Source organism: Papaver somniferum, chromosome 5 (genome assembly GCF_003573695.1).
Source record: "Papaver somniferum cultivar HN1 chromosome 5, ASM357369v1, whole genome shotgun sequence".
Taxonomy (NCBI): domain Eukaryota; kingdom Viridiplantae; phylum Streptophyta; class Magnoliopsida; order Ranunculales; family Papaveraceae; genus Papaver; species Papaver somniferum.
The window spans coordinates 181,672,717-181,744,805 of NC_039362.1; the positions used below are offsets into that span (position 1 = coordinate 181,672,717).

General features: G+C 38.8%; 1 protein-coding gene and 1 long non-coding RNA gene across 5 annotated transcripts; both read left to right on the plus strand.

Moving 5' to 3' along the window:
* The first annotated feature begins 26,931 nt into the window (after positions 1-26,931).
* Positions 26,932-32,525, plus strand: LOC113283851 (ring canal kelch protein-like). Of its 2 annotated transcripts, XM_026533233.1 has the most exons (12): positions 26,932-27,041; positions 27,467-27,581; positions 28,311-28,483; positions 28,609-28,790; positions 28,880-30,157; positions 30,267-30,335; positions 30,436-30,772; positions 30,870-31,069; positions 31,248-31,324; positions 31,665-31,769; positions 31,853-32,039; positions 32,141-32,525. In XM_026533233.1, the coding sequence occupies exons 2-12, from the start codon at positions 27,574-27,576 to the stop codon at positions 32,228-32,230; spliced, it is 2,706 nt and encodes a 901-aa protein (XP_026389018.1). In that variant the 5' UTR covers positions 26,932-27,041; positions 27,467-27,573; the 3' UTR covers positions 32,231-32,525. The 2 variants fall into 2 exon arrangements, with proteins under 2 accessions (XP_026389018.1, XP_026389019.1); XM_026533234.1 differs by lacking the exon at positions 27,467-27,581 and having other exon boundaries at positions 26,938-27,041.
* A 1,687-nt stretch (positions 32,526-34,212) lies between these two features.
* On the plus strand, positions 34,213-37,578 carry LOC113283852. Of its 3 annotated transcripts, none has more exons than XR_003327727.1 (6): positions 34,213-34,309; positions 35,375-35,502; positions 35,596-36,226; positions 36,403-36,470; positions 36,577-36,814; positions 37,205-37,578. It is a non-coding gene; the product is annotated as an uncharacterized LOC113283852 (long non-coding RNA). The 3 variants fall into 3 exon arrangements; XR_003327726.1 differs by lacking the exon at positions 34,213-34,309 and adding an exon at positions 34,426-35,059; XR_003327728.1 differs by lacking the exons at positions 34,213-34,309; positions 37,205-37,578 and adding exons at positions 34,426-35,059; positions 36,932-37,188.
* The last annotated feature ends 34,511 nt before the right edge of the window (positions 37,579-72,089 follow it).

The window sequence follows — 72,089 nt, forward strand, 5'->3', positions numbered from 1 at the left end:
GATAGTCAAGATGCGTTACATATTGCTAATAATCCTGTCTTTCATGAACGAACAAAGCATATCGAGATTGACTGTCACTTTGTGTGTGACGAAATACTTCGAGGTACTATTCGTCCATCTTATATTCATACTACCTCTCAGCTAGCTGATATTCTGACTAAAGCCTTGGGACGTCAGCAGTTTCAAACTCTTCTTCTCAAGATGGGCATTTCGACTCTTCATGCTCCAACTTGAGGGGGGTATTGGGTATATTCTTGTATATTTGCATATATTCACTTACTTGTCTTGGGAAGATATTCACCTCTTTTAGAATATCTTTAAAATATTGTTGTAACCCTAACTCCTTTATATAGGAGTCTTTGTGATCAATGAAAGCCATACGGAATTGAATCATCTCTCTCGTTTTGTTCTTTGAGTTATCTCGTCTTGTCTTAGGTTATAGAAACCTTCAAAATGGCATGTAAAACAAAGGTAGAGTCGTACTCGAGCCAAAGTCTTTGAACTCCTTTAGATTGGGCCAATCTAAGAGCATAAATGGCACCCCAAAGCTCAACTACTGTAGAATTGGTGAATCCTAGATTCTGGGCTAAACATCCTCTGGCCATGCTTTGGAAGTCGCAAAACACCACGCCACAACCAGATGGACCAGTATTACCAAGAGAACATCCATCAATATTAGCTTTAATCCAGCTAGAAAGTGGTGGCTGCCACTTAACCGGGATGGCTTTCGGCATCTTTGGAGTTAACCTTTGAATGTTCAAAAAATCCAGAATAGGCTTGTCTACAGACGTATAGAAATAGAACCCGCCACTATATTTTCCAGAGTCGGCAATTAAGCATTTCAAACGGATTACTGCTAGATTAGAAGGAATTAGACAATGCGTAAACCTGAGTTTGTTACGACAGAACCAAATGAGCCAAATGCAGCTGATCACAACTACCCAAAGAAGGTTCTTGGTTTGAGAGCAAGCCTTAAACGTTCTGACATATCCGAAGAGCGAGATAATAGAATTACAGTCCAGCTAACGATTGAACACCTACATAATCCAACTCCAAAGATAGTTAGCAAACATGCAATTGAAGAATAGGTGATTTTGAGTTTCACTGCAGTTAGGAGAAGGACATAAGTTATATCAGTTAGCTCCATCTGTCCCTTGAACCTTCACATTGTCATCAGTAGCAATTCTGTTATGTAGCAGCTTCCAAGCAGTGCAACCACGCCTAGGAGGAATTTTTATAGCCATAAATCCTTGAAGTCAGAAGTTACAGAAGATCTAGGTCTATGATAATCATAAGCATCTTTCATTGTAATGCTGCATGTTTTACTCTCAGTCCATACTTGTTTATCAACTTTGTGAAAAGAAAAATTGGTTTCCCTTATCATCTGTTGCGCATGACCCTCAAGCTCTGGCATATAAGGAGGAAAACACCACTTTCCTTCTTCAATAAAATCTACAACAGTGTTATGTAAATTAGAATTATCCAGGTCTAAATAATATGCAATGGAGGAACCCATGTTGATGCACCAAACATCATTCTATAAGTCTATGTTACTACCATCAACAACTAACCAGACCAATTTTTCCCGGATGATACTCCACGCTGCTCCTAAAAACCATGCCAAACTGAAGATTTCTTGTAAATAGAGCCCTTAAAACGAGCACGAATGAAATTATTAAATTCTGGATTCTCATACATTATCTTCCATGCCATCTTCATAAGAGCTGCATCATGATCAATCAAAATTAGATATACACTATACGATTCTCTTAATGGGAACAAGATTACAAATAAGAAATTATGTGACCACTTACTAGCTTGCTTAGCTAAAGGATGACTTTTTTTTTTTCTTTTTTTCTTGCAAATAAGGCATTTCATTAAAACAAACTAAGAGGATCCTTACAAAAGAAGTAGAGCCATTTAGTATCGATCCTTGAAGAGACCTCTTGATATTGGATTTATCTACTGATAGATGATGCTGAATACAAGAAGGGAGGATAGTTTCCTATGAAACAGTTGAATTTAAATTTCTTATAAATTTTGCTAAAGTGTCTGCCATCATATTTCCTAATCTTGGGACAAAATGAAAACCCACAAAACTGTTGCATAAGTGAGCTATTCTGCCTGCTTCGTCTAGATAGGCTTTGGAACGCCAAGAGATATTAGAGTTTTTCCCTTAAAGATAGTTGAAAAGGATTTCACAGTCCCCATCAATGCTGAATTTTCCAAACCTTTTTCCTGCGCCCAAATAGCTGCTTGCAGCACTCCGGAAGCCTTTGCTTCTTCAGGGTCTGGGGTTGCTATTTGCGCTGCTTTTCCTCCTCCTGAATTGCCTGCATCATCTCTCAGAATTATAGCATAACTTGAAGGTAAAATGTCAGAAATCCATGCAACATCAACATTGATTTTTAAAATGTCTTTCAGAGGTGCCTGCCATAAAAATAATTTAATTCTTTGAGATTTAGTTTCCACATAGCTATTTAGAATGAATCAGGTAAAACTAAACTAACAATTTCAATACCAGTTTCATTTAATTTATAATACGAAAATTTAACAATGTAATCCCTGAGGTCCGACTAAGTTGATCTTTCTTTAAATTGTGATTCTTATCTTTGAAAAGATAAATTCTTACCCTTTAACAATTGCCTCTTCTTGTCTATCAGAATGCCATCCCATGTGTCCAAAAAAAATTTTATAAAAAACTCGGCCAGGAGTCCACACCCTAAGGATGGAGCCAATTGAATTGCTTGGGTGAATGTTAGACAAAAAGAGGAGGAGTATTTACCTGGTGCTAAACAATGTTTAATAGGAAAATAATATATTCATATTAAAATATCAAAAAAGTTTGCTTCCGACTTTTGAAAATGTCTTGTCTTGTGATTGCTAAACATGCTGAAACTCAATAGAGTTAATGCTGGATTAACTGTAAACATCTCATGATTAAAAGAAAGAGTGTACGGAATTGCAAACGATAGTACATAGTGAATGATACCACATAAGAAATAAATTCTTTTGACTATATTAAGTGGAAAATTCAAAAGTTAGCTTGGAAATCAAAATTAAAAATAATTTATAAGAGTTTTTTTTATTACAAAATAAAAATATTAGCGTTTGACTTTTGATAATAATTTCTACTTCTGCTTGCCAAACATATCCTAAAATAAAACACAAAATTGGTTAAAAAGATCAAAATCAACAATTCCTGGGTGAAAAAGATTTATAGATACTGTTTAAATGGATCAAAATTAAAAAGATATTGTTCAAATGGACAAAAATATAAAAATAGCCAGGATGTAACCAGTTTCATCCTTCCCATTTTCAAATACTTTTTCTTATTTTTAATTTACATGAGGATGCATCAAGTTTCATCCTTGCTATTTTTTAAATTTAAGTCAAGATGAATCCAATTTCATCCTTTCTAATTTTTTTTTGTCCATTTCACCCATACTAATTTTTTACTCGTCCATTTGAACCATGTTTTAAAATTTTTTGGACAAATGACCCATTTTCCGAAAATAAAAAGCCTCTAAGGTAAATAAAAAATAGATTCCCATTTCACATTTTACCATTAGAGTTGAAAAAATTAGGTGAATTTCTAGATGAGTCTTGTCTTGTATCAAAACCGGAAACTGTACCACTGCACCCCAAAAAGTAATCTTTACCATTTTCATCCAAACATTAAAGAAAGATTCGGGTCCTAAAAATACACATTGGTTCCATCTAAATACCCTTTAAACATAAATCTATTGCGTTTATTAACCAAAATCAATCTGATCAAAAAACCTATCAATCTATCTGATCAAAAAACCTAATTCCATCACAGTCGTAGGATTAGTGGACTATCTTTGTCAAACCAAATTACAAGTGTTTTGATGGTTAACGTACTGAAGTTGTATACAAACTTACTACATATTATCATCAAATTTGCATTTAGTGAGCAAACATAGAAACGTATTCTCGCGCTTTTCATTTTCTTAGTTTTTGGTATGATCACATTCACATTCTTGTCTCTTCCTCTTCAATTGCAAAACCCGCTTCTCACAACAACAAAGAACCCTAATCTCTTTTGGGGCATGAATATTCACTGTTTATAGTTATTTTGCATGAATACGAAAATATTTTTTTGCATGAATACGAAAATACAAAACTTCACCTTTGGAAAACACAGCAACGAGAATGACAAGGAACTTGCATGAAATATGAATATATAAAAGCATAACCACAATCAAGAGACAAATATTTTAAACACATACTAATATATTTGAACTAATAACCCAACACCCTTCGTAGTTGAACGGATTAATTGCTAGTATCCTGCATGCATGAATGATATTGGATGTCTGGCACTATACAATCACCCTCCTTTCCCAAATTTTATAATATAAAATTAAGAGAAATCAAAAATTAATCTGTAGCAATCACTAACCAAAAACTGTATCTGATGAAAACATTAAATTAATCATTTATTACCTCTTCACCAACCATCAGGATAACCTGTGCGCGGATTTTGTTTGGGTTGGCACCAAGTTTTTCAAGTACACGAACAGCTACACATTCACCTTCACGAAGTAAACCAAGCAGCAAATGCTCAGGGGCAATATGATTATGTCCAAGTTGGCGTGCCGCTTCTAGTGAAAGCTCCAAAACATGCTTTGCAGCAGGAGTAAATGGTAACTTGGCAGCCATAAACCCACCACGTCTCCCAATGATTTTTTCCACTTCCACTCGAGCGTCATTTAGATTGATTCCCATGGAATTAAGAACCTTTGCAGCTATACAAGTTTCTTCACCAATAAGCCCCAACAATATCTGTTCAGTACCAACATATTTATGACCCAACCATCTCGCTTCATCTTGTGCTCGCATTATGACTGTAACAGGCCATTGCGCGCTCGTCTGCATCACTCGCTCTACAAGTGCTACCCATCCAACAGCAGGATCTAATTTGCACTCCTCCGCCAGTTTTGTAAAATTGGTACCATATTCCTCGAGTGTAGACATCTTACTGTTGGTGCAACCTCCTTGGACGCCATCACCTACAGCTTCAGTGCTTTCACAAACCATTTGGATGACCTGTGTCTGGATGTTGTTAGGGTCAGCCCCAAGATTTTTGAGTACACCAGCAATTACACGTTCACCCTCATGAAGTAAACCAAGAAGCAAATGCTCAGAGCCAATGTAATTATGTCCAAGTTTGCGTGCCTCTTCTCTTGAGTGTTCCAAAACACGCTTTGCTTGAGGAGGTAAATCGAAATCAACAAACCCAAGACCTCTCCCAATGATCTTTTCCACTTCCACACGAGCATCATTTAGACTAATTCCCATATTTTTGAAAACTGTTGCAGCAATACCGGTTTTTTCACCTATAAGCGCTAACAATATATGTTCTGGACAAATACAAATATGACCCAGCCGTCTTGCTTCCTCATGTGCTCGCAAGATAATATTAATGTGCCATTGCGCACTCGTCTGCATCACTCGGTCAATTTGTGCCACCCATCCAACAACAAGATCTAATTTGCCCTCCTCAGCCAGTTTTGTTTTATTATCCCCATTCTGCTCGAGTGCAGGCATCTTACTGTTGGTCTTGCCTCCTCCGAGGCCATCACCTACTGCTTCAGTACTTTCAACAACCATCTGGATTATCTGTGATCGGATATTGTTTGGATAGGCCCCAAGGTTTTCAAGTACACGAACAGCTATACATTCACCCTCACAAAGTAAACCAAGCAGCAAATGCTCAGAGCCAATATAATTATGTCCAAGTTGGTATGCCTCTTTCAGTGAATGTTTCAAAATACTCGTTGCGCGAGGAGTATACCGGAGCTCGACAACAAACCCACCACCTCTCTTAGTCCTAGTGATCTTTTCCACTTCAGTACGAGCATCCTTTAGATTGATCCCCAAAATTTTAAAAGCCTTTGCAGCAATACCAGTTCCTTCACCCATAAGCGCTAGCAATATATGCTCCGTACCAACAATATTATGACCCAACTGTCTCGCCTCATGCTGTGCTTGCAGGATAACTTTAATATGCCATTGCACGCTCGTCTGCTTCACTTCCTCTATCCACCACGCACCAGGATCTAATTTCCCCTTATCATGCAGTTTTGTTACCTTAGTCACATACTCCTCGAGTGTAGGCATCTTATTGCTGGTGCTGCTTCCTCCAACGCAATCACCTACAGCTTCGGTACTATTACTATTAATCATCTGAATAACCAGCTGTGCGCGGATGCTTTGTGGATCGGCTCCAAGGTTTTCAAGTACACGAACAGCTACACTATCATCCTCACGCAATAAACCAAGCAGCAAATGCTCAGTGCCAACATATTTATGTCCAATTTTGCATGCAAGTTCCAAAACACGCTTTGCACGAGGAGTGAATGGTATTTCTACAGCAACAAAGCCACTACCTCTGCCGATGATCTTTTCCACTTCCAGTCGAGCATCCTTCATAGTGATTCCCGCAGACTTGAGAACCTCTGCAGCAATACCAGTTCCTTCACGGATAAGCCCTAACAATATCTGCTCAGTACCAACAAAATTACCATCCAACCGTCTTGCTTCGTCTTGTGCAGCTATGATGACGTTAATACTTTTCTCTGTGAATCTATCGTACGTAGACGACATAGCTCTAGCAACACACCGACTAGCCCTTCCACTAGGTGGTGCAGCTATAGATATTGCCACCTTGGAGTGAAAATCAGCGCCAGAAAATACCAAAGATGGTGCTGATGAGATTCTCAACCCTTGCATTTGGACACTATTTTTTACGGCTCTGCTGGCTAATCCAGAGCCTCTTCGTTTAGTGTCATGAGTTTTGCCATATACACGAGAAGCAATATTCGTGGATTGAACAAGATTCAGAGCCCCCGCCATTGATGTTCTCCCTCACGCCTCTCTCTTTGCTCCTTGTTTTCACGTCAACTGTATGTTGAAAACCTAAAAAATAACGAATGGACCTTAAACTCCATCAGAATTTTGGACTCGGTACAGGACTAAAGTTTTACCCAAATTGTTGACCTTGATTCGGTGTGGTCAATAAGTAAAGGTTGACAAGAAGTCCACTCCCGACGCACAGAAGCCAAACGAGAAATAAGATTCACGGGGACGGAGCCAGGACTCCAGCATTAAATTTTACCCATATTTAATGCTGAGGAATATACCCCAAAGGTTAACTGAAACTTGTTGTTATTGACAAGTAAGGAGGGTATAATATTAATGATTAGGGTTGTTCATGACAAGTAGAGTATGGCCTCTGTAAATTGAATTTGATTCAGTTGCAAGTTACCAGAGAATTTGTTTGTGGATTACAGGAGTGTATTTTTGGCCATTAGTCATTCACCCTGCATTACTCTACGCGTCATCCTTCAAACGTTTATGCGTGTTTTTCGGCTACAGCCTAGGGAGTTAATAAAAGTGCCTTCAATTTAGCAAGTAATGTATCATTCAATCAAGCGAATTCTTCTGTTGGAAAAGGTTAATTGGACCTGGAACTTGTTACTGACAAGTAAGGGTGTATGAGGTTCATCTCCTCGGATGTAATGGATTAACGTCTGCCACTGTCTTTGACACTTACACCTAGTCTGTGCTACTTACGCTAAGTAAAAGCTGTTCCCATTCATTCAGACATGCAACTTGATTACACTCACCACTCTGACTTCAAACGTATGCTTGTTTTCTGCCATGAGTGAGTAGAATTCTTTTTTAATGTCACTATCATCCGATCCCTGGTCTTGCTTTTGATTGTGGTTCTGACTGAATCTTTGGCGATGTACACTTGATTTTCACCGAGATGAAACTGATTCTAAACAGCATCTGAATTGAGCCACTGCTATGTTGAATTCTTAATGAAAACTGTGCCGAACAGAATCATGTATGTAATTGCTGTGTGACAATACAAAGTAATAGTGAATGGCTTGATAAAGTAACTTGCAGTGGCCTGTCATGGATTTTGTTGGTCTTTTACTTCATTATAATATGCGTTTGGTGTATTATGATATTGTTCTGTGTATTATAGAAATGAGATTGTTCGATTATGTCCTCAAAGTCGTGGATAGGTATATACAGGTGTAACGTTTTACCCCTGGGGTGTCACAGTGGAATACACCAATCTTTTCCTGCCAAGTCCTATGTTTTTTTCTGGAATTTGATATCATGTGCAATGAGACTCCTGAAAATTAAAAGAGTTGCATTGTGTCTGAAGCTGTGATCAGGTCCATTTCTACAGTACTTTTTTCCATAACAATAGGCCATTTAGAGTCTAGTCGCATTTCTCAAAAAAGAATTCCCCTAAAAGCGTAAGTGCAGCTTACACATTCATGTGTTGCATGTATTCAATGGACTATTGTCATAGAAATTGCTAGAAGTTCAGACAATTACTGTCTACCTAACATGCTGACAACTACAAAGCGGTCATTATTACGGATACTACCTTAGCCAATGGTGTCAAAGGCATCTGGTTACTACACTGGAAGATTGACAGAAGAACACTCAATCCGTATAGATATCGAAGTCCACTCACAACCCAAAAAAGTCAAACGAGTCATCAATCCGAGAAGTGTTCGAACACGATAGGCGAAAGTGCTTCTATTTCTGTAAACGCAAAAGTCAATTTCAAAAGCCAGAGAAAAAAATAGTTTTATAAACAGTTATGTCTTCAAAATTAACATTTAGCTTTTGGTATTTAAAAGTCAAAAAGTAATTTTTAAAATCTTGTTTGGATACACATCCAAAATTTGCTTTTTAACTTGTAAAAACAAAAAAAATCAAAATAACACAATTTCAGATTTCAAAATGACTTTTAACACAATCTCTGAAAATGAAGTTACAGAGAAACAAAACACTAATTACACAAGTATGGAAGCTGGTATTTCCCCCTCCATGAATCACACTCAACATCAAATCTCAATCAGAGATCAATTCACAATGGCTGCAACTCTGAAAGTTAGAACTCCCTCTTCCACAAAGTTTAATAGCACTCAGAAGTACAATAAACTACCCCTTTTGCAACTCAAACCCCCACTTAATGTATGCAACATCTACAATGTCTCAAATTCAAAATCCAATCTTTCTGCACTAGAGCCAGTTCAAATTAAAGATTGCACTCACACTGCACACATCTCTTGGAAGGCAATTCAAAATAGCAATATTTCCAATTGCTACTCGGGCTTCTGCTCGATCTCTTGGCTACAGAATAACTATAATCCCACACTGCTGCTTTATCTTCAATTTCTATCAAGAAATTTCGTCTCAAATTTGAATGGGTGAGTTACTTTGTTTCTGATATGTCTCCCTATCTCTCTTGCCCGTTATTTAACTTAAGAGGTTCTCTTTTCTACCTAAATTTCAATATAAGGTCTATTATAAGTTTTCTTAGTTTCTATTTTTTTTCTATTAAAACTCTTCACATCCTAAGAATCCCCTATATCAATAACCTCCCCACTAGTACCAATGCTAAAATTAGATATTTTAGCACAGTCAGAACTACCTTATGGCCTGATTGCAATAACACTCCCAAAACTGTGGAAACAAAATTCAACTTCTTTCTGAACATAATCAATCTAGATATTTCCACAATCATCATGATTAGGCTTATGAAACCACAATCCAACAACCATTCAACACCTTTAACCAACACCAAAAAAGTAATATTTGTTCTGACAAAAAAGAAAATCCAAAATAGAAACATTGTTTTAATATATCCCTCACATCCCTCAGAACAATGTTTTGAAACCTACCAATTTAGACAGCATCAGCATCTCCAGTTGCAACTGTAGCTTTCTCTGCAGGCCCTGAAGCAGTGGATTCAGGTACTGGCATTGCCATAGGCTCTGGAGCTTGGTAGGCTTCTAAAAGGTCCTACAAATTATAACTGCAAGTGCACGGCGTCGATGTAGCTAATGTGAAAGTGCGAGTCGATCCACAGGGACAAGGTGTGTGTAGTTGAAGCTTAAGGTTTCACTAAAACTGAGTTGTAACAAAGAGTCTTGGTTGTGTTAAAACACACATGAGAGGATGGCAGTGACTGAACTGAAAAACAGTAGAATATAAAGCAAGTAAACAGGAACATGCTAGGGCTTTTGAATTCACTTCTTGATCCTAAACTAAGGCAGATCCTAATCAATCATGTTCTTGTTTCATCTCAGGGAAGATTGTGGATGATTTACTTAACTAATCTTACTAACTTACCCCTAGCATCAACTGTCTTCTCACAGTACATCTGATCACAGGCTTGTTTGCTCAACCAGTCATCTAGCAATCCGCATTAGTGGAAGGTTAATCCCCTAAGTTCTCTAGTTCACCCCTAGCATTGAGTGTCTTCTTACAGCACACTCAATCACAGGTGCATTTGATCACTAATTTTACTAACTTCCCTACTTCAATTAAGCACAGTCCTTCAAATGGACTGAATCCTTAGCTACTCTCACTCTTACACCCCTAGAATCAGCTGTCTTCTTACAGCACAGCTGATCACAGGTGCATTCACTCAACTAGCCAATTATCAATCCTACTTAGTTTCAGCACTACAAGAACAGTGACAGGATTACTAACTATCTTAACATACAATCAAGAGTTTCATCTAAACCCTAGCACATGGTACTTAAAACATGCTGGAAATGATTAAAAGCTGAAATTGAAATAATATTGACTTCAAAACATGAACTGAAAACAACTTGGAAGCACTGGCTATTCCAGGCCCCTTGGGTGAAGCTCTGGCTAGCCCAGGCATGCCCCTTAAAACATACCCACAGTCTCAATTTATACCCACAGACCCAATTTGGGTTTTCCCCCAAATTACAAAATTAGGGTTCTTCCCCAAAAATATCCCCAATTTAAACAGAAATTAGGTAAATTATTTCTAACTAATTTGACAGTACAAAACAGACCCATATCTTCTCTAATGCTCTCCCTAACAGAACATTAGGGTTCTTTAATAAATTCCCCCAAATCTGAAAATTTAGGGTTCGGTAATTCTTACCCATATTGATGTGATTTGACGAGTTTGTCTTCGACCCATTCTTCCCCTTGGTCCTTTGCTCCATTCTCATGTGTCAATTGCTACTCTAGACTCGCCTAATCGATTGATTTTTCTTCTATGGTTTCAGAGAAAGGTGAGAAGATATATCAATCAAATAGGGGGCTATAAAGAGGGGGTGATGATGTTCGAGCAGGTGGAGTTGGTGGTTTGGTTGTGGCAGAGTAGGTGGTGGCGGACATGGTGGAGAAGGTGGTGGTACGGCAGACATGGTGTTTGCAGAGGCGGGAGAAGAGAATAAAGAGAAGGGGAGAAGAGAATGAGCGATTTAGGGTTAGGTTTTTTGGGTTATATGTGTTGGGTGTGCTCCGGTGTTGGGCGGGATCAGCAATCTTGATGTCCAGCAAGACGAGAGCGTTGGATGACCACATCTGAAACGAATCGAACGACGAGAAGGGAAACAGCTTGTAGCGACCGTTGGATTGCGAGATACAACGAAGCTAACGGTTCCAGATGGGGTTAGGTACTATGATGTTTGACAGGAACTTCAGAGTTTGATGCACGATGATGAGCCGATGGTAGGATGATGTGATGGATCCTATCTGACGGTTCTCATGGAAATGGGTATGGATATTGGAAATGGATTTGGGTAAGGGTTTTGGGCCTTGGGTATGCCAAGCCCATATCTTCTTTAAGAACAATTCTTCCTCTTCAAGCCCACTTCTAGTTTATCCGGCTCTTGCAAACATCATTCTTTGCTGCCTTCCTGCGGGAGTCTTGACCGTTTCTTTGCTCTTTTCCGCTCCGCAATTCATCCAAACTTTATTTATTACCTAAAAATGCAAAATTAATTAACAAAAATATTTATTCTTGAAAACAATGAAAATACAGAATATGGGATAAAATGTAGAATTAATGCACAGAAGATGAGTTAAATGCCAAGAAAAATATATAGAAATATGCACTTTTTAGCACTCATCAAATACCCCCAAACCTGAATTTTACTTGTCCTCAAGTAAAACAAAACTAAGGAAATCCTACTTATACCACTGTCGCTGGTCTCTCGAATGCATTTAGCGTATGCACTAAGCCTTTTAAACCACTAAGTGTCCCTAGTGGACGATTGAAGTCTCGTGAAGGTTTGCTTAGAACGTACCTACAAAGTTCTAGGCCAAAATATAAGCTCAGATTCCATCAAATGTGACATGTGCAAGACAGTAGAAGCTCACAACAAAATGGAGATGTCAATCTAGCTATCAAAGGCACAATCCTAGCACTGATAACAAATAAAGACATGTGATAAGAGTGTAAAGTGTATCTACACATGTTTCTAGAATGACCTGAAGTTATGACTACTAATCACCAAGAGATAGTTTTTAGGCTAAGAACCGAATTCTAAGCCAAGCTAGCTGTCCGGCTTTACGAGAATTGTGAATGTTCACCCAATGAGTTGGTGATATTTCAGTTTACCCGCGTTATACATCGATGGCTGCACCCTCCTTGCTTATTACAAGACTATTTACAACAAAAAGATGACCCTTTACATGACTCTTATTTACATTGATTACTCTCTTTTATTTTTGGAACAAGAGAGAACTATTGTCTTTAACATGACAAAACATGGAATAAATAAATACTTGATTGATTTGATTTTATTTTATTTTTTTGTTATTTTTTTTTTGATTTTTCTGATTTTTTCTGATTTTTTTTTTTTTTTTTTAAAAAGAAATAACTTTGATCTTTACAACATAGTGACACTTTTGATACATGAACAAAAAAGAAAAACATTATTACATGACTCTTAGCAAGAGGTGGCCCTTATCGAATGCATCCGGTCAAATTCTATGGTTGCTTTTCTTAACGTATCCTCCAACTTCTATCCCAGCCAACCAAAGAACAAGCTAGTCAAGTCTCATTCAGTATTCTAAAGTGATTGGGAATCTAACTTCCTATCAAACACCTTGAAGATCGAGGCTATACATGTATTGGTAGATCGTGCGCGTGCAAGTTTCTTATCACTATGTGAATTGTGCTAGAATCAGGGTGCCTAAATATCTAGACTAAGAATCCTTATGTTTACATACATGCACAAGAATCAACATTTCAAGGTAAATGAGCTCTATTTTTATGATTTTTTAATTTTTTAATTTTTTTGGAATTTTTAATTTTTTCAAAAAGAGGGAGTTCTGTTTTCAATTATAACATGTTATCGAAGTATCTACTTTTCACCCCCAAACCTAAACTAAACATTGTCCTCAATGTTTAAAAATATGAACAAAATTATAATACAACATATGAAGAGGATCATGTTGAGTAGAGAAAAAGGAAAGAGAATACCCGATTTCGGCGAAAGCAATATTAGAACTCCGTTATTCAAGGCAAGAATCCAACATATATCAGCCGAGATCATATTGGATTAGCAAAATATATACAAAAGGAACAAAAGGGTTTTAAGAAATTTTATCTACTGGATTATGTACAAGAAAATTTGGTTTTTAATGGGATTGGACTTTTTGGGGAAAATTTGGTTTTGTCGGGAGACATTTGGTTTTGGCGGGAGACATTTGGAAACTTTTGGTTTTTTAAAGGGAGCAAAGCCTTTTGGTTTTTAATGGGTTAAAGAAAAAACTTTTGGTTTAAATGGGATGAAGAAACCTTGGTTTCTATTCGGGAAAAAGCCCAGATAATGGGTAGATCTTTTAGTGCTTTTGGAGAGGCCCAGCTGTGAGTTTTGAAGAAGAAGCCCAGCTGACGTTTTTGAAAAATAGGCCCACTGCTCGCGTGTAAAGCCCAGCTGTTGGTTTTTGAAATTTTGGCCCACTCGAACTTTGGTTCAGGCCCTCAGTTCAGAAACAAGCCCAGGTAACAATTTGAAATTTGGGCTCTTAAATAGCCAAAGGTCGAGGCCCAACTGGGCTTTGAAAACGTTTTCTGTTTTTGGGTCAAGCCCACAGTGTAAATGTTTAGTTTTCAAATGGATGTTAAGCCCACAGTCCCAGAAATTTAGTTGGGCTTTGGCTAGCTACTAATTAAAATATGAGGCCCAACTGGGCTTTCAAAAGTTCAGTTTTCTTTAATTCAAACAACAGGCCCAAATCAATCTAAAACCACAAGCCCACAAGAAATTAAACAAACAAGCCCACAAGAAATTAATTACAAACCCAACAGAAAAATGGAAAAAATTATTACAAGCCCACAAATTAAAAATGGAAGCCCACAGGTTGGGTTCTCTTAATGGGTTTAGGCTTACTTGCTTAAGCACAGCCCAGCTGTTCAGTTTGGTTGCAAAAGCCCAGTTGGGCTTTGGTTCATCCTAAGCTTTGGCTTCAACACTCAAGGCCCAGTTGGGCTTGGTTCAAATCAGTTCACTTCACAAGCCCAGTTGGGCTTTATCTTACACCAGCTGCAGCAGCTTCAGCAGGGACTCAGCAGCAGCAGCAGGGAGCAGCAACAGCAGCAGTCTTGGCAGCAGCAGAGGCTGGCAGCAGCAACAGGAAGCAGCAGCAGCAGCACAGGTAGGCTTCAGGCAGCAGTTCTTGGCAAGCAAGTCTCAGGAGGGGCAGTTCAGCAGCAACTCAGGGGCAGCCTCAGCAGCAAGAGGCTCTCAGGCACAGCAGCAGCTTCTCCAGCACTTGCCTTGGCAGCAGCAGCAGCAGACAGCAAGGAAGAAAAGCAGCAACAGGAAGCAGCAGCAGCAGCAACACCTGTTGGCTCAAAAAGAGAAGTAAGTTTCTTGCTAGAAGCTAAGAAGTTCAGCTGCACTACACAGCAGCTACTAAAACAGCAAGTTACACTAAAATGCAAGAACGCAATGCATGATGAGTATGCTAGAATGAAACAATATGCAAAAGAGTATGCAATGATGCAAATGAACTAACATGCAAAAACAGCCAAGAAAAATTCAACACAACACAACCAAGTCCCCGGCAGCGGCGCCAAAAACTTGGTAGGCTTCTAAAAGGTCCTACAAATTATAACCGCAAGTGCACGGCGTCGATGTAGCTAATGTGCAAGTGCGAGTCGATCCACAGGGACAAGGTGTGTGTAGTTGAAGCTTAAGGTTTCACTAAAACTGAGTTGTAACAAAGAGTCTTGGTTGTGTTAAAACACACATGAGAGGATGGCAGTGACTGAACTGAAAAACAGTAGAATATAAAGCAAGTAAACAGGAACATGCTAGGGCTTTTGAATTCACTTCTTGATCCTAAACTAAGGCAGATCCTAATCAATCATGTTCTTGTTTCATCTCAGGGAAGATTGTGGATGATTTGCTTAACTAACCTTACTAACTTACCCCTAGCATCAACTGTCTTCTCACAGTACAGCTGATCACAGGCTTGTTTTCTCAACCAGTCATCTAGCAATCCGCATTAGTGGAAGGTTAATCCCCTAAGTTCTCTAGTTCACCCCTAGCATTGAGTGTCTTCTTACAGCACACTCAATCACAGGTGCATTTGATCACTAAGTTTACCAACTGCCCTACTTCAATTAAGCACAGTCCTTCAAATGGACTGAATCCTTAGCTACTCTCACTCTTACACCCCTAGAATCAGCTGTCTTCTTACAGCACAGCTGATCACAGGTGCATTCACTCAACTAGCCAATTATCAATCCTACTTAGTTTCAGCACTACAAGAACAGTGACAGGATTACTAACTATCTTAACATACAATCAAGAGTTTCATCTAAACCCTAGCACATGGTACTTAAAACATGCTGGAAATGATTAAAAGCTGAAATTGAAATAATATTGACTTCAAAACATGAACTGAAAACAACTTGGAAGCACTGGCTATTCCAGGCCCCTTGGGTGAAGCTCTGGCTAGCCCAGGCATGCCCCTTAAAACATACCCACAGTCTCAATTTATACCCACAGACCCAATTTGGGTTTTCCCCCAAATTACAAAATTAGGGTTCTTCCCCAAAAATATCCCCAATTTAAACAGAAATTGGGTAAATTATTTCTACCTAATTTGACAGTACAAAACAGACCCATATCTTCTCTAATGCTCTCCCTAACAGAACATTAGGGTTCTTTAATAAATTCCCCCAAATCTGAAAATTTAGGGTTTGGTAATTCTTACCCATATTGATGTGATTTGACGAGTTTGTCTTCGACCCATTCTTCCCCTTGGTCCTTTGCTCCATTCCCATGTGTCAATTGCTACTCTAGACTCGCCTAATCGATTGATTTTTCTTCTAGGGTTTCAGAGAAAGGTGAGAAGATATATCAATCAAATAGGGGGCTAGAAAGAGGGGGTGATGATGTTCGAGCAGGTGGAGTTGGTGGTTTGGTTGTGGCAGAGTAGGTGGTGGCGGACATGGTGGAGAAGGTGGTGGTACGGCAGACATGGTGTCTGCAGAGGCGGGAGAAGAGAATAAAGAGAAGGGGAGAAGAGAATGAGCGATTTAGGGTTAGGTTTTTTGGGTTATATGTGTTGGGTGTGCTCCGTTGTTGGGCGGGATCAGCAATCTTGATGTCCAGCAAGACGAGAGCGTTGGATGACCACATCTGAAACGAATCGAACGACGAGAAGGGAACCAGCTTGTAGCGACCGTTGGATTGCGAGATACAACGAAGCTAACGGTTCCAGATGGGGTTAGGTACTATGATGTTTGACAGGAACTTCAGAGTTTGATGCACGATGATGAGCCGATGGTAGGATGATGTGATGGATCCTATCTGACGGTTCTCATGGAAATGGGTATGGATATTGGAAATGGATTTGGGTAAGGGTTTTGGGCCTTGGGTATGCCAAGCCCATATCTTCTTTAAGAACAATTCTTCCTCTTCAAGCCCACTTCTAGTTTATCCGGCTCTTGCAAACATCATTCTTTGCTGCCTTCCTGCGGGAGTCTTGACCGTTTCTTTGCTCTTTTCCGCTCCGCAATTCATCCAAACTTTATTTATTACCTAAAAATGCAAAATTAATTAATAAAAATATTTATTCTTGAAAACAATGAAAATACAGAATATGGGATAAAATGTAGAATTAATGCACAGAAGATGAGTTAAATGCCAAGAAAAATATATAGAAATATGCACTTTTTAGCACTCATCAGAGCTGCCTCATTCTGAGGAAGATTTACTTCTCCCAGCCCTGCATTAGCAAGGACAACAACATCCACAGCCATCTGCCTAATCTCAGGTGCCAACATAAACAAGTTGGGGAAGATCACAACATCAGCAGGAAGGGGGATGGTCGCATTCTCTTGGATCATAGATCTGACATCCTCAGGAATAGGCGTCGAAAAGAATCCTTGTCGTGCACCACCACAAACGACGTATCGATCCCTTACCGATACCACCCCCTCATTGATCACGAAACGACCTCGTCGAGGATGTATAACAAACACCACCCAACCATCTTTGGCTCCAAAAATTCGATCATCATATGGACGAGAAGGAATTCTCCGCTGTTCTTGATTTCCACCACCACCAGCTCTCTCATGCACACTGTGCTAAGTTACATGTCTCCTCTCAGCCTCACCCTAACAAATTGGCAGCAAACAAAAAAACCCAACATCAATTTACAATTAGTGTGGCTCATCAATTATTTCGGCAATCCTCTACTCAAAAAACAAATTATCCAATTTATGCTATGGCATGTCAAAAATTGTTACATGACAATCAAGTGGACTCAATATTGGACTCTTCCCATCATGTTGATCATCATCAAGAGTTATCTGATTAGGCATCCCTCTGCTTGAGACATAGTTGAAAATTTCTCGACATCAACAAATTGTATCTCTGCTTGGCTCTGGTTGGAAAAAACTGAATGGAAAGTTGAAATTTTTTCTCTTTCTCCTGTTTATATCTTGGATGGGAAGAGCAACAGTATCCACATCGCAACCGTTAAATATTTCATATGCCTCTTTGAACACCAAGTTTGCAGTAGTGGGGAGGAAACAATGACACATCTCTTCCTAAACTGCCCTATTGCTACTTCAGTTTGACATGATCTCATTGGAACAAATCATGGAATGTTTGAAAACAGTACAAACTTTATGGAATGGTTTAACTCCTGGTTTGATGCTGGAGCTATCACTGGAAAAACAATCCTCTATGCTACCACATGCTGGCACATATGGAAAGCTAGGTGTGACCTGGTTTTCAATCACATAAAACCAAATGCTAAGGACACTTCCCAGTATATCCAGCAATATCTATGTGATTATAACAGAGTGCACAACTTACCTACTCATGATCTCAATGGTTTCTTTTCCATTAACAATGGGTCTGACACTGAGCCAGACATCCAAATTCCCTATGATCTAAACCACACTCCACAAGAGTTTGGCTTCATCATAAGGATATGCACTTTACAGAACCCTAAGAATCTTAAATACTTCTCTGCACTAACTATTTTGGATGCTGCAGGAAACAACATTGATAGCAGAGGATACTCAGATCACTCTGGAGGTTGGGGAGCAACATGAGGTGCAGATCTAGCTTTCAGCTGGGCCAAGAAAAAGCAGCACATGAACATCGAAGTACACGCTGAATCAAAGGAAATTTTGGTCAGATTTGACTATCTATATCATCAAGCAATTCAAGGAAGGTTCAACCCTTGTTTTTATGACAATTCAAGGGACAATGTTGAAGATTATAGCTCAAGAATCAAGACAATCTCTTTTGTTTTAAGTATTCTTAACTTAATCCATAGACTTCAAAACTTGGAAACTCTTAATTTAGCTATTTTATGTAAAAACAATGAAAGCAGGCTTCACACAAGCGCTGCTAATCCCTTGTATGGCCCTTAGTTTCTTTTTGCTAAGGTTTTTCTATATATATAAAGAAAAAAAAACTTTTAAAAACAAAAAAGTTAACTTTCTGTGCAAAAAAATATTTTTGCTTTCAATTTCTGTTCCTGAATTTTATTTCTGGAGAAGCAGAAGTATCGGAAATATATTTCAACTCCACATGTCAGAAGCAGAATTTACGTCATAAAATATTTGTAATTTTGCATCCAAAAATAAATTTTAAATTTAGTTGTCAGCCTAACTTATAATGTTTTATAATGTTTTTTTGCTTATAAATGTTAAAAAGCAATTTCTGAGTATTAATCCACCAAAAACTCTCAACGAACCGAGAGAAAAACCATAAAGAAAACTGCCTCTCACAAACCCACCCCCCGACGTCTCCCGAGGGGCGTGCCCTACTGATAAAATAAAAAAAAATATTTATGTGAGAGGCGGTTTTACTTTAGTTTTTCTCCCACGGTTCATATAGAACCTAGTTTAATTGGGGGCCATAACTTCCAATTGGGGGCCATGCACTACGGGACAAAAAAGGTCACCCAATCCTAATTTGGGTCACCCCTTAAAAAAAATTCTAAATGGCAAAACTACCCTTATATGATTAATATTAGGAATTAATTAGTTTGATTAGTGTGGTAATTTTTTTTAGATTAAAATCTGATTTTAGGAAAAAAATTGTGGAAAATGTGAGTTACGTGTTTTATGTGTTGAGAAGAAGAGGAGGAGTTTTGAGAAGAAAACCTAGGGTTTTTACAAATGAGTGATTAAAGTGGAGGGAATGAGATTGGTGAAGCTTCAAATAACAACAATGATTGTGTTGATGGTAAGATTGTCTCAACTAATGATATGGGTTGGATGTTTGATGAGGAGATGTTGATAGAGGAAGGCATGAACAATGGTTGGAATGAAGATCCCATTGCTCAAGATGAAGGAACCAACACTCAAAATGAGGAACTCGAATCTCAAAACAATCAGGTAAACATCTTATACCCTTCGATTTGTCTGTTTGTTTCTCCAAGTGGTCGAATCATCCACACTATGGAACAACTCAGAGAAAGAGTCGTCATAGTCGGGGTGTGTGTACCCAAACGACTCTTTGAGGTCGTCAGTATATTGACACTACCAATAACGACTCAAACCTGCAACTTTTCCAGGTTATGAAAAATCGTTAGGGTAGTGTGCTAAACATTGACGACCATTTTTAACTAGGTCACTCAGAGTCGTTTTGTTGTTTTGTCTACACATAAACGGCTATAAAACCAAAACTCTCTGTAAAAAGTAACACTTAGGGTCTTCATACATGTCATATGAAATGTCGATCCTAACTATCAATTACTAATTTATTTTAGAGTCGTTAGTCTGATTAGTTATATAAAGTAACAACCCTTGCACTAGATTCTCATAATTTTTGATTTCATAGAATCATTTCATTGAATCGTAAAAGGCATACATCTCGCATAGCGTTGCATATGTTTGAAGATTTCCGAAGAATGTCCTTTACCACGGGTGGCCTATGGTGATTGGGGAGACTACACCAAGGAGTGGAGAAATCAGTACGATATGGAATGAACCTTTGGAATTTTATGGACCCAACCCCGGTTTACGTATACATGGGCGAGGAATCGTGAGACAAGATGTACATTCAAAACTATGCATTGCATTTTTAAGCATACTTTTTGATAATGGTTGTATCCTGAACCCTAATATTTGTATTTTTAAGAATGCCTTATGAATACAATGTGTTTTATCTTGCGGCATAAGAATTAGTTAAACTTATGGATGTTTTTCCAACTTGGAGTCGTCATTAGTATATACATAAACCCTAACGACTCTAATGGTCCAAATTAGGTGGTCTCCTGGAAGGTTTTAAGAATTGTAGGGTCGTCAGTGATATTTTCAGATACCCTAACGACTCTAATGGCCCAAATTAGGTTGTCTCCTGGATGTTTTCCCAACATAGGATCGTCATTGGTATTTTCAGATACCCTAACGACTCTAATGGTCCAAATTAGGTGGTCTTCTGGAAGGTTTTTCAACATAGGGTCTTCAGTTATATATTCAGATACCTAAACGACTGTAGTGGATTATACAACAGTCGTCATATTGATAGTGTATACAATGACGACTGTTTGCAAAAAAACCCCAACGTCTCTTTTTCTATACACTTTTTCCCATAAAAAATAGTCGTTACAAATTATTCTATAAGTAGAGGAACATATCAAGGTGCAAAATCAATTGAAAACAACCTCATGAAAGCTTTTTTCTAATGGAAACTCCTTCATCAATTGAAAGCATACTTAGAAGATGCAAACGACCAACCAAATCAATATTGGCAATGGAAGAAGAGATACGCAAAAGAAGCATGCAACCTTCTAAAAAACCATACACTTTTACGCCATATCCTATAAAGGAAGAATTAGAGATGCGCGAGGCTGAAAAACGGGGAAAAGAACAAGCGCATCTCCGGGAAGTATTCAAGCAAGTCGAGGAAGAGACCGAATGGGTTAAAAACTATTACATCGTCAAAGATCTCGACGAAGAGGGAAAAGATGAAAGTATATTTTGGATAAACGTTGGTTGCGGTCCTTTCCTTAATTCTCACGCGCATCTACGCTATGATTATGAACCGTCCCACATTCGTGATAGGACAATTCACGTTATGAGATTGTGCAACAAGTACAACGAGTTTCTCGCGAGGCACAAAGGCGATAGACGTGCGGCGCAAAAAGAATATACCAAATGGAGAGGAGAGCAGTTTTATCACATTGCAGCCGCAATGGTAGTTAAATCTCACACCGGAAAGAACAATAACATGTAATGTTTTCATAAAGAGTCGTTATCTGTTTTAGTAAAAAAGTGACGACTCTGGTTTTCTCCAGAGTCGTCATCTTGTGTAAAAACAAAACTAACGACCGTTATTTTGAATTTCAAAAAAACAGACCGTTGGGATCTACTTCGTCATCCAAGAGCTCCTCTTAAGGAAAAAGTGAGTATTCCATTAATATTTATACTTATGTCATGCTTCAAAGTTACAAATGTATAGCATTCCTCGTTTAATTTCAGCTGGAACGTTTCGATGGGTTATGGACAATACATAATGGGGAAACTAAGTTCATTCACCATAAAGAATATACAACGTTGTATCGTCGAGCGAGAAGGTTCATTGACGAACATTTGATGCATCAACTTCAAGAATACCCATATTAACTCTTATGTAATAGGAGATAGATGTAATGTTATTTTCCTAATGAAATCAAAATCCTTTCTAGTTTCAAAATGAGACTCGTCACATGTATCCATAGCAGAGTAATGACTCCTAAATCCAACAAACAATCGTCATTGACATGAAAAAGCTAACGACTCTATCCAAATTAATTCAGGTCTCCTGGATATATTTTGTTAACCAAGGGTCGTCATTTATTTCATTATAAACACTTACGACTCTATCTAGAAATATTCTTTCCATCTCTTGGATGTTTTAGAAAAAATGGTCGTTAGATCTCTATTTGAGGATATTAACGACTCTGTATGTTGAAGTGGTAAATACAATTAAGGTCGTCAAAGTACTATAAAACGAAGATGACGACCCTTGGTATGAGGAAGGGAAATTTTGTCTGCATTGGAGTACTACATGGTTCTAACGAGCATACTTGAAAACATAGTATTTTCAACAAACACAGGAGTTACCAAACATAAAAGTACTCGAAACAAAGACTCCAAACCAAACACATAAGTTGTTTCAACACACACTTAAGTTCAATTCATAAAGTAAAATTAACATAAGTTGAAGTCTCCCATCTCGACCTCGACCACCACCTTACTGCCTTCCTGACCTGCTAACTCTCCGGCTTTTCTTAGGAGGACCACCCTTTGGGGAACCAGCATCTTCTCTAGTAATTTCTTGTACCTCTGAGGGATGTTCATCATGATGTTGGATACTTTGGCCATGCTCAGCAACTTCTTGTGCTCTTTGGCTACGTGATTTCCAGCTCCTCTTACCTTCCTTAGCCAGCTCCTTGAACATCTTCTTTGCATTAGGATTTTCAATGTGCGTGCAGTAATCAACGTACCGACGTTGCTTCGTAGGATCCATCAATTACCATTTGTAAGCCGAGCAACAAAAAGCCTTGACAAGAAGCTTCATTCGCTCCCTCTATATGCATTCAAAAACAATTTCACATTAACTCTCTTATATGTAGATGAATAACACAATTACAAAATTAAATACTCACCACTAGTGTCAGAATGGAAGTAGCATCTCTACTGTCGACTTGAGAAGAAGAAGAGGTTGATGCTCTATTGGTTCTCCTACCCGGAGTCGGATCTACCCATATCACCCTACCATGGGAGAAGCCTTCATACCATTCGACGTAATCCGGTGTTACCTCATGACCTTCATCTGCATGCACCCACCATGAGATGTCTACAAGCCTAGAGTGTCTATCATTCCAATTCTTGACATCAACTTCAGGTTCATAAGCCACCTTTATACCCTCTTTGTCAGCCTCGCACTTTTCCAGCTTGTGCTTGAACGAGGTACATAATCCTCATCGGGTGAATCTTGAATAAAACCAAGTTGACGCATGATTCTTATTGGATTGTACATTGAAAAACCATTAGGGTGAAACAAAGGGCCATGGTAATACACGACATCTTCCATTGCGCCAACTCTATTATACTTGTACGGATTGAAGACTACCTCTTTAGCGGTGATGTTGTCAAGTTTTTGACGCATTTGTATCAACGCATCAGTTTGTTCCCTATCTTGAGAACCAGTGAACAAGTATTTGGTTCCCATTGGACTACCTTTGCTCCATTTTGGGTTGAGTTCCACATCTTCATTATCTTTGATCAGTGATGGGAAATGATCATAAATCCACACCTATAGCAACCAATGAAATAAACATAAATAATTCAATTTTTAAAATGTACAAAAATAAGAAAACTTTCATCAATCCAAATATCTGGATTAGAGCCAAATTCCCATTAATTTGAGAAGTTAGTTTGCGAGATCCCTGAGAAAGCTGACCATTCAGGTGTGCGATTATGGCAGTCCCCCAAGAGTACTTGCTCACATCTTCCAAGGGATCCAAAAGCTGAAGAAGGTTGGTGCTCACCCGATTACCTTTGCTGTCATGAAATATAACCGACGCAAGGACATACAACAACCCAGCCGCCGCATAGCGACATTCCATATCAGAGAGACCTCATTCTTTTTCCTTCTTTTCTGTCCCAGAAAACATGTTCCTAATATCTACAAGTTTGAACTCTTTCTTCGGGTACTTAGGTCCCTTCTCGAAAAGCCCATTAGTCTTCACGGAATCCCATCCAAACAAGTTCTTGGTCCGTGTATAGATGTCTTCCCAACTAGGCTTTCTCTTGAACTTCTCACCGGTTGATTTTCCTTCGACCTGCAGCCCTAATATCTGTTCTGCGTCATCAGGAGTTATCACCATCTCACCAAAAGGAAGTTGGAATATGTCGGCATCGGTGTGATACCTTTCACAGAAACTAGATACTGCGACCTTGTCATACGCAATCACAGAGTTCACAACGACATTGTACAAACGTGAGTTTTCAACCAAATCTCGAACTCTTGCACATTCAACTTCTAGCGGCCACAACTCCATTTTCTTGAAAGAAGATTGGTGCCGGAAAAGACGTGCTCATCCTTATGATCATACAAAACATAAACAAACACGTATTTAAAAAACAAAACATAAACAAGTTAACACCAACTAATCAAATAGCAAGAAAATTTGGGATTCTTACGATTGTCTCACTGATGTAATGAGCCCATGATCCAGGATATCCAAATAGCACTTTGCCCCCATCTCTAGGTTCTCCTCTAAGTTTACCACCTCGAAGAGGAGGCAACATCAAATGAGTAGCGGGAACGTGTCTCGCACTGAGTGCAATATATGTTCCATCCTTCTTAACCCTCTTTACCGGCTTTTTCGCCTTTGCATTATCTTCCTCATCCTCAATAGTGGTTTTACCATCATCACCACCTTCATCCTTTTCATCATCATTACCTTCATTCTCTTCCTCCTCATCATCATTATCATCACCGCCATTATTACCTATATGTTGTTCCTCCTCATTACCATCATCCTCCTCATTACCATCATCCTCATCAACACCACCACCATTACCTTCATCCTCTTCCTCCTCTTCTTGCTCTTCTTCTTGTTCCTCTTATTCTTCTTGAATCTCTTCTTCTTGTATCTCATGTTCTACACCCTGTTCCTCCCCTACTTGCTCTTCTTCTTGTTCATCTTCTTCTTCACCACTAGTGTTAGCTGAAATAACAGAGTGTCTGATTCTGACGAATCGGACAACTCATTTCCTTTGTCTCTTGGTTCGGTGATAGAAAATGATACCTCACTCAGCCTTCTTCCGCGCAATGGACCGGCAAGTAAGTATTTATCATTGCGGGGAGGTTTCGAAGGAGGAGTTATCGTGATTTCAACCTTGTCTTTCGTTTTCTTGTCACTACATTCCAAACACGAATTTTTTTTTTATAAGACATCAGCTTTATCTCTATCAGTTAAAGAGTCGTCAATGATATGCTCTAACAAACTAACGACTCTTCATTACAAACTAACGACTGTAATTTATAAGGTAACGACTCTTTGCAAAAATTGGACAGTGAGGATGATTTTGGTCCGTAAAGGGTCGTTAAAGATTAAAATTGGGTCGTCAAACTAGTAACTGCCGACCCTATAAAAGAGATGACGACTCTAGGGATTATAGATTAATGACGACTCTAGTCTAGGGATTAGATACTACTGGTGACTCTATCGTTTTCTCCAACAGAAGGCAGTTCAAGTTCAACCCAGAGTCGTTACGCACTAATTTGGGGTCGTCAAACTACAATCGTCATCTTCAACCTAATATGACGACGACTCTATTCTAGGGCACAAAAGGTCGAAGTAGCAGAACAAGGGTCGTCATATTTACACTAACAGGTTAACGATTTTTCATAGAAAAAGCATGCAATGTAAGAGTCGTTAGGGTATTATTTCTTCGATACTAACGACTCTCACTCTGTAACTTCTATTTTTCAGATACCAATCTCGATTACACAATAAAAAACAACGAAAACATCGAATAGGAGGTGGGTTTAAGTTCACGTACCCTCTAATTGGAGCCATTCCCTTTTTGGGTTTCGATTTGCTTGCTTCAGGAGCTCTTCGCACGTACACCTTTGCATTCTCCGTATCTACAAGCTTAGGAATTTGACGTGCTTTGCGAGCGGTTTGCTTTGTTTTAGCCATATTTATAGAAGAAGTTAATCGTCGATTAAAGTTTTATCATCAACGATTACGCGATGAATCGGTTCGAAGAATTTTCCTCTGTGGAGGTGGAGTCGTTAATGGTGGAGGTGGAGAAGAGAAAGGGAGGAGAGGAAGATGAAGATGAAAAGAGAAACTGATTTTCTCTTTGATTTAATTAGGATATATAGATTAGGGATCTTAATTAGGGTAGTTAATTACTAAAACTGATTTTCAATTAGTGAAGGATAAAATAGTATATTCGTATTGCGATATTTATACCCTCAAAATTTAGAAGTTATGACCCCCAATTAAATTAGGACATAGAACCACTGTTAATCCACGCATTCCAACCAAAAAAAAATCACCTAATATCAAACACATTCGAAAGTAAAAAGAAAAGAAAAATCAAAAGCAAAACAATTGTTGCCTATTACCGATTGACCACTTCCACGTTTTACCATTAAAGCAAAAAGTAAATAAAATGGATCGACCATTCCACATTTTACCATCAAAGTAAAAAAAAGATGGATTGACCATTCCAACATTTTACCATTAAAGTTAATATAAAAAATGTAGTCGTGAATTCAAGATGACTTTTGTCTTTTACCAAAAACAGCAACTGAAAAAATACAGTCTACAACTGCCATAAAGTAATCTTTGCCATTTTCATACAAACAGAAAAGTTAGATTCCGGTTCCAAAAATACACATTGGTTCCATCTATTACCCACCAAACAAAAACCCATCGCATTTATTAACCAAAATCAATCTGATCAAAAACACTGACTCCATCACAGCCGGACCACTCTATGATTGGTTAACTCACTGAACTTACATTACAGCGCACCACACATTATCATCAAATTTTCATTTTATGAGCGACACAGAGACACATTTTCTCGCGGTTTCCATTTTTCTTCTTAGTTTTTGGTCTGATCACATTCTTGTCTCTTCTTCCTGCAAAAACCCATTTCTCACAAAAACCCTAATCTCTTTTGGGGTTTCTTCCTCTGTTTACAGGTAAAATCTTCTCTTCTTTTCATATAATTTGAAGTTGTTTTACTAGTAGTACTACTTGTTTGTTATTGATGCATGTTTTGTCTTTGATTTTTTGTTTTTTCTTTGATTCTTTAGTTGATTTCTTGTTTTGGTAGTGATTTTAGTGATGTTTGAAGATATGGGTTCTGTTTCTTTGTGGGTTTTATGTTCATACTACAGGGTTGTTTCTTATTCATGGTCTATTAGTATGGTAGAAGTTAGATTTTTTGATGATTTTTTACTTGAAATCTGGGTTTTGGGTAGATTTCTGGTGTGGGTTTGTGTTAGATTTTGTGTTTGTAGGTTGTTTCTTGGTGTTTCAAATTAGAATCCTGCTTTTGATTGTGGGTTTATCTTGGATTTTTTGTTTATGTCTTCTTATTTGGTGTTACAATCTTCTTTTGTAGTGTGGGTTTGTGCTGGATTTTAGATTTATGGGTTCTTAAGATGTTACAATTGTGTTTTGCCTACCTAATTGGACTGATTTTAGAACCGGCATTTGGAAAAGGAAGAAATGGGAGTGTAAGTGCTCAGGGTAAATATGAGGAAAAGTGGGCCTGCTTGTGCAGTCTCATCCTTGCGTTTTTCATGATGCTGGTGTTATCTAGTACAAATAGCACTTTTCATCGTCTGTTTATGTTGAATTTTGATGTTATAATCGGGTTTTTCGTACCTATTTGCACTGATTGTTTATCTGACATTTGCAAACTAAGGGGGGCTAAAGATGATAAGTGTTGTAATCGTGCATTTTGTTCCTGTTTGTACTACTCTTTAAACCGGCAATTGCAAAAAGGGATGAGAATGTAAAACACAGGGGTAACAAAGAAAAGCTTCCCTGCTTGTACAGCTCACCCTTTCCTTTGCCTGATGCTGGTGTTATCGGGTACAAGCAGTATTGCATAGTGGGTATTTTCTTGTTGAATGTCATTTTTCTGCTGGAAACTTTACTTCGTTTTCGAGGTTTATAGCTTTGGCAAAAGAGAAGTAGTGTTTGTGTATATTGGTAACTTTTGGACACTGATTGCTGTGTATAATGATTTGGTTATGAATTTGTCTTTGTTAATATTAGTAATTGTGGGTATTTTTCTTGTCAATTATCATTTCGCCATAATCTTTTCTCCCATGTGAATGAATATTGTAGCATGAAAAAGGAAATGCTGTGGATGTTTAGTAAATCTATTTGTGGTAATGATTTGGTTATGATTGCTAATTTATTTATACATTTTTGTGTGGTAATGTGGGTTAATAAAGAATGATAACGGGAAGGAAGAAAAAGACTATCCCTTCAATGGATAGAATTGTGCGGCATGCGGGTGTTAACAGCAGTATAACAGAAAAGAATTTATTGCCTAATGATCTTGGAGGGGTCATATTTGGATGTACAAGATACACCATGGAGGAATGTCTCTCCAACCAGATATTTGGTTAGTTAATTCATCAACCTAATCTATCCACCCGAGGCCATTTAGCTGTTGTTTTGCACATTTATATGTTTCGAGAAGTTCACAGATTCCTGTGCTTAACTGTGATGAGATCTTTTGTAACACAGGTTTACCGGCTTTCCACATTGCATACATAAAGAACATCAAACCTGGCTTGCCACTATTCTTGTTCAATTACTCTGATCGAAAAATGCATGGAATATATGAAGCTGCAAGCGATGGCGAAATGAATATCAACCCATATGGATGGAGTGAAAATGGTCAAGAGTTTACTAAATATCCTGCACAGGTATCTCAATGTACCTGCTAGAATTTCTTCTTTTCTTGAGTTATTAAGAGGCAATGGATTTCTAATTTCAATAAATTATCCGCACCCAGGTACGCATATGCATCCGAAAGCAATGCAAGCCATTGTTAGAAAACCAGTACAAACCAATAATCATAGACAACTATTACACTGAAGGTCATTTTTGGTTTGAGCTTGACCATTCTCAGACCGGTCGTTTGATCTGGCTGTTTGAATCCTCGCCCATAGCTGTCCCTGTGTATCCTCAGGCTGCACCCAAGCAGAAATTGGCTTCTAAACCTAGTAAGAAAGTTGAATGTGAAGATTCATGGGAGACAGCTTCAGACAGTACTGTGACTAAATTGAATCAGCATGAGGTAGCAATTGAGCCTCCAGCTAAGCTTCCACAGTATAAGTCAAAGTGGAATGTTCTTCAAGATATGAACTCCGCGTCTGATGAATATGAAGAGGAAGCTCCGAGCTTTTATGATTCAGAGGATGATACTCGGGATTTGCAGACCAGCTTTGAGTTTGGTTCATCAAGTCCTACTCCATGTGATGATGAAAACAACCAGAATTTGGAACTTGATTATAGTAAGGTTCAGGAAGAATATGTGGAGGAACTTGTCTATGGTAAACTATCGCAGATGGTTAATGAAAGAGAGAAGGAAAATTGTGATTCAGTAGGTGATGAAGAAAATATTGGTGTGTCGTATGATCTGACTACCCCTGCGGATTTCAATTGTGAGCCAGAGTTACCAATATTTAATTCGGAGAAGCATGAAGTTGTCTCAACCAATTCTTCTGATGCTCGTCTTGTAAACAACCAGAATTTTCAACCTGATTTAAATAATGCTGAGGAAGAAAATGAGGAGGAACTTGTCTACTGTAAACTATTGCAGTTGGTTAATGAAAGAAAGAAGGAAAATTGTGATTCAGTAGGTGATGAAGGAAATGTTGGTGCGTCGTATGATCTGACTAGCTCTGCGGACTTCAATTTTGAGCCAGAGGTACCAATATTTAATTCGAAGAACCATGAAGTTGTCTCAACCAATTCTTCTGATGCTCGTCTTGAAAACAACCATAGTTTGGAACCTGATTTAGATAAGGTTGAGGAAGAAAATGAGGAGGGACTTGTCTACCGTAAACTATTGCAGTTGGTTAATGAAAGAGAGAAGAAAAATTGTGATTCAGTAGGTGATGAGGAAAATGTTGGTGCGTCATATGATCTGACTAGCCCTGCGGACTTCAATTGTGAGCCAGAGGCACCAATATATAATTCGGAGAAGCATGAAGTGCTCTCAACCAACGCTACAAATACTCACTTCGTCTCACGTACCTCTTCTGGTGTCCGGTCTATTTTAGATGAGGTAAACAAGTCATTAGTTCATTAAGCAGTTTGTTTTGAGTTTATTGTTTTTTCCCTTTCCCATCTTATTCTGATTCCTGTCTTTATGTTCATATCTTGTGTTTATGTAGTTGAGGAAAGAGGTTTATGAGGTTAAAGTTCAACAACTGCAAATGACTAGTCAATTGGAGATGAAACTGGTACTATTAACTTGTAATACTTCTCTGAATTTTGCATTGCGTTATATTTTTCTAAACGTGTGAAGATATAGCTAAAAACTTTTTGCCTTTACTTTTTCAGACTAAGGCAGAGGTTCAAGTTCAACAGTTGGCAGAGTGTATCACAAAACTGGAGTCTCAGCTGAGTCAGTCCATTGCATCTGTAAAGAGTCTAAAGACAGGTTATGCTGATACCATGGACATGGAGGAGTTCCTTGGCAATAATAAGCTGGTATTCTTATTTGGTGGTTACGATGGCGCTTCTTGGTTGTCAACCGTGGACTGTTATTCACCTCTCAGTGACACCAAGAAATCTTTAGGGCCAATGAACATAGCCCGTTCATATGCCGCAGCTGCTGCCCTCTGCGGTGACATTTATGTACTTGGTGGTGGAGATGGTAAATTGTGGTTCAATACAGGTATTACCCATAATGTTTACTTCAACTTGTTCTGTCACCTCCTTTGATTCAATTCTCCACTTTGCTTGGAACTGATTGCATTTCTGTTTATATCTAGTTGAATCTTACAATCCACAAAGAAACGAGTGGACTCCCCGTCCTTCATTAGCCCACAAAAAGGGATGCTTATCCGGGGTGACTTTGGGGAACAAAATTTTTGCAATCGGTGGTGGAGACGGTGTTAATTGCTTTTCGGATGTAGAAATGTTTGACCCAGCTGTTGGAAAGTGGATCCCTACTCAGTCCATGCATCAAAAGGTATCTTTACTATGTCTTGTCAGTTAATGTGAATCAATCGACCTGGCCTGAAGCTAAGGTCAACCCTAGCTCTTGCTTCTTTGCTGAGAAGATAACTGCTGCAGCCTTGTTATCATCATCCTCTGTGTAGTATCAAACTATCAATGGTGGGTTTTATTGAATCTTTGTGTTCTTTCAGAGATTTTCTAGTGCTGCAGCAGAGCTCAACGGTGCAATTTATGCTGTTGGGGGATTTGACGGAGAAAACTACTTGAAGTAAGTAACCATTTTATTATACTATCAAGAAAATTCTGTTCATGGGTACTCGGAAGGCTGCATGTAGTATACAAATACCTCATTGTCCATTACGTTCTTGCATTTTATACCTAAATGGATGACCTGGTGGAATTATTGTGAAATACCTTGCCATAAAGTGAATATCTAAAAAGAATTTTAAGATAGGGAAAAGATGCTGCCGCGCCATTTCTAACTCATGTGCATGTTACATGGGTACACTATATTGTTAGGAAATATCACTGGGAAGAAATAGCAGTTAATAGTGGTTGCTATGGACTTTCTCATATTTGTTTTACTGACATTATTTTGTGTACAACAGTTCAGTTGAACGATTTGATCCGAGAGAAGTAGTTTCTTGGTCCAGCATCCCAAGTATGAACATTCGAAGAGGCTGTCACTCCTTAGTCGCTATGAATGAGAAACTGTAAGTGAGTTTTCTTCATTTGTAAAGTTAGTAAATCTTCTGTCTTTGTGTATCTAATAGCATTTGCCCAACTTCCTCTGCAGTTACGTGTTAGGAGGCTATAACGGAGAGAACATGGTTTCAAGCGTTGAGGTATTTGATCCTCGTAAGAACTCATGGATAGTAAGTGATGAAATGAAGGAAGCTAGAGGATATGCAACTGCAGCAGTCATTGATGAATCAATCTTTGTTATCTCAGGGCTGAAAGATGTCAAAATGTTAACAGAAACGGTATTGATTGCGATCCCATTTTTTTTTTTTTTTTGCCTTAGCAGTGCAAGTGTATTTTTGCCAACTGAAATCCTTATTCTGCCGTATTTAATCAATTGCAGGTGGAGTGTTACAAAGAAGGTCAGGGTTGGTTCGTGGCTAATTTTAAGGGTGCAGGGAAGAGATGCTTCTTCACCGCAATTTCCATGTGAATTACCGCTGCTGCATGAGGTTAGGAGGCGACGGAATTTTAAGTTTTTGTTGATCCCTGGTGGGCTTTTGTAGGTAAATATTAGTATCCCCATTAGGCCATTATATTTATATATCCTAGTTACCAGTTAGACACAAAGTGAATTATAAAACAACAAAACAGAGAAAGCAGATAAAAGAAAAATATTTCGCAGGTACTTTTTTTTTACGGTGATTATTATTACTAAAAGCAAACATGTATAGGTAAAACCAGCAATGCTGTTGAAGTGTTCTTCTGGTTACAATTGATTATTATTACTTTACGGTGTCGCTGAATCCTCTAAATTGTGTTCTTCGGAACCATTTTTCTGAAGAACCCCATAGATAGATGGCGCTCTTGATCTCATTTATAATAACACCTCCACTTCTAGGAATCTTGTTTGGCATGGTTCTTCTGTTGTGTTCACCTCTTATTATCAGTTGTGGCTTGCGGGAATAGCATTTGTGATGCTGCCTACATGAAAAATTGTATTTTTGGAGGTACACATGCATGATTAAGGTACTTAAGAAATGCTGTTGTTTGCCTGAGATGCTAACCAGTTGTAGCAAGAACTTCTGGCTGGGTGATTCCAGAGAAAAGCTCAGTTACTGCTTTTACCTCCTCTGCATTTTGATTTCTTGCCGGTTCCATGAGTGGTTTTCAATTCATGTTGCAGTGTTCTTTCAGCTCAAAAAATACACTTTCTCCCCCTTGATCAAATTAGGCATTGAGGGTACTTAGGTTAGAATTTGAAAGTTAGGAAACTTCACTGCACCAAAAATTCATTGCAACCACAATTTGATGAGGTATCTTTTTCTCGGTTCTCAATTTATGGTGTGTTTTTTTGCAGAATTCACCGTTTCCGAGAATTTATAATTCCAAGGAATTACAAATTCTAGGATTCATGTAAATCCCTTGTGTGTTTGGTAACTTAATTAAAATTCCTAGGATTTGTAGAGTTTTCTTGTTTTAAAGTCTTTGTACCATTTGACATTACCTTCAAATCTTAAAATTACATATATATAAGATTTAAAGTTAAAAAAAAAAGTGGGTTGGAAAACTGAATCCCGTAGGAAACGTGATTCCAAGGATTTGGGCAACCAAACGTAAAGAGGAAAACGTAATTCTACCAAATCTCCTGAACCCATAAATTTCACCTTTAAAATTCTACATCCAAACCCACCATTAGTTTCTTTTTCATCGGATGGCGGAGGCTCAGTCAATCCCTTTACACTTATTCTCACGTTATCTGGGGGATCAAACTTTGAAGCTAACATTCTAAGAATGAGTTCCTTTTCCAAAGCTTTATATAGTATAATCGCCAAAAATTAGAACATTTTGGAATATAATACCTCACAATTTAACGATCTTAATTGTAACGGTTAATATTGATTTTTCAATTTCAAATCCAGTTTTATTCACTAAATGGAGAATGTCATGAGAGTATAAAAATAAAAATGTTATGGGATAAAAAGACACAAAATTGGTTAAAAAGACCAAAATCAACAATTCCTGGATGAAAATAGTCAGGATGTAAACAGTTTCATTCTACCCATTTTCAAATACTTTTTCTTATTTTTAATTTATATCAGGATGCATCCAGTTTCATCCTCACTCTTTTATAAGTTTAAGCCATGATGAATCCAGTTTCATTCTTGTCATTTTTTTTTTGTGTCCATTTCACCCATACTAATTTTTACTCGTCCATTAAAACCATGTTTTAAAAATATTTGGACAAATGACCCATTTTCCGATAAAAAGACCGATCAATGTGTCACAGACGGACCCACGAGGGATAAGATGAAAAATTAAATCGATCACAGCCGTAAGATTAGTAGACTCATTTCTGTCAAACCAAACTAAAAGTGATTTATAGGTTAACGTACTGAACATATATTACAACTTACCACATTATATCATCAAATTTGCATCTTATGAGCAATCCCAGAAACACATTCTCGGGCTTTCCATTTTCCGGTACAATCACATTTCGTATTGCGATTCTTCTTCTGCAAAACCCTAATTTGTTTCGTAGGTTTTTGGTTATCTGCTCTTTTTTCAGGTATAAATTTTCTCTTTATACATGAACCCTGAAGTTTATACTACTAGTAGTGCTTTTTTGTTGTTAATGTTTTTTTTTTTTGATTTTTTAGTTGATTTTCTTGTTTTGGGTAGTGATTTTATTGATGTCAGAATATATGGCTCTGGATATAAGTTAATTTATACTGGGTTTGTTTTTTGATTCATGGTGTTTTAGTTCAGTGGATTTTGATGATTGAAATTTTGATAATTTTGTACTTGAAATGGGGGTTTGTGTGGATTTATGTTCTGTGTTTGTGTTGGATTTTGAATTGGTGTTGTTTTATGATGTTACAATTGTGCTTTGGGTATCTAATTTGATTAATTTTATGAACGACATTTAGAAATGAAGGAATGAGAAGTCAGAACGATAATGCCCGGCATTTAGAAATGTGCAGTCTCATCCTTTCATTTGCATAATGCTGGTGTTACTATGTGGTACTATTGGCGTTCATCGTGGGTTTATGTTGAATTTTGTGTTTACGCCTTTTCGATGTCATAACCGGGTTTTTAATTTATACCTATCTGCACTGGTTCTTAAACTGACATTTGCAAACTAAGCGGTGGTAAAGATGAAAAGTTGGGTTTATTGTTTGCTGTTGTAATTGTGCTTTCTTTTTACCTGTTTGCACTGGGTTGAGAATGCAAAACGCTAGGGGTAACGAGGAAAAGTTTCCCTGCTTGTACAACTACAATCTCATCCTTCCCTTTTGCCTGATGCTGGTGTTATCAGGTACGCGAAGCATTTTGCGTAGTGGGTATTTTTTTGTCGATGTCATTTTTTTGCTGGAAACTTTACTTCATTTTCAAGATTTGTTGCTTTGGAAAAAGAGAAGTTGTGTTTGTATATACTGATTGCTGTGTGTGATGATTTGGTTATTACTTTGTGTTTGCTTATATAGGTACTTGTGGGTATTTTTCTTGTCGAATGTCATTTCGCCGTTATCTTATCTCCAATGTGAATGATTGTAGTGTGACAAAAGAAATACTGTGGGTATTTTAAAATAGTTGATGCTGTGTATAATTGTTTCGTTATGATTGCATACAGAAAGATCGTCAAACCTGGCTTGCCACTCTTCGACTCTGATCGAAAAATGCGTGGAGTATAGGAAGCTGCAAGCAATGGGGAAATGAATATCAACCCATATGCAATAACAGACTCAATACCCTGCACAGGTATCTCAATGTACATGCTAGAATTTCTTCTTTTCTTAGGTTGTTTGTTAACAGGCAATGGATTTCTAATTTCCATAAACTATCCGTGCTCAGGTCCGCAATTGTATCCGAAAGCAATGCAAGTCATTGTTGGAAGACCAGTGCAAACAATACTCACAGACAACTATTGCACCGAAGATTATTTTTTGATTTTAGCTCGACCATTCGCAGATCGGTCATTTGATCTCGCTGTTTGAATCCTCGCCCATAGGCCATAGTCATCCCCACGTATCCTCGAACTGCACCTAAGCAGAAATGGGCTTCTATCCGATGTGAGGATTCATGGGAGATAGTTTCAGACAGTAATGTGACTCATTTGAATTAGCATAAGATAGCAATTGAGTCTCCATCTAAGTTTCCACAGTAATCGTCAAAGTGTAATGTTCTTCGACATATGAATTCCGACCCTGGTGAAAATAAAGAGGAAGGTCCGAGCTTTTCTGATTCAGAGGATGATACTCCTGGGGATGTGCGAACCAGCTTTGAGGATGAAAACAACCAGAGATTGGTACCTGATAGGAGGAACTTGTCTACCGTAAACTATTGCAGTTCGTAATGAAAGAGAGAAGGAAAATTGTGATTCAGTAGGTGATGAAGAAAATGTTGGTGTGTCCTGTGATTTTAATGCTAGCTCTATGGACATCTATTGTGAGGCAGAGTTACCTTGTTTGATTCAGAGTAGCATGTAATGGTCTCAACCAACTCTACTGATACCCACTTCTTCTCACCTACCTTTTGCGATGTTCCATTACTTTAGTCTATTGTAGATCTGGTAACTAAGTCGTTAATATTGTTTTTGTATCTCCCATTCCTAGCTTATTCTAATTCCCATTTTCATGTTCATATGTTGTGTTTATGTAGTTGAGGCAAGAAGTTGAAGAGGTGAAGGTTCAACAACTTCAAAAGACTAGTCAATTGGAGTTGAACTGGTACTATTATTAACTTGTAATACTTGTGTAAATTCTGCATCTGTTCCGGTATATTTTTCTAAACCTGTCAGCATATAGCTAAGAATTTTTTTCCTTGACCTTTCAGAGCGTGTCATAGAACTGGAGTTTCAGCTGAGTTTTTCCACTGCATCTAGAAACAAGTTATGCTAATGCCATGGACATGGAGGAGTTTCTTATTTGGTGGATATGTTGGCGCTGCTTGGTTGTCAGCCGTGGACTGTTAACTCAGTGACACCAAGAATCCTTTAAGGCCGCAGCTGCTGCCCTATGTGGTGACATTTACATATTTGGTGGTGGAGATGGTACTTCGTGGTTTAATACAGGTATTACCCATAACGTTTACATCAACTTGTTCTGTCACCTCCCTAGCATCAATTCTCCACTTCGCTTGGAACTGACTGTATATCTATTTGTATCTTGTTGAATATCTCATCACAAAGAAACGAGTGGTCTCCCCCCGTCCTTCATTAACCCACATAAAGAGATGCCCATCTGGAGTTACTTTGTATTATAAAATTTATGCAATCAGTGGTGGAGATGGAGTCAATTTTTATCCCAACTCAGTCCATGCATCAAATTTTTTTTTCTTTGTTTATCAGTTGATGTAATAGGCGTACTACATTGAAATGTCTGAGAGCTTTCTAATTTCCCGGCAAAACCTTCTGATTTCCCAGCTGAACTTTCTATATATGTATGTTTTGGTTTTATTTTAGGTTCAACTAGGAACATGGTGGACATAACTCTATTAATACAAAAAATGGAAATTCGGCTAGTCGTTCTTGAGTTCTCCAAGCCGAAAGTAAACCATGATGATGTTCAGTGAGCTAGCATGCGTCTTATATAACCCTAGCTCTTGCTTGTTTGCTGAGCAGACAACTGCTGCAGCCATTTTATCATCATCATCCTCTATGTAGTTGGAATTAATTTTCTAGTGCTGCGGCAGAGCTCTGGTGCAATTTATGCTGCTGGTGCAATTTATGTTTGCTGAGAAGACTACTTGAAGTAAGTAACCACTTTTTTGTACTATCAAGAATGTTTTTTACTTGGGTACTCGACAGGATGAATGTAATATACTAATACCAGTTCATTACTGTCTTACATTGTATATGACCGTTACTTTTTTTCTGGCCATACAACAAAACCGTCTTTCAACTCGAAATGCACTTTCCCATCCCTTATCCAAGTTGCGCATTGTAATTATTGATTTTGGGTTTGAATTTGAAAGGAAGGAAAGATTTCTCTTTACCAATTTCATTTTAACCCCAATTCCATGAGGGTTGATACTTGACATAAGTTGACCAAGATGAACATCTGAGGTCAAACTCATTGGCCTCGTCAAAATTTGACCTCAGATGTTCATTGATTTGGAAAACGGGGGAAGCGATCGTAAAATTAAGGGGCCCTTTTCTCAGGCTTCACTTTTTTCACCATTTTTCACGGCCGGAACCTTCATCAAAATTTTAAAGCATATAAATCCTAACTTTTGGAAGTGAAAATTTGTTTATCACTAATTAATTTAACTATTTTTTTCTTAATAAAAATGAGGTAAACTAAGATCAAACACAAAAATCATTATTAAATACATATTCCATAATAAAAGCTAGCACCTTATAGTAGCTACTAGCTAGAGACGTACAAACCAAAAACAATATTTGCCCGACCATTATTTCAGTACTGAACCAAATACATCAAAGGAATCAAACCACACGAACACGAAAACATGAAGGACATCACTGAGTACTTATTTCCCGTACATATTGAGGTATGAACGAAGAGGTCCGGGCTCTCTTTATATATATTGATCGATACATCAATCAATGACACAGAATTCTGATACTTCTGAATCCAAATGGTTGACACTTGCGTATATTTTGGTGGAAACGGTTTAGAACATGTCCTTGGCAGTGACGGTGACTGTAAACCTTAGCTGGTTGTCCGGTGAAAGTATAGCGATAACCCCCAAAAAGTCCATGGGGAATGTTGAAGCACCCACAACCGTGTATAACTGCACTATGTCCGTTGCAACCGTGCCCCCTCCAGACTTTGAGTGAGCTCGCATTTGCATAGTTGGCAATCAGACATACAAATACAAGAACCATCAAAAATGAAGCTAAAGTTAAGGATTTGGTTGCCATTTCGGTAGAAGTAAATGGATGTGAGCAGATAGTATTTTGGGAAGTAAATTGAAGTTGTTTCCTTGGTAATGAAATTAGATGTATCTTCATTCCGCATTTATAAGCAACATTTGTAGACAGACTACTCTTGATTAGTGGTATTTGATTATTTTTCAACAATGAAAGAACGCGTCCGACGAACTAGTAGAATGTACCGTGTGCGAATAAGAAGATTAAATAAAAAAAAAAAAGGAGACAAATCCTTTAGCTATCACCTTATACAGATACATTGAAAAGTTGGAGACAAAATGTCTCTTTATGTATAAGAGTTAAAGGACTGATTCGTGTTAGCATAAAGTCATATAGGTATAAACATTAATTTAACTCATGCTAGTTGAGATATTTACATTTAATTTTACATGTTGTGATAATTTATCTATTTCATTTTGCAAAGACTAAATCTTATTAGTATTTTTCAGATGACGAACTTAAACAAGTTGGAATTCATATACATTATGCAAGACCAAGTCCGTTCTCTGTTACATCATGGAGACATCGTGTTTCCACTTGCAAAGATGCAGAGAAAAAAAGGGTTTGGAAACTTTGATATCATGTGGTTTTTGGCAAACTTTCCTAATACTGATACTAGTTTTCTTAACACGGATATTAAAATTTATATAAATCAGACAAATAAACCTGTTTGAGGGTAAAAACTGGTTATGCTGTTTTTGATAAATTTGGGTGTGTCGATGAGAAACAAATTCAAACCCTAAACAATGCACTGCACGGGAGTACTTTTAAATTCGAGAGATCAATCTGTAAGACTCTGGCCTAAACCAAGAAATGGCCGTTCCAGATTCAATTCGATCACAAAGTGAAGGAGAAGGGGTTGATCTTATGAAGGGAAGCGAAGAAGGTGTTTGAGATCAGAATGTTGAATTATGAAGGTGTGGTTGTTTATGACTTATATCAGAACGTGGAACTTGCTTGCAGAATGTGAGTTATCAGTTCTTGGTGTTTTCTGGATACTCGTGTTGATAACACTTGTCTTGTTCTCCTTGTCGAAATAGGTTGAAAACCTATTTATACAAGTCATTTGAGCGCAACCTTGATCTCGTAGGAAGTGGAGAAGATTAAGTAGTGGAGTAGTGGGGTTGTGTAAGAAGTGGTGATCATCACGTGGTCACGCCTTCATCCACTACTCTCATCGTTGTTAACCGTTCGTCCTTTCCTGACACGTTCTTGTAATGGGCGTGTTGCACGCCGCACGTTTTAAACCGCCAGACCAATACCCCACTAAGTATTCCCCAGTTTGTGACATGTTTGATGTCTCGAGTAAGTGGGTCAAGTCGTGGGACTTGCTGCAAAGAATAGTGTATGGCGCTATTAGGTTAAACAACTAAGTTGTTTATGAGGCCGATATTCATAGAATATCATATGTATTTAATGCATGTGAAGCATCGCTTTTAAGAAAGCAACTCAAAATAATCGATGTGCACGAAGCATCGTTGTTTTAGATATTGATTGAATAAGTCGCGGATTTGAGCGTCTTAAAATATCAGCATGTCCGACCACCTTTGGGTGACCGTTTGAGGGCCGCATGGATGAGACGCTATTTGGTCGGTCGCTCCATGTGAGAGAGAGGTGGCCAGTGATCACTGAGGTATCTCATTGATCGCCTAATATTTGATCCAATCCGTCCGACCAATCTAGTGAAGTTGGACGGACGATATGGTTTGCGGAAGATGTTTGCCGCCGTTGATATAATTTAGGGTTTAGGGGTCATGCACCCATCCCTATTTTGGCTAGTCGAATCAAAGCACTGCGCGTTGATTCAAACGGGCCGATTGGGCATGTGTGAAGATGAGCCGCTAGTGAGTGTGTTGGCATCTCCTAGGTCATCTAAAAATCGTATCTAAGCCACTCAAATTGGCTGGCGAAGATAAGTGGCCACGATCAATTTGTGACAGAAGTGTGTTGCCGCAAAGTGTTTTTTAAGTTTTTCGCACAACGCGTTCACCCTACTTTGGGCCGGCGATTTTATGCGCTTTGGTCTTGCTATGAGAAAGTCGATCGACCACGTGTGGAGTTGGTTCGATGGTGAACGCGTTGGCATCTCCTTGGTCGTTTGAAATGCAATCTAAGCCGTCCAACTAGGCTGGCGAAGTTGGACGGACACGATTTATTTGTGGCAGTTGTATAATGCCACTTATTGAATTTATAGTTTTAAAGGCTGCGCGATCACCCTTCTTTGGGCGTGTGATTCAACGCGTTTCTGGTTTGCAGTGGGCAGGTCGATCGACCAAGAATGTAGTTAGGTCGTTGGTGATCACACTAGTACCCTTTCGATCATTCGAGGGAAGATCTAAGCCGTGCAACTAGGCTTGCAAAGTTGGATGGATGTGATGCATTTGAGACCGCTTTGGTCGGTCTCAGCTCGTTTGAGCTCTTCTTAAGCAACGCGATCACCCATGTTAGGGTTCATCGTTCGAAGCGCTTTGGATGCATTAGATGAAAACCGTTCGGATAGGGAGTTAGTGGGTCCGCAGGTGGTCATCATGATGATTGCCTAATTCCGTTAAGAGCAGGCTAGGCCTAATGAATCGCGCGGCCAAATCGTGCGGCTGTGATTATTTTTGAGACTGATATTAACAGTCTAGATTTTTCTTAAGGAATTTAAGCGTGTTCGATCGAGCTATCTTAAAAGCGCGTCGATACAAAATTCTCTTTGTTCAGAGAGTGATGCAGCCTGTGTGAGTACTTTCATGTAAATCTCAATATTGGCACTTCGGGAGATTCATGCTACTCTGCTGAGAGTGAACACTTATTCGTCATGTCATGTCAATAATGCGAGTTCGGCTGGGACATATCATATACAAATACTAGGAAAGTCATGCAATAGTTGGTAATGCTGGCAAAAATAGAATTCACAGAATATTTGGGATTGCTAATAATACGAGGAGGGTTTTTTGCACTCGCCACTCTTCAAATGGCTTTACCCCTTGCAGGGTGACAACGCATTAAATACTGGTTTTACAATTATAGCCTTGAACTAAAAACCACCATCAACATTAAGTCCCCTGCTTAGCACGTAATAGTTACACTATTGCGGGGTAAGCACTAGATGGTGACGAATAAAGGTAAAACTTATGAGACAAAGTTAGATGTTACTAGAAGAGATGGGTCAGCCTGTCCTTGGAACATGTCACGTTCGAGAGGCGTCCAGGTAAGCGTTCCCCTAGCATGATGTCGGTTGGCCTCAGGTAGATTAGACATATTGTTGGTTGGGATCTCAAACTGCATTCCAAGTCCCTTGTACATCTGAGTATCGTTCAAGAGCGTGTCCAAGCTTTCTTGGTTTCGGTAAGCATGGAGGAAAAGTGGAGGCGCGATGAAGCATCTTAACTAACAAGTGCTATGGCAGAAAAGTTTGATTCCCGACTAAAGTAAAGGGGGGTGGAGCATAACATGAACTTTTGGATAAACATGAATATCTTATTCATGAAGATGTCATAATCCTCGACTCTGATGTGGACAAGCCCTGTCATGAGGAATATCCTTAAAAGGCTTCTTAAGCAATTGAAGCAGCTTCCAAAGAGAACGTTGATGCAGCTTCCGAGAAGGGTGTTGAAGCGGATCGAGAGGATGTTGAAGCATCTCCTGGAGAAGACTCTAGTGAAGGCGTCATTGGCCCTAGAGTTGACGACACTTATTTGATGTTTAGTAATCTGCGGTTAGAGCCAGGGCTTGATCGAATAATAATCCTTCATTCATGCTGCTTTTATGATTTTATGTTTTCAGTTGGATGAATGAAAGAAATCCCCCGACTAAGAAATCCAAATTCTTAGAAAGATCTCGCAATATCTTGAAACTTTAGACATAGCTCTCCTCGGTAAGGTTAGAGTAGAGCATGTGTACATGATTCTGCAATCTGAGCTCTCTCATTCTTTTCTTTGATATCCCCCTTGTAGACTACACGCTTCTTGAAGATTTGTGGCGTGCCAGCTAGGTATGTAGAAGAATGGACGTTGTGCCGCGAATCTTTAAGGACTTCCTTCAAACGACATCTTTTGAACCGTCTTCTGAATCTTGGATGATTGTTTGAAATGGGATGCGACGAGGAGTCCCAAGTTACACTTCAGATTCGATGGCGTGGTTGGACATGTGAAAACATATCCGATTTGTACTTTGAGTCTTTGATGGACATGTAGGTCTTCATGTTGAGAATTTTCTACGTCTCATAAAGCTTCAGTGATGATTGATGATATTAGAAATAAACCGGTTAAGGGACGTAAAGGCATCTTGTGCTGGCAGTCCCCAGGTGTAATTATCCCGAGCTTATTTTCTCTTGAAAGACGTACTTCCATTGCATTTACTGGTAAGGTGTTGAAGCGGATTCGGCCTTTGAAGAGAGCGCTGAAGTAGCTTTGAGAGAGAGTGCGTTGAAGCGGCCTATGGATCGTGGGTTGAAGCGGCTTCTTCTGGAGAGAGCGTTGAAGCGGCTTCTAGAGCGTGCATTGAAGCGGCTCTGGAGAGAACTCCAGTGAGGGCGCCCTTAACCCTTGATTTCGAAAAATTAGTTCTGCCCATTCTTCTGAGGCGATACGATATGGAAGATGGGAAGAAGACACACAAATAGTATTGTCCGGCAAGTCGTGTTTTCTCCTCATGGGAAAGAATACCGTTTCTATTGTAACATCTCGACGCATGCAACACTCTCTTCCGGTAATTTGAAATAGGGGAAATAACAATAATGGTTAAGGATTCGATCAACCTTCAGTTTGATTTTCCTTTGCAAATTACATGCTTCTTGATTGACCGTCTCTCTTGTTTTGAAGAAGTTCTTGACTGACGGCGAAGAAATTCCACGCTGAGCCTCAGTCCTAAGTTCACGTGGTTTTATCCCGTATGGTCGATGGGTTGACCATGATGAGGGTATCACCCATTTGAATCTGTATGGTGACTCGATTACTTCTCCATGAGAACGCAAAATATGCAGAAGTTCGGATTACCTCTGTCCATAGTTGTTGTTGCTATGGTGAAGCTCTGGCGAGCAACAACGATTCTTGGAAGCAGCTGTGATCAGAAGAGACTGACAGGGATACACATGGTAGCTACTTGCACAACTTGGAAGTCTTCATATAATGGTAGATATCATCTCGTAATTAAAGGGAGAAGGAACCGATAGCTTCCTTGATGTTTACTCATGGAAGGAGAAGAGGGAGATAGTCCCCTGCCTACGAGTATCTATTGAGATTTCAACTTGATAGATGTTGTCACGCTGGGTCTCTGAAGAAATAATTTTGGAGAGAGTTGGAGTTGAACCCAATGTTGATGAGGATCGTACGAGTTGCTAATCATGAGGCCGTCTTTGCGTCTACGTTGCGTTTCATAGACGTCCAGGCATGTCGCTGGTTTTTGACAATACATCTACTCTCTTGAGTATGTCCTCATCTTTGGACATCCTGGAATCATAATGATAGCGTGCTTGTGTCTCTATAAATTCAGCATCTTTCAGATGGATAGTGCTGAGCAGTCCCCAGTTACACTCCTTTGTCTTTATCATCTTTGGATCGTGACTTTGAGGAGTACGGAAGTTCCCTCATGCGAATGACTTAACTAATAAGTTATGCAAATATGATGAAGCTCTTGACATGGAGAGTCTGTATGTACCTCTTAAGTCTCAGGTGCGACCTCCTTCGGTAATGCAACTACTCCTTCTACGGGAGACCAAATTCTGAAAGCATCTCTCACTAATGTTGTTGCCGACAAGCCAGATATGGTATGTCTTGGACGTTGTTTTATAATTGTGACAGTCGTGCATGTGGTACTGGAACTGGAGTTGGCGGTGTTAGACGCGCAGGATGTTGTATCTCGGTGGTTTTTCTCTTGCTGCTTCAATGAAACTTCTTACATAAGGCTGAAGGTTGTATTTACTGTTGGTGGGATGTATGCTTCTACAAATATAATGAAGCTCTTCATTCATGGAAGGCTTGGTTCCTTCTATCAGGGCAGGTGCCGTTGTAGCCGAGCGCTTAACAGCGTCAGGAAGTTCAGAGGATGTCTGAAATTGCAGATTCTTCAGCATAGCAAGAGAGATGTAAAAAAGCGGGGGTCTAACAACACCACCCAATATTTCGCTTAGCAATCTGTAAGGACAAACTCCAATGTACTTTTTATGAGAATCAACTAGACAGTTAGACAATAAAAAGATATATCAAAGAGTTTATATCTCAATCTCTCGATTTGATCTTTACTCAAGCAAATGGAAATCTGTGAGTATTTATGAAAAAGAGATAACTTGGACGGTACCAAAGACCAATATCCAAGGATCAATCAATATCAATCAACAACCAAAGGTTGGATTTCCAATTGATGATCTTTAACGCACAACCTGTTGATAGACGCATTTTTGTGTCTATTTTGTCCTCAATGTTTCGTATTATTAGTACTCGTTTTCGTCCTTATTATGGTGTTTTGTGTGTTTGTAGGTATTTTTTTGAAATAAATATTTTTGGAAAATTCGGCTCGAAAAGTTGCTCGGAGCGCCCCGGAGGACATTTGCTCTACGGACCCCCACTTTTGCTATGTGTCACCCACGGCTATGTGTAGCCCATTTTTCCACAACACCCATTTTTTCCACAACACCCATTTGTTATTCGGAACCTAGGACGTTGGATAAGGGCTAGCCATCTTCTTCATTTTCAAATATGAATTTTGGCGGGAATTTTAAGTCCATCAATGGCAGAACTAGGGTTGCGACTTTAAGCTTGCTGCAGTGAGACTAAAGGTATATAATCAATTGGGTGTGTTACTATGGGATAGACAGGGATTGAATAGGAGTTATTTTCGATCCAGTTTGGCTGGATATTCCGCGAGGAGAAGCAAAACATGTTCATGGCAGCATAATTTAGGGTTTGCATTTTGGTCGTGAAACAAGGAGACTCAATGGCTGAGATTTCCGAGATGAATTGGACGTACCAAACAGGACTGGTATTCCAGCCGGATTCGTCTAAATTTGGCTACAATCTCGCCTGGAAGCAAACAGAGTACACGAGTTATCCACGGGTCTGTGTGTTGATAACATATTCTGTGTGTGTTGGAGTGTGATGAATCGAGACAGAGGCATTGAAGAGTGAAGAAAAGATAGTGCACGAATAATTGACAACTGCATATGCATGGCGCAGGCAAGAATGAAAAGAAAAAATTCTCCAGAATATTTTCATTGACTGTCGAGTTATGGAGAGATTATATGGAGTTACTAGGTCATATTCTCGGTCGAGTTGGGTATATAAAGAGTCTACGGGAGTCAGTAAGGGGGGATGGAGAGTTTGGGAAGAGAATAGAGAGCTACAGAGAGGAGATTGGACGAGTTGTAGAGAATATTTTTCTGCTGTTGTAGATTACGAAGAACACGAAGAACAGACTGCCAAAGACAGTCGTTTTCCAACAGTGACAACGACGCTTAACGTGGGTCTTAGAGCAACAATATCAGTGACACATACTTTGGGTCGTAGTTCTCTGGTTTGTAACAAATATAATTGTTACAAACCCGGTTTTATTGTATTTCTCATATTCTCATCATTTGTAAACCATTTTTGAGCATCAATGAAATTCTTTGAGAGGTTTTCCAACATGATGAGCTGCTAATTCTCTCACAACCAAGACAATGAGGAACCTATTTACGCATGAATAATTGGTAATTATTTATTCTCTCTAATTTATAATTTATAACTCACTCAATCACTGCTTTTGTAGAGTTTTTAATTGTTTGCAAAAATTTTCTTCATTAGTTGTGATTCAATTAGATAGGTTATGACTTGTTTAGATAATCTATGCTTAGGGATACAATTAATTTTTGAGAATTTTCCAGATTATTTGTGAATTAAGAAATAGTGAAATTAGTGTCTTGGTTGTTTTCTAATATCTTGAAGTCAATTTTGTAATAAGTTTTCTTTGTTTTTAAATTTTTATTAAGTCTAAAATTCATTGCCTTCACAAGTCTTAAAACAACCCTTTTATCACTATCTACAACAACTTTGAAAACACATCAATTTTTGGCGCCGCCGACGCGGATTTGTCTATAAATTTGTTTTTAGTTTTTTTTTATTTGTTCCTTTTTACGCCTTTTGGTACTTTTGTTTGCTTTCAGATTTAGAAACTGTAATTAAGTTTTTTTAATTTTTGTAAAGTTTTATTTTTGGACATTGGACATTTTTATTTATTATTATTATTTTTTAAAACCCTACGGAAGGGTACTTTTAAATAAACTGTTTGCAGAGAAGGACGACGATTACGATATCGTCTCGGCCCCTCGGGTTCGTACATGACATAGGAGTCGTGGCCCGAGTCGACTTCAACGGTTCATCCCCCGTCTGGAACGGGAGGTAAGATTTCTAAACAACCGCGAATCCCCTGTCAGCGGGTTTACTGGATGATTTTGTATGCATATATGTTGAGGACCTGAAATCGGATTTAATTTTCTAGTAAAGGGAAAGGTCTGGCCAAATCAAGATAAGGACTCGGAATTCATCACCGTTTCCTTCTTGCCCGTCTTAAGAACACGTAACCTACGCGATCCTAAGATTAAAATACTGACTAGAACGAGACCGATAGGGTAACGAGCTGAATAGGAAAGTCATTCGAAAAATATTGGTTACTCTTTTAAGCATACTTCAAAGTTCATGATGGTTTCTGTGATTTGAATGCGTGACTGCGCCTCCTTGTAATGCGGTGAGGCCTTAGGTATCAAAGCTCCACGCAGCTTCCCTCGCCTCTATTCAACTTACTTTGACTCGGATTGATTCCAGAGGGGTCTGCTTAAATTGTAACGAATTCCCTTTCGAAGGATTATAAGCTGGTCTAGAAACAATCTAAGTGGAGCCATCATGCTTTTTGTTTGCTAGATAAATTAGGCTTGTTGTGGTTGAGTCATCCTTCTTTGTGTTTGTTTAGAATTCCCTTGCAGTTAGGATGTCAAACTGGTATTATAATATCCATCCAAATGAATATGATTATCCAACCGAACAATATGGACATTACTCTTACCATAGTGTGAATAGTGGTTGGGAACGCCAACCTTTGGAAGAATATGGGTCATACCCTGGTGAACCCAATTACTATCCACATGTGCATCAGTCTTACGATCAAGAAGATTATAGTACTAGTTCTTCGTCTCTAGAGGATACAATCAAACTATTGAAAAGTAGTCCTTTTTATGATCCCTCTGTTCCTATTCCTCCTTTAGAAGAGTCCCTCAGGAATTTACCTGAGTCGGCGCGTAAGTTAGATGAGATGAATAGTATAATTATAGACGAAAGAACTACAATAATGAGTGAACCTTCTTTAGAAGACCACCTCAAGCGGATAGCTGAGACGAAGGAAAGAATTGCTCGAAATTACTTGAATTGCCAATATAGTGTATCTAATAATACCCTTGAGAATGAAGATAGTTATTTACATAATCAAGATAACGAGGTTAGAATTGGTAGCACTACTTGTTTTGATGAGGTTCGATCTTTTTCATGTTATTATGATGAGGATAGTGTTGATGGAGAATCATACTTATGTAGGAATAGTGATCAGGAAATGGTTACTCCAATTGAGCTTTACAATAATAATATTATTTCTAGTTCAAATCCAAATAATTTTAATAATTATTCACCTATTCAAAAGGACGAGGATTTGACTAGAGATACCCTCGTTTTAGACGATGTAGTATTTCCTGTTTACAAAGCCGATAATGATTTAGAGGAACGAGTTTATTCTGAGATTAATGTTTTAGAGTCTAACGATTTAGAAACAATAGTCTTAGACGAAGACCATAAACTCGTAGAGATGAGCGAGGATGAACCAGACATAGAAAAATCAATTGACCATTTTCAGGAATCTGATGACCTAAAAATTGGGGAAGTTGTGACTAGTCTTTCTAGAGACACAGAAAACTCTAAGTTTGGGGGTAATTCTCCATGTGCTTTAACTATTAGAAAGTACCCTCGTGTAGGACTTGACATCTGTGCCTCAACTATCTTACAAGATTATCTTCATACACATTTTACCGAACCTAATGATGTCCAGAAAGAAGCTCAGCTGTTAGAAACCCATCCTCTGGTTGATGTGGTTTACCCAGGCGATAATACCCAAATTGACTTTATTTTCCCGCCAAAAACTTTTCTTCCAATTGTGGGAACTTATGATTTTCAGATGTGTCGGTTATTAAGTTTTGAGACTGAACCTAATTACTTTAGGAGAATAGGGTCGACACATTTTCTTAAGGAAGACCACCTCTTTCATTGTGGTCAGCTGTGTGAGTCAAATATGATTGACTTAGAGGATCCCCATATATTCAGGCTTTTGTTATGCGCTTCTAAGTTCTTACTTGAGTATTTCCAGACTCTTCAGCCTGATATTCAGAATGCCTTTGAGGAAATCCAACCAAGGAAATCTTTTTATCTAGACCCTGTTATAGAACCTGAACCACAGCTAGATGTAGTTGTCTTAAATAGGAAACTAGACAAGGGTGTGCTCTATTTGCTAATTTTCTTGGGATGTTGCGGATTCCTTTAACTTGTGATTGCCTTATTTGATTTTGATGATCCACAGTTATTCCGGCTATTATTTTATGATTCTATGAGGTGACTAATTCTTCCATTGTATGGCTGAAGACTTTAAACTTAGCACTTCTTGGGAGGTAATCCAATATTCTTGCGACACGGTAATATTCTTCCTTATTTCTTTTCCCTCAAGTGGTAATAGTTTCTCCTTGTTCATGTTTTTAATTTTATCTTTAGAACATTGAGGACAATGTTAGATTTAAGTTTGGGGGTAAGGGAGAAACTTCTAGCGTCACATTGTATCCGGTTAGCTAAGTTTACATATTGTTTCTCACCGAAAAGATGGAAATTGGAATTGCTAGGGATAACATTCTATTGAGACATTAGAGAAAATCACATTGAGATCTTTGAAATTCAGGAGAGAACTTGTTCCTTTTAGAGGGTAACCGTGATGGACCTAACCATCCATGATGGAAAGGAGAGTAGGTCAGGAGGAAATGCCAGAAATTCAAAGCAACCTCACAATGTAGTCTTAGTTATTGGATTATTACGACTCTCTCTCAGTAGAAACTTATCATCATCAACAAGCGGAGCGACATCAAAATCTATGAAGAAAGTTGAAGACGTTTTAGGTTTAGAAGCAACAATAGAAAAGAATAATTCAAAATCAAGTTGAAGTTATAAGTGAAAATGATATAAGTTGTTAGAATCCATGATACCAAGACATCACAAGTTGCGAAGATCCAAGTTTTGAAAGTCCTTCTCTCATGGCCATGTAAATTGTTGTCTTGTAATTTTTTGTTACCAAAAAAATAAAATAAAAAAAAATCGAAGAGCAAGAAATCGAAGAGAAGAGTTAATTGTCAACGTTCTATGAGGTTCGATAGTTTATCATCAACAGTTGAAGACCGGAGAAAACGTTGTTTCTACTGAGCACTTTGAGAGAGTCGAAGAAAGTTACATTTGGTTGCTTTGTTAGTCCGCTTTCCATCTGGCACAAGATCTTTCCATCACTGGTACAACTCATCACACGTAATTAGTCCAGCTGTGTAGAAGATGTCCCTCTCATCTTTATCTCTCTCCTAATCTTATCCAGCTGTAAAGCAGCGGACGCATCTTACAATGTTTATCTAGCTGTGTAGCGGATATCTATTTATCTAGCAGTGTTGCGGATGTATCTCCCCTTTTCTTCAGTCAGCTTTAGAGCTGACACCTTTAATTTCTCTGGCATTCTGTTACTTGGATATAGGTGATAGACGCATTTATGTGTCTAATTTGTCCTCAATGTTTCGTATTGTTAGTACTTTTTTTCGTCCTTATTATGGTGTTTTGTGTGTTTGTAGGTATTTTTGGAAAATAATTATTGTTAGAAATTTCGGCTCGAAAAGTTGCACGGAGCACCCCCAGAGGACATTTGTTATTCGGACTCTCATCATTGGTTAAGGGGCACTCAATTACTAAGGGGAAACCCAGGTCACCCCAAAAAGGCAGATGCTATTCGCACCCCAGGATCGGATAGGGGAACAACATCTTCAAAAATTTGAATTTTCATTTTGGCGGGAAATTTTCTTCTTCAACTGGCAGATGTTTAGATCGATTTTTGGACGTGATTTTGTGCGATTCAATCGCTGAAACTTTGTGGAAAGATGTGATATAACCATATTAAGCTATTTCAGGTGTTATCTCGGGCCAGAATTGTCTGAATCAAATTGTGGATAAAAACAGGGAGCACGTCATTGTATGGAGACTGTCACGGGATTTGCATGAGTTGGAATGAGTTTGCGTATGCTAGGATGACTCAAACAACCATCTGGAGTGTGAAGGAAATAATTTATATATTTGATTTCTCCACGAGTTCTGAAGCTGCCAAATTACTATATTTATCTCCTTCACACTCCAGATGGTTGTTAGAGTCATCCTAGCATACGCAAACTCATTCCAACTCATGCAAATCCCGTGACAGTCTCCATACAATGACGTGCTCCCTGTTTTGCTCCACAATTTGATTCAGCCAATTCTGGCCCGATATAACACCTGAAATAGCTTAATATGGTTATATCACATCTTTCCACAAAGTTTCAGCGATTGAATCGCACAAAATCACGTCCAAAAATCGATCGAAACATCTGCCAGTTGAAGAAGAAAATTTCCCGCCAAAATTCAAATTCAAATTTTTGAATAGGGTGTCCCCCTATCCGATCCTGGGGTGCGAATAACATCTTCCTTTTTGGGGTGACCTGGATTGCCCCTTAGTAATTGAGTGCCCCTTAACCAATGATGAGAGTCTGAATAACAAATGTCCTCCGGGGGTGCTCCGTGCAACTTTTCGAGCAGAATTTTCCAACAATAATTATTTTCCAAAAATACCTACAAACACACAAAACACTATAATAAGGACGAAAAAAAGTACTAACAATACGAAACATTGAGGACAAATAAACACATAAATGCGTCTATCAAATACCCCCAAACTTATTATTTGCTAGTCCTCGAGCAAAAATAAAAAATAAAACCGAGTTAATCTCGGGAGGGTTTACCAGAGGTGTACCCACAAAACCATTACTCCAGACCATAGCTATATATGTCGAACCTTGGAAGGCACTAAAGAATCTCCTTGGTTGGCTTACAATCACTGACTACAGGAGGAAGTACCCTGATGCGAAATTCCAATTGTTGTACACGAGTTTACACTCAAGCATACTAAAATTCATATAAAGTGACAGAGCTCTACTCAGATAGTTGCACTATGGACATCATATTCGGAGTCAAACTAATCATATGGATAGAAAAAGGAGATGGAAATAGAAAAATGTAGATGGTTTTGATGTTAACCAAATGATCGATGTTTCACATATCTGTCTGAAAGCCACTGCCAGAATGAACCTATCCTAATGGAATGGGATATCGGCCTGACTAATATCAACACAACTGGCATATACAAGGGAACCAATGGTCAATAACTTAAATCTAGATCAACAAACTGGCAAATACAAGGGAACCAGTGGTCAATAACTTAAATCTAGATCAACAAACTGGCAAATACAAGGGAACCAGCAGTTGACTACACAGAACAATGACCATTTTTTTTTTGAACTTAACGGCATGAATAAATCTTTTTGATCCAAGCGCATGCTTCTTGTCAGCAGATTACACGATAGTTCCCACAGGTCCTGCATTCCACGCTTGCTTAGGCGGCAGAAACAGGGAGAACACACGCATATTGCTATCCAAGTGTTAATACTTATTCCGATTGGTCTAACTGGTCCGGTCTTTTTTTTTTAGTAACTCAGTAACTCTAATTCACCCTAGCAGTGGTAACAACTTGAATCGTGTGCCCCACCTAATCATTTAGAGAAACATAGTTTAAAATGAAAAAAAAATATAAAAAAAAATGAAAAGGACTCAACGAGATATGGTGCAACTATCATGTTATTTCTAACACCTGAGCTCTGTGCTTTTATGAATAGACTCTATAGATGTTTCCATCTAATCAGATTGGTTCCTCAACTCCTACAACCAAGATGCTTCCATCCACTTAGATTAGTTAGTGCCATCATGAATACGCATAAATCTCTAACCTCTGGAGCGTATTTATTTATTGCAACTAAAAGATTTTCCCATACCCCCAAATTTAAATCTAACATTGTCCTCAATGTTTCCAATGATAAAATTAACAACATGAACGAGGAGAAATTGTTACCACTTGAAGCAAAAAGGGTTGAGGAAAGATATTACCGTGTTGCGTGAGATTGGTTTACCTCCCAAGAAGTGCTAAGTTTAAAGTCTTCAGCCATACATCAAATACCTCAAAAAGGATCTTCACCTTCCAAAGTCATATACCAATAGCCGAAAAAGTTGTGGGTCCATAATACCAAATAGAGCTAACACCAATATGAGACAACTTCACTGGTTCAGAAAAATGAACAGAAGGAGCACATCCTCATCTAAGGTTTCTTGCAAGACAACCGGATCTATCCAGAGCCTCCAGTTGGGATTCATAAGAGTGTCTTGAAAAATAGATTCCGAAAAACGGGTTTCTAATATATGGATTTCCTCTGGAACAGTATCAGGAGGATCAAGTTGTGGATTCTGAATAGACTCAAGCGATACCTCAGATGCACTAGGCTTGAGTTCCAAGTTAGGGACTTATACTGGGGATAATTGACAATCTCTACCCCTAAATTTAGGGTAATCACTATTCTCCGTAAGACCTTTAACTATGGCTTGAATTTCCCGGAGAGTATTTAAAATACTCTAGAGCTTCTTCTAGTTCACTACACCCAAACTTAGAGTTTTGGGTGTCTCTAGATAAACTAGTCACAATATTCCTAATTTCTAGACCATCCGGTTCCTGAAAAAGGTCAATTGCTTTCTCTGAGTTATAATCAGGTGGTTCATCCTCTAAATTCTTTTGAAGTATACTAGCTATACGACTTATATGTTTCATATCCTCTATGGTCATCCCTAGAGTTTCCTTATTATGTTGAAGCACGGTTACTGGCCTAATCTCATGATCACTATCCAAATCGGAAGTTATAGGAAAAATCTCAGATGGGCCTACAAATGCATAATTGGGTTCCAACTTAGGAGTATCTTTAGGCTATTCGAAATAAGGGCTTAAGGTAGATTTGGCAGCTAGTAATGGTTCAAACCTAGATTTCCATATATCGGTATCTAACATAGGAATAGAATCCAACAGAGCATTTACTTATTCAATGTTGCTATCATCGTCGAAATCCATGCTAAAACGGGCTAGACAACCCTCTAATGGATCTTCCGATTCAGTGTTTGGTACAGACTTCGGAACTAAGGTTCCTATCATGTTGACCTCTTCAATGCACGTGTCATCTAGATCAGAATGTAGATTATTGACATTAAAAATATTCAACTCAATAGTCATATTACCAAAATATAGATTCATAATACTATTTCGACAGTTTATGATCGCATTATACGTGGCTAAAAACGGGCGACCTAAAATCACCGGTATTTGGTTCTCTGGGTCAGGGACTATTTGGGTATTTAGGATAATAAAATCCACTGAATAAATAAACTTTTCAACCTCTATGAGAACATCCTCTATCACACCACGAGGAACTTTAACGGACCTATCAGCTAACTGAAGTGTTATCTGGGTAGGTTTCATCTCACCAAGTCCTAGATTAAGGTACACATGGTACGGAAGTAAGTTCACACTGGCTCCTAAGTCAAGCACTGCTTTCTCAACACGGTATTTACCTATTGTACAAGCAATGGTAGGGGACCCTGGCTCTTTATACTTAGGAGTAGTGGTATTCTTAATAATAGAACTCACATGACTAGCTATGAAGGATTTCTTCTGGACACTGAGCTTACGCTTTCGCGTACACAAGTCCTTAAGGAACTTGGCATAAGAGGGAATCTGCCTAATTGCATCTAGTAGTGTAAGGTTAATAGTTACCTGCTTAAAAATCTCCAATATATCATTAAATTTGGACTCACTCTTAGTCGGAACTAGCAGCTGGGGGAACGGGGATCTGGGAACAAAGGCGGGCTCATCAGGACCCACATTGTTCTCTTTGGAGACTCTATCAGTCTCCTCATTTTCTAGTTCACAAGGGTGAACTACAACATGTTCACTATCAGGAATAGAAACCTTGTTGTCTATCACTCTACCACTCCTAAGGGTTTTAATAGCATTCACATGATCAGATGGTCTTTCACCTATTTTATTAATTCCTCTAGGTTGGGTTGAGTCTGACTAGGAAACTTACCTCTTTCTCTTAAAGATTAATTTATCTGACTAACATGGGTTTTCAACTCGGAAATAGCCTGAGAGTTAGCCTGACCTATTCTCTTATTCTCTTCTAAACCTTGAGCAACAGATTGCTGAAACTGCACAGTGTTACGAGTCAACAAAGCAAGAGACTCTTCTAAATTCATAATCTTCTGATCTGAAGGGTTCTGAAACTGTGCTGGAGCTGAAAGATTCTTAGTATAGCCAAAACCTGGGAGGGGGGGGGGGCTGAGAATTAATAGACTGGCCTTGATTCTGGCTTTTAGACCAAGAAAAATTAGGATGGTTTCTCCAACCAGGGTTGTAGGTCTTTGAATAAGGATCAAACTTCTAACGGTTCTCAAACCTAACATTGTTATAAACAACATGAGCTTGCTCCTCACTAGCCTGACCTTCCCAAAATGAGTTATCGGGCACTATTCCATAACTAGAGACTTGGGCGGCTCTATTAGGTTCAACAAGGGACCTATTTTTAGGCTGATTCAATTCCAAAGCTTCTAACCTTCTAGATAAAGCAGCAAACTTAGCATCTGAACCAAAACTTGTATCTACCACATTGGTGCTACTTCTATTGACCAAGATTCTTTTAGGGGGTTCAACACAAGACTCCTACTGTTGGGATTTTTCAGCGATAGTGATGAGTGCTAAAAAGTGCATATTTCTATATATTTTTCTTGGCATTTAACTCATCTTTTGTGCATTAATTCTACATTTTATCCCATATTCTGTATTTTCATTGTTTTCAAGAATAAATATTTTTCTTACTTAATTTTGCATTTTTAGGAAATAAATAAAGTCTGGATGACTTGCGGAGCGGAAAAGAGCTGAAGAGTGATGAAAAGCCGGAAGAAATTACGCAAGGAAGCCGCGAAGAACGTTGTGCACAAAACCAAGAGGCTAGGAATGGTCTTGAAGAAGAAGAATTGTCCTTAAAGAAGATATGGGCTTGGCATACCCAAGTCCCAAAACCCTTACTCAAACACATTTCCACTATCCAAGCCCGTCTCGGATTTCAGCCGTCAGATCGAAGCATCTCAGCATCCTACGGTCGCTCCATCATCGAACATCAAACTCCGAAGCCCCCGCTTTACATCGCAACGCCCATCTCCATCTTGGGTAGTCCGTTTTGCTACATCCCTTCATCCGACGGTCGCTCCACGCTTACCTCCGTATCGCCGTTGGATCCACCTACCATCTTCACATCCGACGGATCTCCTCGCTGCGCATCAACTTCAGATGATTCCGCTCAACACCTTAGCCATCAAACCCATCGACCCAAAACAAACACCCACCTTCTTCTTCCCCAAAACTCACTTCCCCCAAATTTCTCCTCTTCCCCCGACCATGGCAGACACTGCCATGTCTGCTCCGCCGTCTCCATATCCACCACGACCACAAGGACACCACCACCATCACCTACCTCTTCCCTAGTCGTGTCTGTCTTGTTCTTAGCATTAATTTTTGATGCTACCAAGAAGACAAACATAGCTAGGGTTTCACAGTGGAGAGAAGAAGGAAATTGGAGCAGCGTTCGAGTAGAGGATTAGCAGAGGAGGAGAAGTACAAGCATGGGTCGAGTCTATTTGCATCAGAGGGTGAGTTAATTTTATTATTTCTCGAAACCCTAATCCTGCTGATTTGGGGATTTTCCAATTAGGGTTTGTAGAAATCTAGGGTTTTGTAAAAACTATAAATTGATGTTATGGGTGTTGTAGAAATCATCTCTGGACTAGCCAGTAGACATTTTGAAGAAATTCTCTTTACAATTTCAAATTCAGTTCCTTTATCACAGTTGTTTCTTTTTGAATGTTGTGTGTTGTGGTTGAATTATTTTGTATGATGAATGCTTGTGTGTGTAACATGTTTAGCATGAGCTAAACTGCATTAGGCTGAGGCTCAGTGAAGCCTTGTGCACTGTCAAATGATAAGTTGCTAGGATAGTTAACTCCTTGCCCTGTTTTGCTTGAGCATTGGGAAGAGATTAATGCTCATAGTGCCTGTGATTGATTGTTCTGTCAAAAGACAGTCAATGCTAGGGGCAAACTAGGGAGCAAATTAGTTTTCCTCCCATTCTAGATGTATGCATAGGATTTTCAACTCAACCTAGAAATATGTTGTTTGATTAGGACACAAGGTGGATCCTAAGCCTTAGCTTAGCCACAAATCCTTTGCAGTCACTTAAATTCAGTTCTATTTTGCTCCTTGTTCAGTTTATCTCCTTGCCTGTTTTGCCTGTTTTTCTTGCATTTTGAAGTTGTTGTGCACTGAAATCAGTGCACAAACTCCCCCTGCCCTTGGCTTACAGCCTTGGTTCCCTGCTATTGTTATTTTACATCCTATGCCATTTAATCTTTGCTGTGCTGCCTTCTTGGTTTATTTGTCTTTGTTTCCTGTTAACTGCCACTGTAGGCCCGTTTCATTTCGCTTCAATTTTATACGCTTTTCCGGGTCCACCAAGTTTTTGGCGCCGCTACCGGGGATTGGTGCTGTGTTTTTCTTGTAGTTTTATTAGCTATTGTGCATTTCACTGCATAGCATTTGCATCTGCATCTGCTTCACTTCATTTGCTGTTGGACCTGCTGTTCTGAACCTGTTTTTCCTCTGCTGGGACGCCACCAAGGAAAAGAACCAAAGCCCAACTGGGTTTTTGCAACAATATCAGAGCAGCTGGGCTGTGCTTAAAAGGTAACCCATTTAAGAGAACCCGAATTGTGGGCTTCCAATTTTTAATTGTGGGCTTGTAATATTAAAGCCAATTTTTGGGCTTTTTATTTTCTGTTGGGTTTGTAATTAATTTTTGTGGGCTTGTTTGTTTAATTTGTGGGCCTGTATTTAATTTTTGTGAGCTTGTTTAATTTGGACTGGTATTTTGTATTCTGGGTTTTTAAACCCAGCTGAGCTTGTAACCGATCACGCTAGGTTAACTCGTTAGTGGGCCGGGTACCCAAATTCTAGGCCGAGATTTTGGACTCAGTTTCACCAAACGTTTTCAAACCAGCTGAGCCAAAGCAAACACAAAACCAACAGTGGGCTTGCTCCCATTCAAAAACCAAATTTTATTTTCTTTTTTTTTAAAAAAAAAAAAAAAAGAAAAAAAAAATTTACTTTTCTCCCATTCAAGAACCAAATTTTACTTGCTCCCATTTTAACAACCAAATTTTTTCTTCTTATCCCATTAAAACCAAACTTGCTCCCAAATTTTAAAAAAAAACCAAAAAAATGTCTCCCACCAAAACCAAATTTTTCCCAAAATCCAAACCCTTTAAAAAACCAAATTTGAGCTTTGTACTCTTTACTTAGCTTTTGAGCCAATCATGAATAGATCTTTTTCTACAGTTGGGGAGTACAACAAATCCCTTAGAGAACTTGCATATGGACAAACTTCACGTTATGAACCTTCCACGGACCATGATGTCAATAGTCATAGGAATTATTATGGACATTTTCAAAGTCCCGAGCCGCAATACATGAACCCTAATGACTATTCATACATGCATCATTCATCGCAACGTGAAAATGAACATTCTGCTAGAGCCTCACTCACACAATCATCACTTATGGATCAAATAGAAGCTCGAATCACAGCTTTAGAAATGCAATCACATGAGGAATCTGTCACATCTAATTTTCTTAGGCAACCTGAAATCTATGCATGTCCCGCATGTGGTAGTTTAGACCACCCTGTTGAGAATTGTCATATTTTGCATAATTTTAGGCAATCTAGAGAAAATCCAAGGTATGAAATGCCCATAAATTGTGAGAATGGTAGTCATTGGGACCATAATCAATCCTTTGAGGGTTGCGATCAATATTTTGTAAACCCTAATGACCATGCACACATGTACCATTCACCACAATTTGAACATGAAGAATTTGTACTCCCATGAATTTAGACTCCACCACAGAAGCTTTAAGACTCTGCAAGCAAGACTATGATAGATCTACATCACGAATTCATGCATATTTAGATCAGATTTTGCTTCACCTACAAAAGGAGGAAATTCATGAGGAAATGTATGTTGTCCCTAATGAAGTGTCTAGTCCCATTCATGTAAATAATGTTGAATATGAACCTAATTTAGAGGAACATGAATCGACTAATGACACCACCACTGTTAATGAGGACCAATATGCATGCTACCATGATGATGATTATGATGATTATGATGATATGTTAGAAGAACATGAAAATATTGTGGAACCTGTTGGTTCAAAAACATATGGCTTCTCGCCCTCGACCTTCATGCATGTTGTTCTTTCTAATACTCATTGTAATTCATATGATTTTGATATTGACATGGGATTCGTACAATTATTCTGTGAAGATGAGCATGACATAGGAATAGTTGAATCTTCTGTAGACACTAATATGCATGAAAATATATTTGATGTGTCTGATTCTCTACCTAGGTCACATTGTGATATTTCTCCTGATTTGCCGATGCATGAGAATAAATTTGTTGATGATGTTGATGACTCTGATTGTGATCTTGCCAATTTGTTTGATGATTGTGAGCATGTTGTAGAAGACTTAGGAGATGTTGATGTGATTAATAATGATGTGCCTATCGTCCTACATAAGTCACAATCTGATGGCCTTCCACCCAACCTAGATTTGGTTTGTACCCATATTGTCAAACCGACTTTTCTGAGAGTCCCTAATCTAGGTTTGGAACTGTGTGCTTCCCAAGTCCTTTTGGACTATTTTGCATCTAAGTATAATATCTTTGAGGAACCACAGTTGGAATTAGCATGTTTGCCCGTCCCTAGCACAGTTCATTTCGAGCTAGACCTTGTGCATGATGAACCCCCGAAACTGCGCGATTTTGTTTTCAAAATTATATCTTCTGTAAAATCCAGGTTTGGGGGTAGCTCATTTTGTTTCACAGCTTCACTTGCATGCCTACCATATTATTATTGTGTGAAGCTGTTGAAACCTCTACACTTTGTCTTTTGGGTTGATCCTCAACTCTTTAGATTGTTAGTGTATGGTGAATTTTTGTATATAATCCAGTAGATAAAATTTCTTAAAAACCCTTTTGTTCCTTTTGTATATATTTTGCTAATCCAATATGATCTCGGCTGACATATGTTGGATTCTTGCCTTGAATAACGGAGTTCTAATATTGCTTTCGCCGAAATCGGGTATTCTCTTTCCTTTTTCTCTACTCAACATGATCCTCTTCATATGTTGTATTATAATTTTGTTCATATTTTGAAACATTGAGGACAATGTTTAGTTTAGGTTTGGGGGAAAAGTAGACCACGATAATATGCCATAATTGAAAACAAAACTCCTTCTTTTTGAAAAAATTGAAAAATTCAAAAAAAATTGAAAAATCAAAATAAAAATTAAAAACATAAAAATGGAGCTCATTTACCTTGAAATGTTGACTCTTGTGCAAATATGTAATTATTAGGAGTCTTAGTCTAGATATTTAGGCACCCTGATTCTAGCACAATTCACATAGTGATAAGAAATTTGCACGCGCACGATCTACCAATACATGTAGCCTCGATCTTCAAGGTGTTTGATAGGAAGTCACGATTGCCAATCACTTTAGAATACTGAACGAAACTTGACTAGCTTGTTCTTTGGTTGGTTGGGATAGAAGGTGGAGGTTACATTAAGAAAACAACCATCGAATTTAACTGGGTGCATCAAAAAGGGCTACCTCTTGCAAAGTGTCATGTAATCTTTTGTTTCCTTTTGTATATGTATCAAAAGTGTTTCCTTATTAAAAAAAAAAAAACGATGTATATATCAAAAAAAAAAAAAAAATCAGAAAAATACAAAAAAATCAAGTATTTATCAATTCCATCTCTCTTGTTCCAAAAATAAAAGAGAGTAGTCAATGTAAATAAGAGTCATGTAAAGAGTCATTTTGTTGTTTCATTGTAATAAGCAAGGAGGGTGTATGCCATTGATGTACAACGCGAGTAATTGTGAAATACCTCCAACTCATTCACAATTCTCGTAAAGTCCGGACAGCTAGCTAGATTTCGACCTTGGTTCTTAGCCTGAGAAACTATCTCTTGGTGATTAGTAGTCATAACATCCGATCTTTCTTTACACATGTGTAGATACACTTTACACTCTTATCACATGTCTTTATTTGTTATCAGTGCTAGGATTGTGCCTTCGATAGCTAGATTGACATCTCCATTTTGCTGTGAGCTTAAACTGACTTGCACATGTCACATTTGATGGAATCTGAGCTTATATTTTGACCTAGAACTTTGTAGGTACGTTCTAAGCAAACCTTCACGAGACTTCAACTCGTCCACTAGGGACACTTAGTGGTTTAAAAGGCTTAGTGCATACGCTAAATGCATTCGAGAGACCAGCGACAGTGGTATAGGTAGGATTTCCTTAGTTTTTTTTACTTGAGGAAAAGTAAAATTCAGGTTTGGGGGTATTTGATGAGTGCCAAATAATGTATATATTTATCCCTTTTTGTTGGCATTTAACTCATCTTTTGTGCAGTAATTCTACATTTTATCCCATATTCTGTATTTTCATTGTTTTCAAGAATAAATATTTTTCTTACTTAATTTTGCATTTTTAGGTAATAAATAAAGTTTGGATGAATAGCAGAGCGGAAAAGAGCAGAAAAGTAGTGAAAAGCCGGGAGGAATTACACAAGGAAGCCGCGAAGAATGTTGTGCACAAGACCAAAAGGCTAGAAGTGGGCTTGAAGAAGAAGAATTGTCCTTAAAGAAGATATGGGATTGGCATACCCAAGGCCCAAAACCCTTACTCAAACACATTTCCACTATCCAAGCCCGTCTCGGATTTCAGCCGTCAGATCGAAGCAGTTAAGCATCCTACGGTCGCTCCATCATCGCACATCAAACTCCGAAGCCCCCGCTTTACATCGCAACGCCCATCTCCATCTTGGGTCGTCCGTTTTGCTACATCCCTTCATCCGACGGTCGCTCCACGCTTACCTCCGTATCGCCGTTGGATCCACCTACCATCTTCACATCCGACGGATCTCCTCGCTGCGCATCAACTTCAGATGATTCCGCTCAACACCTTAGCCATCAAACCCATCGACCCAAAACAAACACCCACCTTCTTCTTCCCCAAAACTCACTTCCCCCAAATTTCTCCTCTTCCCCCGACCATGGCAGACACTGCCATGTCTGCTCCGCCGTCTCCATATCCACCACGACCACAAGGACACCACCACCATCACCTACCTCTTCCCTAGTCGTGTCTGTCTTGTTCTTAGCATTAATTTTTGATGCTACCAAGAAGACAAACATAGCTAGGGTTTCACAGTGGAGAGAAGAAGGAAATTGGAGCAGCGTTCGAGTAGAGGATTAGCAGAGGAGGAGAAGTACAAGCATGGGTCGAGTCTATTTGCATCAGAGGGTGAGTTAATTTTATTATTTCTCTAAACCCTAATCCTGCTGGTTTGGGGATTTTCCAATTAGGGTTTGTAGAAATCTAGGGTTTTGTAAAAACTATAAATTGATGTTATGGGTGTTGTAGAAATCATCTCTGGACTAGCCAGTAGACATTTTGAAGAAATTCTCTTTACAATTTCAAATTCAGTTCCTTTATCACAGTTGTTTCTTTTTGAATGTTGTGTGTTGTGGTTGAATTATTTTGTATGATGAATGCTTGTGTGTGTAACATGTTTAGCATGAGCTAAACTGCATTAGGCTGAGGCTCAGTGAAGCCTTGTGCACTGTCAAATGATAAGTTGCTAGGATAGTTAACTCCTTGCCCTGTTTTGCTTGAGCATTGGGAAGAGATTAATGCTCATAGTGCCTGTGATTGATTGTTCTGTCAAAAGACAGTCAATGCTAGGGGCAAACTAGGGAGCAAATTAGTTTTCCTCCCATTCTAGATGTATGCATAGGATTTTCAACTCAACCTAGAAATATGTTATTTGATTAGGACACAAGGTGGATCCTAAGCCTTAGCTTAGCCACAAATCCTTTGCAGTCACTTAAATTCAGTTCTATTTTGCTCCTTGTTCAGTTTATCTCCTTGCCTGTTTTGCCTGTTTTTCTTGCATTTTGAAGTTGTTGTGCACTGAAATCAGTGCACAAACTCCCCCTGCCCTTGGCTTACAGCCTTGGTTCCCTGCTATTGTTATTTTACATCATATGCCATTTAATATTTGTTGTGCTGCCTTCTTGTGTTAATTGCTTTGCTTTGCTAACTGTTTTAGTGCTATTCACTGCCTTCATCCATCACTGCTCACTGCCATAGTGCCTTGTCTCCATTGCTAGCTTAGGAAAACTTCTTGTATGCTCCCAATCCCTGTGGACAAACCCCTACTCATCCCTATACTATAAAACTTGGCCTTGTATACTTGCAATATTTGTGTGCAACCCCATTTTCACACCAGATAGCTCCTAAGAAGGTAAAAGTATCTTCATCATTTTTACTAGTGAACTCACCAGCGCACATAGATTCAACCATAGCTTTGGTCGAATAGTCCAAACCATTATAAATAATCTCTACAAGTTTCATCTTATCAAATCCATGGTGAAGACACTGGGATAAAAGATCATTGAATCTCTCTAAAAAACTATAAAGAGACTCTCCCTCTTGTTGCACACTAGTACTAATGTTCTGCCTAACAGCTGTAGTTTTATGCATAGGGTAGAACTTCATATAGAAGGCAGCGATAAGTTCCTGCCATGTTTCTATGGATTCAGACGGTAGGTTGTTCAGCCAGGTCTTGGCTTTGTCTCTCAAATAAAAGGGAAACATCTTAAGTTTCAAGACTTCATCGGTAAGGTCCTTTATCCTAATTGTTCCACAAATTTCCTCAAAGTCCCTAATATGAAAATAAGGGTTCTCATCATCCTTTCCTAAGAATATAGGGATCATCTGGAGAATACTAGGTTTTATCTCGAAATTAGCCGTAGTGGCTGGAAATTTAATGCAAGAGGCTCGGGTGGACCTAGTTGGGAACATGTAATCTTTCAAAGTTGTCATTGCTGGCACAACAGAAGTACTAGGGGTAATTTCCTCACGAAGAAACAGATTCTCAAAACTGAATTTTCCAAAAATAGGGCTCTCAAAATAAGAGTCTTCGAGCTCCCCACTTTCACAAGAAGAACTTCTAGGCTCGTCACTAATCAACGGACAAAAGTATTTCTTTTCCAGTCCCTTTCGGGCATACACTAAAAAAAAAAGTCCTAAACGGAAGGGAGGTTCCATGAAAACACAAACAAGGCTGACTTCACCACAACAAACCTACTGATTTCTAGCAAACAAAAAGCATGATGGCTCCACTTAGATTGTTTCTAGACCAACTTCTAATCCTTCGAAAAGGAATTCGTTACAATCTGAGCAAATTCTCTGGAATCAGTACGAGTCAAAGTGAGTTGAATAGAGGCGAGGGAAGCTCAGTGGAGCTTTGATACCCAAGGCCTCACCAGTATTCAAGGCGGCGCAGTCACGCATTCAACTCACAGAAACCATCCTGAACTTCGAAGTATGCTCAAAAGAGTAACCAATATTTTTCGAATGACTGTCCTATTAAGCTGGTTACCCTATAGGTCTCGTTGTATTCAAAATTTTAGGCTTAGGTTCACGTTTGGCATCTCCTAGGTCACCTAAAAATCGTATCTAAGCCACTCAAATTGGCTGGCGAAGATAAGTGGTCACGATAAATTTGTGTCAAAAGTGTGTTGCCGCAAAGTGTTTTTTAGGTTTTTCGAACAACGCGTTCACCCTACTTTGGGACGGAGATTTGATGCGCTTTGGTCTTGCTATGAGCAAGTCGATCGACCACGTGTGGAGTTGGTTCGATGGTGAACGCGTTGGCATCTCCTTGGTCGTTTGAAATGCAATCTAATCCGTCCAACTAGGCTGGCGAAGTTGGACGGACACGAATTATTTGTGGCAGTTGTATAACGCCACTTATTGAATTTATGGTTTTAAAGGCTGCGCGATCACCCTTCTTTGGGCGTGTGATTCAACGCGTTTCTGGTTTGCAGTGGGCAGGTCGATCGACCAAGAATGTAGTTAGGTCGTTGGTGATCACACTAGTACCCTTTCGATCATTCGAGGGAAGATCTAAGCCGTGCAACTAGGCTTGCAAAGTTGGACGGATGTTATGCATTTGAGACCGCTTTGGTCGGTCTCAGCTCGTTTGAGCTCTTCTTAAACAACGCGATCACCCATGTTAGGGTTGATCGTTCGAAGCGCTTTGGATGTATTAGATGAAAACCATTCGGCTAGGGAGTTAGTGGGCCCGCAGGTGGTCATAATGATGATTGCCTAATTCCGTTAAGAGCAGGCTAGGCCTAATGAATCGCACGGCCAATTCGTGCGGCTGTGATTATTTTTGAGACTGATATTAAAAGTCTAGATTTTCCTTAAGGAATTTAAGCCTGTTCGATCGAGCTATCTTAAAAGCGCGTCGATACAAAATTCTCTTTGTTCAGAGAATGATGCAGCCTGTGTGAGTACTTTCATGCAAATCTCAATACTGGCACTTCGGAAGATTCATGCTACTCTGATGAGAGTGAACACTTATTCGTCATGTCATGTCAATAATGCGAGTTCGGCTGGGACCTATCATATACAAATAGGCAAGTCATGCAATAATTGGTAATGCTGGCAAAAATAGAATTCACAGAATATTTGGGATTGCTAATAATACGCGCACCATTCTGAGTGCATTTCATATATATATATATATATATATATATATTGAATTGCTCAATGAGTGAGGAGGGTTTTTTGCACTCATCACTCTTCAAATGGCTTTACCCCTTGCAGGGTGACAACGCATTAAATACTGGTTTTACAATTATACCCTTGAACTAAAAACCATCATCAACATTAAGTCACCTGCTTAGCACGTAATAGTTACACTATTGCGGGGTAAGCACTAGATGGTGAGGAATAAAGGTAAAACTTATGAAACAAAGTTAGATGTTACTAGAAGAGATGGGTCAGCCTGTCCTTGGAACATGTCACGTTCGAGAGGCGTCCAGGTAAGCGTTCCCCTAGCATGATGTCGGTTGGCCTCAGGTAGATTAGACATATTGTTGGTTGGGATCTCAAACTGCATTCCAAGTCCCTTGTACATATGAGTATCGTTCGAGAGCGTGTCCAAGATTTCTTGTCTTCGGTAAGCATGGAGGAAAATTGGAGGCGCGATGAAGCATCTTAACTAACAAGTCTATGGCAGAAAAGTTTGATTCCCGACTAAAGTGAAGGGGGGTGGAGCATAACATGAACTTTTGGATAAACATGAATACCTTATTCATGAAGATGTCATAATCCTCGACTCTGATGTGGACAAGCCCTGTCATGAGGAATATCCTTAAAAGGCTTCTTAAGCAATTGAAGCAGCTCCCAAAGAGAACGTTGATGCAGCTTCCGAGAAGGGTGTTGAAGCGGATCGAGAGGATGTTGAAGCATCTCCCGGAGAAGACTCTAGTGAAGGCTCCATTGGCCCTAGATTTGACGACACTTATTTGATGTTTAGTAATCTGCGGTTAGAGCCAGGGCTTGATCGAATAATAATCCTTCATTCATGCTTCTTTTATGATTTTATGTTTCCAGTTGGATGAATGAAAGAAATCCCCCGACTAAGAAATCCAAATTCTTAGAAAGATCTCGCAATATCTTGAAACTTTAGACGTAGCTCTCCTCGGTAAGGTTAGAGTAGAGCATGTGTACATGATTCTGCATTTTGAGCTCTCTCATTCTTTTATTTGATATTCCCCTTGTAGACTACACGCTTCTTGAAGATTTGTGGCGTGCCAGCTAGGTATGTAGAAGAATGGACGTTGTGCCGCGAATCTTTAAGGACTTCCTTCAAACGACATCTTTTGAACCGTCTTCTGAATATTGGATGATTGTTTGAAATGGGATGCGACGAGCAGTCCCAAGTTACACTTCAGATTCGATGGCGTGGTTGGACACGTGAAAACATATCCGATTTGTACTTTGAGTCTTTTATGGACATGTAGGTCTTCATGTTGAGAATTTTCTACGTCTCATAAAGCTTCAGTGATGATTGCTGATATTAGAAATAAACCGGTTAAGGGACGTAAAGGCATCCAGTGGTGGAAGTCCCCAGGTGTAATTATCCCGAGCTTATTTTCTCTTGAAAGACGTACTTCCATTGCATTTACTAGTAAGGTGTTGAAGCGGCTTCGGCCTTTGAAGAGAGCGCTGAAGTAGCTTCGAGAGAGAGTACGTTGAAGAGGCCTCTGGATCGTGCGTTGAAGCGGCTTCTTCTGGAGAGAGTGTTGAAGCGGCTTCTGGAGCGTGCATTGAAGCGGCTCTGGAGAGAACTCCAGTGAGGGCGCCCTTAACCCTTGATTTCGAAAAATTAGTTCTGCCCATTCTTATGAGGCGATACGATATGGCAGATGGGAAGAAGACACACAAATAGTGCTGTCCGGCAAGTCGTGTTTTCTCCTCATGGGAAAGAATACCGTTTCTATTGTAACATCTCGACGCATGCAACGCTCTCTTCCGGTAATTTGAAATAGGGGAAATAACAATAATGGTTAAGGATTCGATCCACCTTCAGTTTGATTTTCCTTTGCAAATTACATGCTTCTTGATTGACAGTCTCTCTTGTTTTGAAGAAGTTCTTGACTGACGGCGAAGAAATTCCACGCTGAGCCTCAGTCCCAAGTTCACGTGGTTTTATCCCGTATGGTCGATGGGTTGACCATGATGAGGGTATCACCCTTTTGCATATGTGTGGTGACTCTATTACTTCTCCATGGGAACGCAAAATATGCAGAAGTTCGGATTACCTCTGTCCATAGTGGTTGTTGCTATGGTGAAGCTCTGGCGAGCAACAATGATTCTTGGCAGAAGCTGTGATCAGAAGAGACTGATAGGGAGAGACATGGTAGATACTTGCACGAACTTGGAAGTATTCATATAATGGTAGATATCGTCTCGTTATTAGAGGGAGAAGGAACCGATAGCTTCCTTGATGTTTACTCATGGAATGGAAAAGAGGGAGAGAGTCCCCTGCCCATGAGTATCTATTGAGATTTTAACTTGATAGATGCTGTCACGCTGGGTATCTGAAGAAATAATTTTGGACAGAGTTGGAGTTGAACCCAATGTTGATGAGGATCGTACGAGTTGCTGATCATGACGCCGTCTTTGCGTCTACATTGCGTTTCATAGACGTACAGGCATGTCGCTGGTTTTTGACAATACATCTACTCTCTTGAGTATGTCCTCATCTTTGGACATCCTGGAATCATAATGATAGCGTGCTTGTGTCTCTTTAAATTCAGCATATTTTCGATGGATAGTGCTGAGCAGTCCCCAGTTACACTCCTTTGTCTTTATCATCTTTGGATCGTGACTTTGAGGAGTAGGGAAGTTCCCTCATGCGAATGACTTAACTAACATGTTATGCAAATATGATGAAGCTCTTGACATGGAGAGTCTGTATGTACCTCTTAAGTCTCAGGTGCGACCTCCTTCGGTAATGCAACTACTCCTTCTACGGGAGACCAAATTCTGAAAGCGTCTCTCACTAATGTTGTTGCCGACAAGCCAGATATGGTATGTCTTGGACGTTGTTTTATAATTGTGACAGTCGTGCATGTGGTACTGGAATTGGAGTTGGCTGTGTTGGACGCGCAGGATGTTGTATCTCGGTGGTTTTTCTCTTGCTGCTTCAATGAAACTTCTTACAGAAGGCTGAAGGTTGTATTGCCTGTTGGTGGGATGTATGCTTCTACAAATATAATGAAGCTCTTCATTCCTAGAAGGCTTGGCTCCTTGTATCAGGGCAGGTGCCGTTGTAGTCGAGCGCTTAACAGCGTCACGAAGTTCAGAGGATGTCTGAAATTGCAGATTCTTCAGTATGGACAAAATCCAATGTACTTTTTATGAGAATCAACTAGAAAGTTAGACTCAATCAATAAAAAGATATATCAAAGAGTTTATATCTCAATCTCTCGATTTGATCTTTACTCAAGCAAATTGAAATCTGTGAGTATTTATGAAAAAGAGATAACTTGGACGGTACCAAAGACCAATATCCAAGGATCAATCAATATCAATCAACAACCAAAGGTTGGATTTCCAATTGATGATCTTTAACGCACAACCTGTTGATAGACGCATTTTTGTGTCTATTTTGTCCTCAATGTTTCGTATTATTAGTACTCGTTTTCGTCCTTATTATGGTGTTTTGTGTGTTTGTAGGTATTCTTTGGAAATAAATATTGTTGGAAAATTCGGCTCGAAAAGTTGCTCGGAGCGCCCCCGGAGGACATTTGCTATACGGACCCCCACTTTTGCTATGTGTCACCCACGGCTATGTGTATCCCATTTTTCCACAACACCCATTTTTTTCCACAACACCCATTTGTTATTCGGCACCCAGGACGTTGGATAAGGGATAGCCATCTTATTCATTTTCAAATATGAATTTTGGCGGGAATTTTAAGTCCATCAATGGCAGAACTAGGGTTGCGACTTTAAGCTTGCTGCAGTGAGACTAAAGGTATAGAATCAATTGGGTGTGTCATTATGGGCTAGACAGGGATTGAATAAGAGTTATTTTCGATCCTGTTTGGCTGGATATTCCGCGAAGAGAACAAAACATGTTCATGGCAGCATAATTTAGGGTTTGCATTTTGGTCGTGAAACAAGGAGACTCAATGGCTGAGATTTTCAGAGATGAATTGGACGTACCAAACAGGACTGGTATGCCATCCGTATTCGTCTAAATTTGGCTACAATCTCGCGTGGAAGCAAACAGAGTACACGAGTTCTCCACGGGTCTGTGTGTTGATAACATATTCTGTGTGTGTTGGAGTGTGATGAATCGAGACAGAGGCATTGAAGAGTGAAGAAAAGATAGTGTACGAATAATTGACAACTGCATATGCATGGCGCAGGCAAGAATGAAAAGAAAAAATTCTCCAGAATATTTTCATTGACTGTCGAGTTATGGAGAGATTATATGGAGTTACTAGGTCATATTCTCGGTCGAGTTGGGTATATAAAGAGTCTACGGGAGTCAGTAAGGGGGGATGGAGAGTTTGGGAAGAGAATAGAGAGCTACAGAGAGGATATTGGACGAGTTGCAGAGAATATTTTTCTGCTGTTGTAGATTACGAAGAACACGAAGAACAGACTGCCAAAGACAGTCGTTTTCCAACAGTGACAACGACGCTTAACGTGGGTCTTAGAGAAACAATATCAGTGACACATACTTTGGGTCGTAGTTCTCTGGTTTGTAACAAATATAATTGTTACAAACCCGGTTTTATTGTATTTCTCATATTCTCATCATTTGTAAACCATTTTTGAGCATCAATGAAATTCTTTGAGAGGTTTTCCAACATGATGAGCGGCTAATTCTCTCACAACCAAGACAATGAGGAACCTATTTACGCATGAATAATTGGTAATTATTTATTCTCTCTAATTTATAATTTATAATTCACTCAATCACTGCTTTTGCAGAGTTTTTAATTGTTTGCAAAAAATTTCATCATTAGTTGTGATTCAATTAGATAGGTTATGCCTTGTTTAGATAATCTATGCTTAGGGATACAATTAATTTTTGAGAATATTCCAGATTATTTGTGAATTAAGAAATAAGAGTCTTAAAAGATAATTAGAGTTTTGGATTGTTTACCATAATTTATTCATGTGTAGTAGTGAAATCAGTGTCTTGGTTGTTTTCTAATATCTTGAAGTCAATTTTGTAATAAGTTTTCTTTGTTTTTAAATTTTTATTAAGTCTAAAATTCATTGCCTTCACAAGTCTTAAAACAACCCTTTTATCACTATCTACAACAACTTTGAAAACACATCAATTTTTGGCGCCGCCGACGCGGATTTGTTTATAAATTTGTTTTTAGTTTTTATTATTTGTTCCTTTTTACACCTTTTGGTACTTTTGTTTGCTTTCAGATTTAGAAACTGTTTTTTTTTATTTTTGTAAAGTTTCATTTTTGGACATTTTTATTTTTGGACATTGGACATTTTTATTTATTATTATTTTTTTTAAAACCCTACGGAAGGGTACTTTTAAATAAATTGTTTGCAGAGAAGGACGACGATTACGATATCGTCTCGGCCCCTCGGGTTCGTACATGACATAGGAGTCGTGGCCCGAGTCGACTTCAATGGTTCATCCCCCGTCTGGAACGGGAGGTAAGAATTCTAAACACCCGCGAATCCCCTGTCAGCGGGTTTACTTGATGATTTTGTATGCATATATGTTGAGGACCTGAAATCGGATTTAATTTTCTCGTAAAGGGAAAGGTCTGGCCAAATCAAGATAAGGACTCGGAATTCATCACCGTTTCCTTCTTGCCCGTCTTAAGAACACGTAACCTACGCGAACCTAAGCTTAAAATACTGACTAGAATGAGACCGATAGGGTAACGAGCTGAATAGGAAAGTCATTCGAAAAATATTGTTTACTCTTTTAAGCATACTTCAAAGTTCATGATGGTTTCTGTGATTTGAATGCGTGACTGCGCCTCCTTGTAATGCGGTGAGGCCTTGGGTATCAAAGCTCCACGCAGCTTCCCTCGCCTCTATTCAACTTACTTTGACTCGGATTGATTCCAGAGGGGTCTGCTTAAATTGTAACGAATTCCCTTTCGAAGGATTATAAGCTGGTCTAGAAACAATCTAAGTGGAGCCATCATGCTTTTTGTTTGCTAGATAAATTAGGCTTGTTGTGGTTGAGTCATCCTTCTTTGTGTTTGTTTAGAATTCCCTTGCAGTTAGGATGTCAAACTGGTATTATAATATCCATCACAATGAATATGATTATCCAACTGAACAATATGGAGATTACTCTTACCATAGTGTGAATAGTGGTTGGGAACGCCAACCTTTGGAAGGATATGGGTCATACCCTGGTGAACCCAATTACTATCCACATGTGCATCAGTTTTACGAGCAAGAAGATTATAGTACTAGTTCTTCGTCTCTAGAGGATACAATCAAACTATTGAAAAGTAGTCCTTTTTATGATCCCTCTGTTCCTATTCCTCCTTTAGAAGAGTCCCTCAGGAATTTAGCTGAGTCGGCGCGTAAGTTAGCTGAGATGAATAGTATAATTATAGACGAAAGAACTACAATAATGAGTGAACCTTCTTTAGAAGACCACCTCAAGCGGATAGCTGAGACGAAGGAAAGAATTGCTCG

Excerpts from the sequence above, each read along its gene's own strand:
- LOC113283851 (XM_026533233.1), top strand. Across the intron at positions 28,791-28,879 it reads TTACTAAATATCCTGCACAG|GTACGCATATGCATCCGAAA; the intron begins GTATCTCAATGT and ends ATCCGCACCCAG. Across the intron at positions 31,325-31,664 it reads GACGGAGAAAACTACTTGAA|TTCAGTTGAACGATTTGATC; the intron begins GTAAGTAACCAT and ends TGTGTACAACAG.